This window comes from Tursiops truncatus, chromosome 16 (assembly GCF_011762595.2).
Source record: "Tursiops truncatus isolate mTurTru1 chromosome 16, mTurTru1.mat.Y, whole genome shotgun sequence".
Lineage (NCBI taxonomy): Eukaryota > Metazoa > Chordata > Mammalia > Artiodactyla > Delphinidae > Tursiops > Tursiops truncatus.
In genome coordinates this window covers 388,072-457,061 of record NC_047049.1, presented here as the reverse complement: position 1 = coordinate 457,061, position 68,990 = coordinate 388,072, and the positions used below count along the sequence as shown (strand labels likewise).

General features: G+C 60.2%; 1 protein-coding gene across 10 annotated transcripts; it reads left to right on the top strand.

Moving 5' to 3' along the window:
* Positions 1-30,831: 30,831 nt before the first annotated feature.
* Positions 30,832-65,008, top strand: ADGRA1 (adhesion G protein-coupled receptor A1). Of its 10 annotated transcripts, none has more exons than XM_073793772.1 (9): positions 30,832-31,258; positions 31,455-31,574; positions 32,013-32,158; positions 40,073-40,200; positions 41,599-41,722; positions 45,991-46,136; positions 61,228-61,326; positions 62,192-62,290; positions 63,260-65,008. In XM_073793772.1, exons 3-9 carry the CDS (start codon positions 32,156-32,158, stop codon positions 64,479-64,481), a joined length of 1,821 nt encoding a protein of 606 aa, XP_073649873.1. In that variant the 5' UTR covers positions 30,832-31,258; positions 31,455-31,574; positions 32,013-32,155; the 3' UTR covers positions 64,482-65,008. The 10 variants fall into 10 exon arrangements, with proteins under 10 accessions (XP_073649873.1, XP_073649872.1, XP_073649866.1 ...); XM_073793771.1 differs by having other exon boundaries at positions 31,966-32,158; XM_073793765.1 differs by having other exon boundaries at positions 31,455-31,692.
* Positions 65,009-68,990: the final 3,982 nt, after the last annotated feature.

Sequence of the window (68,990 nt, the reverse complement as noted above, 5' to 3'; positions counted from 1 at the left end):
CAAGTACAATTAATTGGGTATGTTTGATTAAAATACCACATGTATATTATCCCGATTTTCAAAAATGATTTCTGTCTTTCTAGCTATAAATATGAGCAAAGGGGGATCTGCGCCGAGTGGTTGGATTTGGGGGGAGGATTTTTACTTTCTTCGTGGTTGGATTTGGGGGTAGGTTTTTTACTTTCTTCGTGGTTGGATTTGGGGGTAGGATTTTTACTTTCTTCGTGGTTGGATTTGGGGGTAGGTTTTTTACTTTCTTCGTGGTTGGATTTGGGGGTAGGTTTTTTACTTTCTTCGTGGTTGGATTTGGGGGTAGGTTTTTTACTTTCTTCGTGGTTGGATTTGGGGGTAGGTTTTTTACTTTCTTCGTGGTTGGATTTGGGGGTAGGTTTTTTACTTTCTTCGTGGTTGGATTTGGGGGTAGGATTTTTACTTTCTTCGTGGTTGGATTTGGGGGTAGGTTTTTTACTTTCTTCGTGGTTGGATTTGGGGGTAGGTTTTTTACTTTCTTCGTGGTTGGATTTGGGGGTAGGTTTTTTACTTTCTTCGTGGTTGGATTCGGGGGGAGGTTTTTTACTTTCTTCGTGGTTGGATTCGGGGGGAGGTTTTTTACTTTCTTCGTGGTTGGATTCGGGGGGAGGTTTTTTACTTTCTTCGTGGTTGGATTCGGGGGTAGGTTTTTTACTTTCTTCGTGGTTGGATTGGGGGGTAGGTTTTTTACTTTCTTCGTGGTTTTCTGTGTAGCTTGAATTTTTCTTAATAAGGAACATATCATACTTTACAAAAACAATTAAGTCATTACAGAGGAAAATCCAGTGGAACGAGACAGTCAAGTAAAAACAGAGCAAATGGCCTGTGGGTAAAACCCCGGGGGCAGGCGCGCATGGTGGGGGGGTAGGGCCTGGGTCTGGGGCTGTGTCCCCCGGGGTTGCAGGGGCGGGGCAGGCGGGATGGGGGTCGTCCACTCACCACCCTGTGCCCTGGACAGCCCAGCCTCCTTCCTCCTCCACAGGGGAGGCGATGCCTAACGCCTGCTTTCCCCTGCCCAGGGGTTGTTTTTTTAGCTCAAATGAGATGCTGATGTTTGTAAAAGAGATGCACAGACCGTAAACAGCTTTCAGATATTCCTGGCAGCTCCGTGGCAGCCAGTCAATTGGTGGTGAACACGTTAATTCAACACACTTAGAAGTCTGCGAGGAAGGACGGCCCACCAACGTCCAAGAGGAGGCTTTACAAATTACTTAGGATGTCAATTTTTAACAGACTAAACACATTTTTGTTTTGTAGAGAGAACTTATTGTTTTAAGAAACACATTAGGGACTTCCTTGGTGGTCCAGTGGTTAGGGTTTTGCCTTCCAATGCAGGGGTTGTGGGTTCGATCCCTGGTTAAGGAGCTAAGATCCCACATGCCTTGTGGCCAAAAACCAAAACATGGAACAGAAGCAATATTGTAACAAAATCAATAAAGACTTTAAAAATGGTCCACATCAAAAAAACTTGAAAAAAAAAAAAAGAAACTCATTAATGTTTAAAAAGTACGGCAATGAGGAAAGGAAACTCTTGTGCCCCGTCTAGGGGAGCTTTAAAATTTAAGAGTTGCAAATAAAGCTAATGAATTTTTAATCAACTTAGTCTCAAGTAAATGCAGTTTCAAAGTATTTTAGGAATGCCTTTTATGATAAACTTTCCGTTTCTGCCAATGTATAACATTTTAAATTTATATTTAGTACAAAACGATGCTGCTACGCTGTAGCATTTCATCTGCACACCCCGTTCCCAAGTGGGGAGAGTAAGCAGAAAATAATTAGAGTAACTTGAACTAAGAGGAGCATTTTCTTTGCCCAGGAAATATCTCAAGTGCTCAGAGCCAAAATAAGCCCCAAATAAACAGTGAAGATATGATGAGCGTCTCACGCCAGAAACGCCGAGCGCAGCCATTCACGGGGAGGGCGAGGCCCACTCTGGTATTTCAGGCAGATGCACGTGCTTCCTGAGCTGGGGGCCCTTCACCAGCTCCCTGCTGTCCCAACGACCTAGGAGTGTGGAGTCTGCCCCAGGTCTCCACACAGGCTCAGCCTGGTCCAGAGGGTGCCGAGAGCGCCTGAGGAAGCCTGGCAGTAGATGCGAGGACGCGCTTCAGGACACTGTGGTACTTGGCGAGGCTGCGGTGCCTGGAGTCCCACCCTCCGCGGGAATCAGGAATCAATTGTTTCCGTGTAAATTTAACCCCCAGTTGTCACATTAACATTTAGATTAAGTGTCTTCCATGGAATGACTGGGTCTACAAAAGCCGTTTGGGGGGAAATTAGAAGGTGGCTCTAAATATCTTGTCAGCAGTCTTTCCTCTCTTTAGGGTAAAGACAAGTGATTGCCCCCTGACTCTGGTTGGCAATTACGAGGTGTCAGGAGCGCTGCTCTCTAACTAAGTCTCTCCCAGGGGTGTCTCAGAGGCCTTTTCATTTATCCACCCACTGGGTTTGAGCCCCTGGCTTGCCAGGCCCTGTGGAGCTCTGGGGAGGTGACAGCTAATGGGGCAGCAGAGCCCCGGCTCCCCAGGCACGGCCTCGTCTGGAAGAGATCCTTCCTGCTTATTCAGGGATGATCATGCCGGACGATGGGGATGGAGTCGGGCCCCGCTACGCGTATCTGCCCAACCAGGGATCCTGCCAAGGCCCAGAAGGTGAGAAAAGCAGGTCACTGCATGTCTGGGTCTCAGGCTTTAAGTTCAGCGGACTCTGCCGGCCCGGCGGACGGTGCCTCAGGCCTCCTCCAAGCCTCCTGGGGCTGGACCCCAGGAAGAGCGTGATAAAGCCCTTTGATGGGTATGAACATAAGTTCTAATAGAATTTTCAGCATTCACGTTAATTACAATGTGGTATTAACCTTAAAAGAATCTTATCTGGAGGCAGACAGGAGAGGAACGGAACCCACGTAAGAGTGGCACGTCCTCTCGCACCTCGGCCGCCGTGAGCTGCCCCTGACCGCTCCTCTCAGAAAACCCTGGAGGTCAGCCCCGACGCGGTGCCCCAGAGGCCTGGGCCTGCACCGCCTCTGACGGCAGAGCACGTGACTTGGGCCTCGGCCTCTGCTGCGGTGAGACAGTGATTTCTGTTGTCTTAAGCCCCGGACTGGTGATTGGCTAGGGCAGCCCTGGGAAATTAAGAGAAAAGGCCTCTTCCCGGCTGGGTCCCAGCTGCGTCCCTATGCAGTCGGCGTGCTCTGCTCGGTTTTCAAGCACAGTCGCATTAAGTGAAAACGGTTCCTTAAATCGAGGTGAGGAGAGGCCTCGGGCCAGCCCCGCAAGTGCGAGGTGCCTCCCCTCTGAAAACTTCTCCCCCGAGCCCTGGGGCTGGAGCGGCCCCCACCCCGCCCGGGCTCCCAGCAGCTCCAGCTCGGACCGAAGCCACGCCCCTACCCACGTGAGAACTAACCACCCCTCCTGTCTGCCGCCGGGAGCCGGGACTCCTGCGGGGGCTTCACGCGCATCCCTACTGGGGGGCCTCGCGGACTGAGGCTGGAGCTGGACAGCCTTGACTGAGACCAATGAACCTCCACCACGGCCCCGGCGTGATCGGGAAGGCGGGCCCTGGGGCAGGGGTCTGGTGGACTGGCCCTCAAGCCATCCTCCTGGGCAACCACTCCTGGACCTTCAGCAATGTTTGTATGCAACCCCGGGGGGCTGGGCAGACCGAGGGCATCGCGAGCCTCCGATGCCCCGCGTCCCTCCAGTCACGCCCTCACATCTGCTCCCAGCCTCTCCCGGCGACGCCTCAAGGTGGGGCCACCGCAGTGCACACGTGTGGTGCCTCGCAACACCATTTCCTGTTGCTGTGTGTCCTGCAGCTCGGAGCGGCTGGGCGGACACCACCAGCACCGTGATGCCGCGGACAAGCGCGTCCTGTTGGAGGCTGTTGGCAGCTCATCGAGCACTGTGGAGAGGGGGCCTGAGTGCCGGCCGCTGCGCCCTGTCTGGCCTGGCGGCCTGGGGTGTCAGGAGGAGACAGAGGGGTTCTGCCGTGCCTTCCAAGCTCGGGACTTGGGAGGAAGGTGGGGTGGGGGCCCTGGGCGAGATGTGACACATCCCCACGCTTCTGTGACCCTGTAAATGAAACTGGGGCCCGGCCCCTGAGCCCAGGTGTGCAGCCCTGGAGGGGCTCTGGGCAGAGGAGGAATTTGGGAAGGGAGTCGCTTGCTCCCCCCAGGGACCCCTACTTCAGGGTCTGAGGAAAAGGGGAGAGAAGAGAGCCCGGTGCCGTCTGCCCGCCTCGCCCGCAGCGCCCCTCTGACCCTGGGGCAGCTCCCCTCACCTACAGGCCCGGACTGAGCCCTGGGGCCCGGACAGGGCTGGGCCTGGAGGCGGCTCCTTCGGGGGGACCGGCTCACCTGTTCACCTGCTCTCACCGTTCGCCTCACAAAGCCGTGTTCCCCCCTCGGGCGAAATCTGCAGAGACCACGGGCCCTGGGCGGTATGACGCCCGTGAGGGGCAGAGCGGCACCGTCGGGCAGACGTGCCACCGTCAGGCACACAGGTCACCGTGAGACATCCTGGGTTCCAGGCTGGGCTGGGTGCGGGCGGGGCAGCGGGCAGGCAGCCCCGCCTGGGACTGGGCGCTGGGTCGGGCTCACGGGTGGCGCCCCTGCCGGCCAGGTGGCTGCTGACGCCCGTCTGCCGTGTGGAGAGGCAACTCTGCTTGTCCAGACGACCAGCCGCCTGGATCAGGATCTGGGCTCCTGTCAGGCCACTCGGCCCTGGGGCCCAGCAAAGCCTGTGTCCCTGAGAGGAGACCAAGGGAAGTGAGATCCGGGTGTGGGGCGGAGGGCCCGGGGCCTGGGGGTCACTTCGTCCCCCCAAACAGGGGTTTTTCTCTGAAACAACCTCCTGATCCTTGATTTCGTGGGTCGTTAGGAATTCTGCACACACAGCTCAGGTCTTGAATAATGAATCAAATGTCCTGGTGACTGATTTTTTAAATGGGCCATTTGCATATTGTGATTAATCAGCTGCTCCTCGGGGCTGGAGCTGAAGGGGGGTCAGGATGTGGGGCTGTGTCCTCTCCCACCCCAGGGCTCTCAGGAGGCAAACCCACCCCCCATGCGGCACCCCCGCCAGGGCGGCCACTGGGCCGAGACTTTAGGGACAGAGTGGACAGACGTGGAAGGCAGGGCCCCGTGGCAGAGACTCCCAGAAGTCCACGATTCCTTTGGATGTCCCTGCTGTGGGGAGAGGCTGAGGAGGTCCAAGTCACCCTGGCGTCCATGGTGAGTAACCAGACGTCCCCTGCCCAGGCCTCAGGCCGAGTCCAGTGAGCGCTTCCAGCAGAAGAAACATGAGCCTCCGCCGCCGTCCCTCCAGCCCCAGCACACCCGCGCCTCCCGGAAGCAAGCCACCATGATGACCACAGCGGCCCACGGCCAGCCTTGCGCCCGGGCACAGAGAACCAGGTCTGGGGAGCCGGCTGCTCTACCCGCCCCCAGGCTGGCTTGGCCTCCAGACTCCAGCTGCCGCCGGGCATCTCCCGAGAAGGACTCGGCTCCCAGAGACTGAGGCCCGCCTGTGAAGACTCCAGCCAGACGGCAGCTGGACTTGGCAATCAGCCCTCCCTGGCCAGAGGCGGCCTCAAGCGGCTGACGCTGGACAGCTGTCCCCGAGGACACGGGACTGAGGCTGACCCCTGGGGATGGGAAGGAGTCAGGCACCCGGCCAGCCAGTGCGGTGAGGCGGCCCTGGACAGCGCTGACCGCGGGCAGAGCGAGTGCCAGGGAGGGTGCGAGGGGCTCCGAGCGGCGTTTCGAGACCCTCACCCACTGGCACGGACCCCTCAGGCCTGGTTGGAGCTTCCTGTTGCAAGCACCTCCGCCCAGAGGGGCAGCCGTCAGCTCCACTGCCCCGCCCGGCTTGCCCGTGGTCCTGGGATGTGTCCCCTGGGTGGACACGAGCCAGTGTCCCCATATTTCCATGGGGGGGTGCATGGCTGCAAAGACACGACATGCAGACCCTGCTTCAGCGTAGGGGCTGCAGCTCCCCGACCCCCGCCCTGGCCGCACACGCGGTGCCGGTGCCCCCCATCCCGCCAGCTGGGCGCACTGCCCGCCTCACAGATGTATGCGCGTCACACAGACAAATTTAGCCTTTTTCTCTTGGTTTTGCTTTTTGATGAGAAGAGAGCCTCTTCTAATGAAAACGATTTTAGCAAATTGAGTCCAAATCAAGGAAGAAAACTTGAAATTAATTTTCCAAGATTCTTCTATGTGTTATCGCTCGATACACAGCCTAATGGGATCTGCAGTGATGCGGTCAGGACTCTGGTCTGCGCTGCAGGCAGGGAGGGGGCTGGGCCGTCTCGGGCAGCAGAGGGGCGTCTGGCCGCACCGAAGAGTCAGTTCAGCTGAGGTCCGACCGTCTTACGGGCAGAAGCAGAGGTGGTTTTCCCCTCTGGAGGTCGATCCAGAAGGGTCTGAATTGGGCCGTTCTTGGGGAGCAGCAGGTCACCGCTCAGAAGTCTCTCCCCAGGTGTGCCCCCAGACGTCCTTCCGAAAACCCTGCCCACAGGGGCTCCCCACACACAGGACCCCACAACAGAGAGGAAATGTTCCCACTTCTCCCCAGAGGGAGCAGCTGGAGGACAGGTGCCGGGTCCCCGAGGGGTGGGGCTCGGAGGGTGCAGCCCTCACGCGGATGGACCAGTGGGCGGACAGGCGAGACTGCAGGCACCATGGCCTCCGGCCACGGGGCACGGTGGCTTCTCCAGGCCCGAGGCCGCTGTGTCTGAGCGGTCCTCAGCTCGCTGACCTCATCACGGTGCCCAGGGCCGGGCCCGCGGCTCCACATGTGAGATGGGATAGCACCCCCTTGACTAGTGGCCTAAACTCCCGCCAGCTGGCGGCTGTGACTTAAGGATTTGGAGGAGAGTGACCCGCATCCCACCTAAATTTGGTCTGAGTCTCCGGAGAACAAAGATTTGTAGGGGTGGCCCCCTGGGGCTGGGGTGGGGTGTGGGCTCCCCGGGGGCCGGCCCACCCGCCGGAGGCTGGAGCCCTGGGAGGACGGGTGGACATGCCCTGGGAGACCGTGGCCCCGCTGAAGGACAGCGCAGAGCTGGTCCCACTGTGGGACTGGACCGTGGAGCCGGAGGTGTCCACCGCCTGCAGCCGTCTGGTGCTCTCGGAGGTCACTTCGCAGATGCTCTTGACGGCGGACAGCAGCTTGGCTGTGTCTGAAGCCCCAGCAACGGGTTTGCCATTTCCCTCTCCTTGTGATTTGCAAAAGGAGCTGGCAAGTCCGCCCGCTGCTGCTCTCCGCACTGCTGGGCCTCAGCGCCCGCCTGCCTCGGGGCCGGGCGGGGCGGCACTGGCTCCTCCAACCTCTGTCTGGTCGCCCTGACGTCGGGCTCGGGGCCGGCTCAGAGCAGGCGCCTGCGTCTGGTGTCCAGGTGCTGCTGGTCACGTGTGGGGAGCCTATACCTTCCTACCTGCCCCCATCACCCGGGCCTGGCAGGGCGGGGCCAGCAGCGCAGGAGGCCGAGTTCCAGGCAGGCTGAGGCCCACACAGGCCCCCTCAGCTCAGGGTCGTGCCCTCTCCCCCCTGAGGAACTTGCTGCCTGGGAGACTGGGAGAACCCCCAGCCCCATGACGCAGAGCATCGCAGGTGGGGCTGCCCCAGTCCCACCCCCAGCCCCCAAGTCTGCTGAAAAGCAGAAGGAGTTGGGGGGGGCGAGGGCTGTGGACGTGGGGCATCAACAAGGCCTTGGTGCCAAGCCAACCCCTGCCTACAGGCTGGGGACCCCCAGGACGAGGGGCTCAGGAAGACCTGGGGGCTCGCTTTGGGAAGGCAGGTGAGGGCACAGGTGGGGCCCGCCGGGAAGTGCTGTCAGCCCACTGCCCAGCCCCAGCCCCATACGGACAGCCCAGGGGGTCCAGGATCCCCGGACTCAGCTGGGTCCCTCACGTGGCGGTCTGGAAGCCCTGACCGCTGCTGGCGGGGGACTCGGGGGGTGGGGCAGCGCTGTGTCCCGATGCAGGGAGGGCTCGGGTGACCCGGTCAGCCTCACACCACTCCATGTCCGTGGGTTCCCGAGCTGCCCTGGCCTGGGCTCTGTCGCTCCGTGGCAGTGGTGGAGAGCGGCAGGGCTCCATTCTAGAGCACGCCTCTTCATTCCAGGTGCACGAAAGCCAGTCCCTTTTACGAGGCGTTCCCTCACGTGTCACCAGCAGATCACGCCCTGCATTCTGTCTTCACACAAGCCCGGGGGGAGCAGAGGCAGGACCAGACTCAGACGTGTCTCCTACAAGGAGGTCAAGGGCAAAGTGGAGCTCATCCGTCATGACCTTGGCTCTGCCTGAAGTGCTGGCTCCAGCCCTGAGGACAGAGTTACATCTTCACGTAAATGCAGATTTTGGAACAACTCCTTTCCCTTGTACGGCACTGCCAGCATGCTGTGCGCGCTAGATTACAGCGAGATTGCGCCCAGTTACCAGGAAACCACTGCCATCCACGCCCACCCGGCAGCGTGCTGCGCGTGGTCAGACACGTGGTGAAACGGAGCAAGGCTTCCCGGGGCATCTGCCCTGATGCTCCCAAGCCGCGGTGGAAACACAGCGACCCCCTCCGGAGCAGCTCGCGGGGCCGCCATGTCAGCCTCGGCCGCGAGGTCACACAGCAGGACCGTGCCTGAGGTGTGTGCCCATCGGTGCCAGGAGAGCCGTCAAGGTGGCCACCACCCAGGCCTGTGTGCGGGGAGCAGGGAGCAGAGGGCCAGCACAGGTTGTGGCACAGCCGCCGGGCAGCAGCCAGAGGAAGACGGGCAGGTGTCTCCTCACCACGCAGTCGGCGTGGATGGTGACCTGGCTGCCCAGCGTGTGGCAGGGCCATTCCACCAGGAGGGCGAGAGGGACGGGTTTCCGTGGCCAGTCACCAGAGGGCCCCCTGGGCCTTCCCGACCTGCAGGGCATCAGGGGAGGGTGCACGCCGGGGTCAGGCACGGGGTCTCTGCGTACGTGAGGGGCCCTGCGAGAGTCCAGGGGAAGAGCAGGCACAGTCCTCGGGCTCGGGCTCACCTCCAGGGGCAGGTACTGTCCCCATGCAGCCACCTCTGGGTCTGAGAGCAGAAGCCAGTCGCGCCAAGCCCAGGCCATCGGACGGCCTCTAAGACCCGGAGACCCCTAAGAGCAGGCCCAGGGGCCCAAGGTCCCCGCCATGAGGGTCTGCAGTGGAGAAGAGGCAGCGAGCACAGCGCGGGAGTGTGGAGGGGCGGCGGGTAACGCAGGCACGGCAGTCCCGTCTGAGTCCCAGGACGTCCTCGCAGAGCCTTCCGGCCGAGAGAGCTAATTTAGACAGAATCTAATAAATGATATTGACCTTGGCGAAAACCTTGTCTGAAATAATTTCTCTCCCTGCAGACGTCATGTGGAGACTCTGACCCAGGATGCGGACGGCGGGGGCCACACTTCAGGCTGAAATCCTTCAGGGGCGGCCTTCCCCTCGCTCAGCCACGCAGCCCGGCCAGCCTGGAGTCTGTCAGCAGCGGCTGCAAGTGCCCAGGCCCCACGGGGAGCCGTTTGCAGGGATGAGCACGCAGGCCCAGGCCCGCAGGGACATCAGACACGCTGTGGGCGATGATGGGGGTGGGGCAGGGACCCCAAGAGGATCCGACAGGCCCCTGGGAGCTGAGGAGCTGGCCGCGAAGGACAGGCAGCGGTCGGCCCGTGTCCCAGGACAGCACTGCAGTCGGCTCGCCTCTCACGGAGCAGGGGTCCCGCATGACGTGGCCAGAGCCGGGCCCCGCCCTTCCCACCAAGCGCCAGGCAGGGGGAGAAGGTGCTTTCACTCCCGACAAAAGGTATCCTGGGTCCCTCGTCAGGGTTCCAGCTGTCTGATGCTCCTCACGGGCAGGAGGCCGGGCAGGTGTGACCCTCACGGGCAGGAGGCCGGACAGGTGTGACCCTCACGGGCAGGAGGCCGGGCAGGTGTGACCCTCACGGGCAGGAGGCCGGGCAGGTGTGACCCTCACGGGCAGGAGGCCGGGCAGGTGTGACCCTCACGGGCAGGAGGCCGGGCAGGTGTGACCCTCACAGGCAGGAGGGCAGAGCCTAACTTGGTCCTCGTCACCTGCACGGCCACAGACAAGGAGAAAGGGCCTAGGCAGGAGTCCTCTGCTTGTGCAGGTCATGCATTTCCCTGGAGGAGGCCTGGCCTGGTCCCCAAGGCCATCACAAGGACATGGCACAGGGCATAACAGGTGACACAGGGTAGAGGACTCCAAGGCAGGAAGACTCCACAGCAGGTCCCACTTGCTCTGTTGTCACTAGAATCTGTGGCTGATCAGGTCAGCGTCCTGCGACTTCCTGATGCTTCAGAGACGGCGCTCTCCTGACTCGGAGAGAAGCACAGTCCACAAAGCTGCCACACTGCACCCCCTGGCTGACGAAAGGCACAGCCTTCGTGGGCGCCACCCATGGCCTCTGTGCCCCGCGTGCACACCTGTGGCCTCTGCGAGGGTGTCTCAGCGCCGGGAGCAGGGATGTGGCAGCGGGTCTGATTCAGCGCACAGAGCCCAGCACAAGAGGGCTTCCGCTCTGCCTGCCCTGAGATGGTGCCAGCTCTGCGTTCACGCCGGGGCCAGAGTCGAGCAGAGGTGACGTGCCCTCCTCGCCGGCCAATCCCACATGGAAGGAGAAGCAGTCCACCTTTGAAGTCAGCTCTCCGACAGGTAATGTTTCCAGGAGACACTCACATTTACACCTGTTTGCTTTCGATCTCCTGACTTTAGGCAGCGGGTCACAAGGCGCCCAGGTCAAGTGGGCCCGTCAGGAGAGCAAGGGTCCGAGACGATGCTACAAGGCAGCTCCCACGCGCCGGTGGCGCTGCTTCAGCCTCTCGGGGAGGGGGCATCTCAAGGGACCAGAGCAGGCGTCTCCCCTCCCAGCCCCAGGCCCCAGGGCTCTCAGCACGCAGGGCACCGGGGACCAAAGGCAGGGAGGCCGCAGCCAGGACCCGAGGCATGGTGGCCGCGGGGGTCCTTAAAAAAAGAATGGACGGGCGGCTGGGTGGATGAGTGGGTGGAGGATGGATGGGTGGACGGGTGAGTGAATGGGTGGGTGGATGCGTGGTTGGATAGGTGGACAGGTGGCTGAGTGAACGGGTGGATGGATGGACGGGTGGTGAGTGAGTAGATACATGGATAGGTAGGTGGATGGGCGGGTGGCTGGATGAATGGCAGGAATGGACAAGAGAGAGGACAAAAGAACAAGACGGCTGGAGGGTGCACGAAGTGGCAGACGGCCAGGAATCAAGGATGATTTCACCTTTCAAAGAGAGGAAGGTTTTCTCCAAAGAACAGCATTCTAGCATGAGCCAGTGATTTCCCCCTGGAACTTCCTACAGCTTTGTGAACACGGACAACACACGGGGAGGGCGTTTATTGATCCACTTGACAGGTAAATCGTCCTTTAAAAATTCCAATATTGGGTGAAATATAACGGAGCAAAATCATGTTTCAAACCCCGATGGAGAGAGAGCGGCACACAGGCAGCGGTAAGTTACAGGACGCTAAGAGAACGTTGTTTACACCTCCCCTTAGATCAGAGAGCAAATCTGCCTCAAACCCCGATGGAGAGAGAGCGGTGCACAGGCAGCGGTAAATTACAGGACGCTAAGAGAACGTCGTTTACACCTCCCCTTAGATCAGAGAGCAGATCTGCCTCTGGAGGAGGAAACTTTCCAAGGAGCAGCGGCAGCCCCGGGGGCAGCGCCATGCAGCCTGCAGGCGTGGCAACACACGTCCCTCCGTGGAAGCGACTGAGGAAAGGCGGGCGTGAGGCCCCGCTCCCAACAAGTGCACGACAAACAGTGTTTCATCAGTGAATTCTTCTTAAACGAGGTTGTGTCCAAACATACAAATTAAATTTTACAAAAGCACACGTGTTTGGGGGTTCCTCAGCTACCTCGTGAAAATTTTCTGCTTTTATGCAGAGAAATCGTAGGTTTAGCGCTGGTTCTAAAAATGGTCGTTCTGGACTCTGTGTGCAGAGGTGGGACCGAGCAGGTAGTGAAGCGCTGGGGTTCACGGGGCTGGAGCTGTTCGCGGGCAGGTGTGCGTGAGAGACAGACCTCCGTGGACACACGGGCACAAAGTCCTGCGGTGGGACCCAGTGCACGGCAGTCAGAGAGCAGGTGCCGGCCGGCAGGGGCCCAGGAGTGTGGAGGCCGGGCCTCCTGGACCATGACGTGGGCCACCTTCCCACTTACACCCCCGCCGGGATGCATGTCAGCACGTCTGGCCTCAGAGCTTCTGGCCCCTGTGTATCTGTTGGTCTCTGTTCTCCGGGCCTGGCCCTGGGAGTGACCGTCGGGTGGAGGCGAGAGCACAGGTGGGAGTGGCCTTGCCCTGCTGGCCTTGTGGGAGTGAGCTCCTTGCGAGGCAGGGGCGTCCAGCACCTCGGCCCACTGGCTGGAGCTAAAGGAGGCTCCAGGATGTTCTGCACTGAGGGGCTGGGCTGCATTCACGCCTCAATCTGGGTGAGCAGCCAGTTCCAGCTTCCCCAGCACAGACCTCGCAGGGCTGCGGACCCAACCGCGCCCACGCCCCTGAGGACCCAACCGCGCCCACGCCCTGAGGACCCAACCGCGCCCACGCCCCTGAGGACCCAACCGCGCCCATGTCCTGAAGTGGCCAGAGAGCTGCCCGGCCTGGCTCCCGCCTGCGGCCCCCTGTCTCCCCACGTTCTCTCGAGCCGCCCCTGCCCCGCAGACCCTCCCCCCTAACCACCCCGCCGACCCCTCCTTGCTTTGGGGATGGCCCAAGCTGCCCACCGTCTAGGAGTGAGTGTCCCCCTGCCTCAGGGGCTCCAGGGGCTCCTGGCTGCAGGACAGCTGCCTCGGGGCTCTGGTCGCTGCACTGCTGTCTGCGGCCGTGACTGCACCCGGTGGCCAGGCCACAGCAGTCCCAGCCGAGAACCCAACCGTGTCCCCAGTGCACGTCCCCTGGCCCAGCAGCGATGCCCGGGGGCGAGGTCATGACAGACGCTGAGCCATGGGGTGGGCACCCCACGTGGGTCGGGCTCTCCCGGGCAGCGGCTCCTGCGAGGGGCTGCGGCAGCCCGCGGGTCCAAAAGACCAGGAGGAGAGCGCTGCCGGGACACTGCCATCACCCCTCTGACCCTGAGCACCCCCTGCACACCACCCGGCCCTGGGCCGGCACCCACAGGAAGAACGGAGGGACCTGCCTGACCCCCAGGCCCCAGGCCCACGGGGGCATCACTCCCTCCCGCAGTGGGCTGGGGGTCTTGGCGAAGGAGCTAGAAGACAGGTGTGGGGATGGGGGCTTGGACGCAGGCTCATCCTGGCTCTAGCCTGTGCCTCTGACCTGGGAGCGGCCTGGGCCCCAATGTCCCCCTGGAGGGCTGAGTGGGGCCCTTCCCAGGGTCACGGAAGGGCCGGCCATCATCTCAGTGCTTGGCCCCTGCGCCTCGCGGACAACATGGGGTCACCTCACCGTCTTCAGGTCCACTCTGCATGCTTGGCCCCTCTGAGCTCCAGCTCAGGGGGTGAAGGAGAACTAACCACAGAGGTCGGAGGTCGGGGTGTGCTCCCTGGAAACGCAGGCAGCCTTGGCCAGAGGGACACTGTCTGGGGGCTGGGACCACCTGGGGCCCCACCGTCCTGCCCAAGGTGACCTCCTGGCTCCAGGCCACCCCTGACACGCAGCCTCCCGCAAGGCTGGTTGCTGTGCCCCAGGCCCCAAGCCCAGCCAGTTCCCCTGGGTTCTCGGAGGTGCTGGAGCTCTGGGCACTTTATACTTTTAATTACCGCACCAGCGACGACCTTCCCGTTTCTTCTCTAAAACCAGGTTTGGGGCCCATCGGGAGACAGGAGAAATTTTCTCGTCTCTCTGACAGCCCCACTGGTTTTTAATTACTGCAAAGCCCTCGGGTGCTTTCTCATCTGCTTCAGACAGAAACCAATAAACACGTTCATTTACGTTTGATTGACTCAAGCCCCAAGGCCTTGGTGCAGTCCTGGGGCCAGGAGATCTCGGAAGTTCCGACCATGTCCTTCAGCCCCTGAGCTGGGCAGTGTCACCCTCCTTGTGCAGAGAAGGTGTGGCCTCCATCAGGCCCCGCTCCAGACCCTGCGGGCTGCACACGCAGCCAGGAAGCGGGGCGGTGGGGTCGCCAGTGGGCCGTCCTGGGAGGTCTGAGGCCAGGCTCTGGAGTGTCCAGCCCATCGCCCGCCACGTGCACCCGTCAACAGATGTTTGCTGAGCCACGAAAGAAGGAATGGAAACAGGTCTGAGGTTTTCTTAGAACGGTGAGAAACGTATAGTACTTGACGATTTTAATTGCATTTGCCAAAGGACGTTTAAGTGTCCCTGGAGCCACGAAGGAAACCATGCCCCGTCAGTTGTCAGTTTGGGACAATCAGCTGTGGGTGTGGTCTTGGAGCAGAGGCAGAGAACCGGGTTCTGGACCCTCCCGCACCCGCGGGCTGACCATCGAGTCCTGGTGCCCCATCCCTGGGGTTTAGCAGAGCCCTGCCCGGGGGCCCAGCGGGCACAGAGGGAGGAGGCCTGTGCACAGGACCTCCTAGAGCACCTTCCAGGAAGGCCGCCAGGACGTATTTCCTACTCTGAGGGCACGTGGTCTCTGTTGAGCGGCTGGCCGTGCTCCAGGAGACCCTGTGGGCAGACGGGCCGGCCTGGCTGTGCAAGCGACCGTCCCAGCGGCAGCGGAGGACCTGCCTCTTGGGGCTCTTGCTGCCGGTGGGGGGCACCTGGGCAGGGGTCGGACAGCATCGGGCCCCAGGCCTGGGCTGCGGAGGCAGTGGGGGCTGAGGCGGGATGAACCCTGGCACCGGAGGAAAGGAGGCCTGGGGCCTGAGTTATTCCAGAGGGGGTGTGGGAGGGGGAGGGGCAGGGGCCCAGGCTGAAGCTCAGAGGCTCCCTCTGGGGCCACGACCCCGGCAGGGCCCAGGCCAGGCCTGCTCCCCGCCTGAGCCCGCATCGCCCTCACGCCAGCCCCGTGTAGTGTCCCTGTGGCCCTTTGTCCAGCTGCCCCCGGCCTCGGGCCCCCCAGCTGGCTGGCTCTGACTGCCGTTCTTCTGCCTGGGGTGCTGGCAGCTGCCTTTGCCCTGAGGAGATGCCCTTCCCGCTGGCCTTCGAGGCATCTGCTGAGCCGACCACACGCTCTGCCGTGTCAGCGCTCACGGCCCCGAGGAACCAGGCCCCGCTGCCAGCTCACTGGCGCCACAGTCCCTCTCCACTCGGTGGGCTCCTGGGCACCCTTCAGGGCACAGCTCAAAGGCTGCATCCTCCCGGAAGCCCTGCCTGCTTGCTGTTCCCCGTCAGAATGGGTGGCCCTGTGCCCCAGGCTCGCTCCTGTCCGCCCTGTCTCTTCCCCACAAGCAGGGCCTTCCCGACCGGCCCTGCGTCCTCCAGCGGGACTCTGCCCGTCGCAGGCGCTGAGTGAGACTCGGAGCCCAGTGTGGGGACGGTGCCGGCCCTCGAGCAACTTCGGAGGACATCGTTTCCTCCATTCGCTCTCCGGATCCACGTGGAGACCCCACCCCAGTCTCCGGGGCGCCCAGCCCTTTCGGAAAGGCAGGACGGACTGCCGGGATGAACGCATCGCAAGGAAACCACTTACGGTGGCATCCATCACCACCAAGCAAACAGATCGCACAGGAGTTCGTGTCACTGAGGGTGCGTGACTTAACGGTCGCCAGGACGGTGGGGATGCCAGGGACAGACAGGCGGCCCGCCCACCCGAAAGCCTCCAAGCCAGGGGCGGCGACCTCAGCTTTCCCAGAGCAGATGTTCCTGGGAGGCCCAAGCCCAGGGGCCTGAGCATCCAGGCCTTCCAACGTTAGCAGTACGTGGACACGGGTAGCGGCTGAGCTGGCGGGGAGGGGTCAGTGCCGACGTGGGCTTCGCAGGCCCCCTCCCAGCTCCCTTCAGCCGCCCAGCCCAGAGGTTCCTCCCGTGAGTCCCCCAGGGCCCAGCAGGCGGCCCTCCTGTTCGCGCCCCTCCCTCTCTGTCTCTGTCTCTCTCTGTATCCTGAGGGGCGAGCTGGGCCCTCGCCCCTGGGATGATGAAGGCGTCTGGCGGCAGCAGCCGCACAGGGCAGCGGGCGGAGGGGCCGTGCCCAGCGGGCGGAGGGGCTGTGACCAGCAGCCGGTGGAGCTGACGTGCCCAGGAGGCCGAGGCAGTGGCCTCGGGGAAGACGCTCAAGGCCCCGGAACCCCCAGCTGCTGTCAGCCTCGCTTCCACGGAAAGTGTCAAATTTACATGTTTATTGTACTTTGTTGAGAATTTAAGAACCGCAAGTACCTCATTTACAGAATTCGCACGTCAAGATTTTCAACCTCCCTCCAATTTCACGTCGTCCTTCTAAAGTCTAAAGTGCTTCTCCTCTAACGCAGTCTCAGGGCAGCGCCATCTTGGCACCGACCCTGAGCACAAGCGGGTCCCAGGACGTGGGCCGTTGCTGGGATCGCGGCCAGCGACCCTGAGCACGGAAATGCAGCTGTTCAGAAACAGGCATCTTTATTTTCCCAAATTTCCTAGGCGACAAATAACGAGGGGCTGCCGACTTGCTTGGGGAAACTAATTCTGGGAACAGTGTTATTTTTACCTCTGTCTTGTATCCATCTCGCCACCTCCCCGCCCCCTGCATCCGTGCGTACGTCACGAAGTCAGGAGGTGCTGTGCGTGCTGGGCCTGGGGCTGAGCTGGGGCTGCCCGGCGGACAGGGTCCAAGGCAGCAGGGACTCAGGGCACATCTGGGGCCATGGCTGCAGCAGCAGAGGCCAGTGGCCAGCGGCTGGTCCCACCGCAGACCGTGGGGCAGACATCACCAGAGGCTTTGCCCAGCTGTTGGGGCGTGTCAGCAGGTGGCAAAGGGCCACGGAACTTCAAGGAGATGTGGGGGCAGAGCCCAGGTCTCACTGGGGAGCCCCCTTACAGAGCAGGTGTCCAGACATTGGGCCTTTACAAACACGTGGCACACCCACACACACTCTACCGTGAGGGTCAGAGTGAAGCGCGGTCACCCAGCCCCCAGGACGGCAGTGTGGTCACTGCACCTCCGCCCCTCCCCCCCCCCCCCCCCCCCCCCCCGCACAGGTGACTGGGAAGCAAAGCCCAGACGTGACTTTGGTCATCCCCCCGCCGAATGCCCCGTAAGTGCGGCCACAGGACCACTACCAACCCCTGAAAAAGAGCAATTAAAGTCCCGGGTTTAATCAAATATTTAGCCCATGTTCACAGTTTCCAGATTGTCTTGTAGCTTTTACAGTTTATTTTTAAATCGGGGTCTAAAGGTCCCTGAGCTGTGACTGTTGGTGCCTCTCTCTCTCCTCATGCATTTTTTGAAGAAACACAGTCGTTTGTCCCCACGTCCAGTTTCCAGTGGCCCCTTGGGTGCTGTGTGTCCTGTAAGGTTGCACTTCTGTCCCAGGTTACTGGGTCCCACGTCAGTGCGACAGGGAAGCACCTGTGCCGCCCTCCCCTGAAGGTCACGCCTACATCACCTGTTAACTCACTGGGGCCGCGGCACGAGCTCCATCCTGCGTCTTCCTTTTGCCTGGACGCTCCGTAAGAGAGACGCCCTCTCACCGTCCCCTGGCCACCCCGAGGTGCACACTCACAGGATGGGCAGAACAGGCACCGTCTGGCACAGAACAGGGCTTTTCCCTGTAGTGACCCGTTTTCAAAATAACGAGTTTGTCCTTCGGAATCTGCCAGACGCGTCCTGAACGTGTGACCCCAGCAGAAGCCCCACTCAACCTGCCGAAGTAGTCGTGCCCACGCCGGGGCCCTCGGGCCAGCTCCGGACCGAGCAGGGACTGTGGATGCCGGCAGCCTGTCCCCCGCCCGGTCTCCCCTTCCCCCGAGGAGGCCGAGGAGGGGCGCAAGGACTGAGGAGGTGGGGCAGCAGCCGGCAGGCGGGGCTGGCCCTCGTGGGGGGCAGGGCGGGGGCACTGCCCACCTCCTCCTGGCGGTGCGGGGCTGGCAGGACGGGCCCCAGAGACCCAGCCTCATCTCCTCGGAAAGCTCTGGGTGGGCGGGCGCCCTGCCCGGTCGCTGGGGCCCAGGGCGCTAGGAGGCTACCAGCCCACACTGAGTCCTCCCAGCAACAGATGTTTCAAATGGCCTGTCCTGTATCCTACAGGCTCTACCAAAGCTCAGAGTGAAAATGGGTGTCAGCCTATAGATGACAGCTCATCCCTCAGGGGCTGGCCTCCGTCCAGAGCAGGACGCTTTGGTCCCACTCCCCCGAGAGGGGTGCGGACCTTCAAGGGTGTGTGCTGGAGATCAGCTGTGGGGGGTGCTGCCGGGGCCCTGGGACCAGACCTGCGGGCCCACCGTGCCTCTGTTCCCGAGGCCTCCCCCACAGCACCGGGGCCCGCTCGGCCGCGGCCCCAGCCGGAAGGGCTGTCAGGGTCTGTGCTCTCCAGATGGCAGCCCCTGCTCCAGGCATAACGTAACAGGTTCACTCTGAGGGGCCTGGGCCCACTGCCCCCAGCACAGCGAAGAAACCAAGCCGGGCCGCCCCAAGTTACAGCCCCTTGGCCGCCCGCCATCAACACAGGGACCTCGCATGCTTTCCCGACAAGCAGGCTGAGCGGGGAGCCAGGGGGCTCAAGAGAGGTGGTCCCTGCCAGGCGAGCATTTCCCAGGAGCGAAGCCCCTTCCTCTGGGCCTGGACCTCGAGCTGCCGCAGGGTCTGTCCGGGAGCAGCAGTGGTGCCCATAACCCCGCACGGTCTGCAGGGCCCCCAGTGACTGGCCTGGGGCCCGTTGTCCTCCCATCTCTCCACACACCCCGACACTGGATCCTGGGCCCTCCGGGTGCAGGGACCTCCTGTGAGCTCACTTCAGCATCAGGACCTGCCGACTCTTCCAGGAATGAAAAGGGAAAGGCAGGAGGATTTGAAAGTCAACTTGAAACCTGACTTGGCGGATCTGACTGTGTCCAAATTGCATTTGGAGAAAAGTGCTTAACTGGGAATCTTCTATTAAACCAGGGATGAGGAGGGCTTTTCTTATCAGCGGTTTAGGAGCGATGAAGGATTAAGACACACAGCAGAGGGATTCGAGGCAGGAAACAGAACCTTCCTGCAGTGCTGCACCCCTCACATCCGGTGGGGGCCTGGGTTCTGGGGCCCAAGGGCCTCGCAGGACTCCCTGTGGGGTGATGAGCACAGAGAGAGGGTCCAGTCCGGCCTTGGGGCCCGTGTGGGGCCTCGTGGGGCCCGTGGGGCCCAAGTCCATGCTCAGCCCAAGTCTGTCCTTGACCACCTGATCTCTGTCCCCATATCTAACTGGAGGCAATGGGCAGGCGTGGTCAGGCCCAGGGAGACACCGCCCTGACTGCCGGGACCCGGGGCCTGACCCTCCCTCCTGGGGTCTGGCTTCTATCGCTGCCCCCTGAGCCCCCCATTTGGTCTCCACAGCTGGCACCCCACAACCTCAGGGAGCCTGAGGCTGGGCCGAGTGGGGCTGCACTACAGGGTGGGTCGGGGACTGGGCCCTGGGAGGACCACACACCCTTTCCTCCCGCCAGGACCCCGCTCCTCCCCAGACCGGTGTGCTAGCCCAGGGCGCCGGGCTTCCTGCAGAGGGGCTTGTGCAGGGCATGGAGCAGGGCTGAAGCCCGCCGTGTGGAGACTTCTGCCCGCCTGGACGGAGATGCACGGGGCGCCCGCGGGGCCAGGAGCCTCTGCCCACACCTGTGGTCTCAGGGCAGCTCCAAGGAGGCTGGGTGGGGGGGAGGTTTGAGGCCCTCGGGGTGCCTGGGGGCCGGGGCAGGTTTACACAGATGGCAGTGGCCACGGGGAAGCCCCCGAGCCCAGGGAGGGGTGAGGAGGGAAGAGATGCAGGGGGCTTGTGAGCCCCGCCTGGGGTGGGAGGACCCCGGCCGATGGGACCTCAGTTCCTCAGAGGGCAGTGTGAGCTCCCGTCAGGGGAAAAAGCTCGGCTTCCAGGCAGGGGCCGGGCGGGAGGTGTGAGGGTCTCCTCCCCTGGCCCGTGCGAGCCTCCTTTGGGGGCCAAGCTGGTGAACAGGACGGTGGTGCTGGAGGCCTTGGCAGGTCCTCCCCCGGGGGCCCGACCCTCTGTCCTCCTCCCTCACGCCCACTTTTCCTCCACTTTCCCCCCACCTGCTGCTGCCGCTCAAAGAGTCTGTGGAGTGTGTGGACGTACTGGTCAATGTTGGAGTTTGCGAACCATATTTTAAAAATTAATGAGGATCTTAGCTTTTATAGACTTCCAAAATGTATAAACCTGCCAACTTGGGCAAGTTCAGCATGAGGCCAGCTCCTCCTGGACATGACTGCTGTCCTGCAGGATCGGCAGGGCCGGCCGGGGCACACGGGTCTGACTGGAGGGTGGCCGTCCGTGCGCCCTGGGGTCTGGGCGCCCTGCCCGCCAGCCTCCCCCGCAGACGCCTCCGCCAGGTGCTTCTCACACACGAGAAGGGGGTGGGCAACAGGCTCGCGAGCAACCCAGGACCGTATGCCCACTGCTGTCACAGGATCCCAGTCTGGGTAAAGGGGGATTTTGAAAACGCTTTCTTTATATTCATAAGTTGTGATCCTTTTACAAAACTCAAGAGCTTTTCTACTTTTGTTTCTGCTTATCAGAATGTTTGCTTTTCCCTCATTTCTTGATTTTTTGGCTTGTAACTAATTTAGTTACTTTGCCAGCCCTGCTTTGTAACGTAGGCAAACCATGGAGTGAGCCAAATAGCTGCAACTAAGGAGTTAATCAAAATCCTCAAAGTCACAACTATTAAAATTTTATATTTTTTTATTGTTTAAACTGATTTTATTGGGTTTTTTCTTTACCAATGAAACAACGCATGGTCAAGAAAGTAGTATCTAAAATACGGATGCGGAAGAATAAACTGACCAATGGTCACCATCCTGCTCGGCCGTGGGCGCCAGCACCACCCCCGGCCCCTCAGAGGGTCCCAACACACACACAGGCGCACACACTCGCCCCACTGCGCACATCCCGTCACACGTCTGTGAACAGCGGCTGCACGCGCGTCTGCTGGCCTCCTCTCCAAGGGCTGCTCGCCCATCACCAGCCAGCGGGCATCAGCGACTCCAAGCCACCCCGTTAGACAGTCAGAGCGTTCCAAACCTCTGCTATTCCAAAGGCTCAAAGCGAGAATAACTGGCTGGAGATGATTAGATATTAAAATGTAAAGATTACTTTCAGGCTTAGGGGTGTTTTGAAAGGAGAGGGGGGACTGTTTCAAGATACAAAGCACTGGAAGTCTGTCCTGTGGTGCACCCAGACGGCTAGTGCTAGAAGGCCAGAGACTTGGGAACATTAATTTTCCAACAAAACCACTATTTTAACAAAATTGCCACGTGGAGCAGCTTGCCTTTGACCACATCTAATTTGGTAAAATTCCTTTGGCCCAAGTGCCAGAGGGACCGGGCAGCCGGCGGAGGAGAGTGGAGGCCGAGGAGACTGGTGGGAGCTGGGCCGCTTGGGATGGGCCAGCCCAGGCGGGGCCCAGACAGGCAGGGCAGGTCAGATGCCAGAGCAGGAGGCCTGAGCGGGAAGGAGGGCACATCCTGCGGGAGCACGAGGGTGGCAGGGTCAGGCCCAGGCCGGCACCAAGGACAGACGGCTCAGCGGCGGCCATCCTGCTGTCTCCTCTTCCTGTGTCCACTGCCCCAGGATGGGGGGGCTGCAGCAGGTGGTGACTCGGCAGGGACAGCAGAGAGAGACCCTCCCGGCAGGAGTTTCCCTCAAGACCCTCCACTCCTGCGGGAACCCCACAGGTGAACTCAGCCCCTCAGAGAGTACCAGGCCCCCCAGACATCAGCTCCAGTCCCAGGAGGCTGAATGTTTCCATGAAACAGTAAGTGTGGTTAATGACTCAGGTCTGGAAACTGGACTAGTCCCTGAAGTTGTTTTTTTTTTTTTAATTTTTAATTTTATACTGGAACATAGTTGATTAACAATGTTGTGTTAGTTTCAGGTGTACAGCAAAGTGATTTAGTTATATATATATATGTAACTATTCTTTTTAAAATTCTTTTCCCATTTACGTTGTTACAGAATATTGAGCAGAGTTCCCTGTACTATACAGTAGGTCCTGGTTGGTTATCTATTTTCAGTATAGCAGTGTGTACGTGTCAATCCCCACTCCCAATCTATCCCTCTCCCCACCCTTTCCCCCCAGTAACCATAAATTCATTCTCTAAGTCCGTGAGTCTGCTTCTGTTATTCTAGATAGAGAATAGATGATAGATAGATAGATAGATAGAGATAGAGATAGAGAGAGAATATATACCTCATCTGCTAATGGACATTTAGGTTGCTTCCCTGACCTGGCTATCGTAAGCAGTGCTGCAATGAACATCGGGGTGCATGTGTCTTTTTGAATTTCGGTTTTCTCAGGGTATATGCACAGTGGTGGGATTGCTGGGTCGTATGGTAGTTCTATTTGTAGTTCTTTAAGGATCCTCCATACTGTTCTCCATAGCGGTTGTACCGATTTACATTCCCACCAGCAGTGTAAGAGGGTTCCCTTCTCTCCACACCCTCTCCCGCATTTATTGTTTGTAGATTTTTTGATGATGGCCACTCTGACTAGTGTGAGATGATACCTCATTGTAGTTTTGATTTGCATTTCTCTAATAATTAGCGATATTGAACATCTTTTCATATGATTTTTGGCCATCTGTATGTCTTCTCTGGAGAAATGTCTATTTAGGTCTTCTGCCCGTTTTTTGATTTTTTGATATTGAGCTGCTGTTTGTAAATTTTGGAAACTAACCCCTTGTCCGTCACATCGTTTGCAAATGTTTTCTCCCATTCTGTGGGTTGTCTTTCTGTTTTGCCTATGGTTTCCTTTGCTGTGCAAAAGCTTTTGAGTTTAATTAGGTTCCATTTGTTTTTATTTCCATTACTCTAGGAGGTGGGTCAAAAAAGATTTTGCTGCAGTTTATATCAGAGTGTTCTGCCTATGTTTTCCTCTAAGAGTGGTATAGATCTGGTCTTACATTTAGGTCTTTAATCCATTTTGAGTTTTTGTGTATGGGATTAGGTAGTGTTCTAATTTCATTCTTTTACATGTAGCTCTCCAGTTTTCCCAGCACCACTTATTGAAGAGACTGTCTTTTCTCCATTGTATATCCTTGCCTCCTTTGTCATAGACCATATGTGCGTGGGTTTATCTCTGGGCTTTCCATCCTGTTCCATTGATCTATATTTCTGTTTTTGTGCCAGTACCATGGTGTTTTGATGGCTGTAGCTTTGTAATATAGTCTGAAGTCCAGGAGCCTGATTCCTCCAGCTCCATTTTTCTTTCTCAAGATTGCTTTGGCTATTCGGGGTCTTTTGTGTCTCCACACAAATTTTAAGATTTTGTGTTCTAGTTCAGTGAAAAATGCCATTGGTGATTTGATAGAAATTGCATTGAATCTGTAGATTGCTTTGGGTAGTATAGTCATTTTCACAATGTTGATTCTTTCAGTCCAAGAACATGGTATATCTCTCCCTCTGTTTGTGTCATCTTTGATTTCTTTCATCAGTGTCTTATAGTTTTCTGAGTACAGGTCTTTTACCTCCTTAGGTAGGTTTATTCCTAGGTACTTTATTCTTTTTGTTGCAATGGTGAATGGGATTTTTTCCCTTAATTTCTCCTTCTGATCTTTCATTATTAGTGTACAGAAGTGCAACAGATTTCTGTGTATTAATTTTGTATCTTGCAACTTTACTGAATTCATTGATGAGCTCTAGTAGTTTTCTGGTAGCATCTTTAGGATTATCTATGTATAGTATCATGTTCTCTGCAAACAGTGACAGTTTTACTTCTTCTTTCCCAATTTGGATTCCTTTTATTTCTTTTTCTTCTCTGATTGCTGTGGCTAGGACTTCCAAAACTATGTTGAATAACAGTGGTGAGAGTGGGCATCCTTGTCTTATTCCTGATCTTAACAGAAATGCTTTCACCTTTTCACCATTGAGTATGATGTTAGCTGTAGTGTCATATATGGCCTTTATTACGATGAGGTATGTTCCCTCTATGCCCACTTTCTGGAGAGTTTTTATTATAAATGGGTGTTATATTTTGTCAAAAGCTTTTTCTGCATCTATTGAAATGATCATACGGTTTTTAGTCTTCAACTTGTTAATGTGGTGTACTACACTAATTGATTTGCAGATATTGAAATCCTTGCATCCCTGGGATAAACCCCACTTGATCATGGTGTATGATCCTTTTAATGTATTGTTGGATTTCGATTGCTAGTATTTTATTGAGGATTTTTGTGTCTATGTTCATCAGTGATATTGTCCTGTAATTTTCTCTTCTTGTGGTATCTTTGTCTGGTTTGGGTATCAGGGTAAAGTTGGCCTCATAGAATGAGTTCAGAAGTGTTCCTTCCTCTGCAATTTTTTGGATTAGTTTCAGAAGGACAGGTGTTAACTCTTCTCTAAATGTTTGATAGAATTCGCCTGTGAAGCCATCTGGTCCCGGACTTTTGTTTGTTGGGAGTTTTTAATCACAGTTTCAATTTCAGTACTTGTGATTAGTATGTTTATATTTTCTATTGCTTCCAGGTTCAGTCTTGGAAGACTGTACCTTCCTAAGAATTTGTCTATTTCTCCCAGGTTGTCCATTTTATTGGTGTATAGTTGCTCATAGTAATCGCTTATGATCCTTTGTATTTCTGTGGTGCCCGTTGTAACTTCTCCTTTTTCATTTCTAATTTTATTGGTCTGAGCCCTCTCCCTTTTCTTCTTCTTTTTTTTTTTTTTTTTTTTTTTCGTTACGCGGGCCTCTCACTGTTGTGGCCTCTCCCGTTGCAGAGCACAGGCTCTGGACGCGCAGGCTCAGTGGCCATGGCTCACGGGCCCAGCCGCTCCGTGGCATGTGGGATCTTCCCGGACCGGGGCACGAACCCACGTCCCCACGTCCCCTGCATCGACAGGCAGACTCTCAACCACTGCGCCACCAGGGAAGCCCTCCCTTTTCTTCTCGATGAATCTGGCTAAAGGTTTATCAATTTCATTTATCTTTTCAAAGAACCAGGTTTTAGTTTCATTGATCTTTTCTATTGTTTTCTTTGTTTATATTTCATTTGTTTCTGTTCTGATCTTTATGATTTCTTTCCTTCTACTAACTTTGGGTTTTGTGTATTCTTTCTCTAGTTGTTTTAGGTGGAAGGTTAGGTTGTTTACTTGAGATTTTTCTTGTTTCCTGAGGTAAGATTGTGTTGCTCTAAAATTCCCTCTTAGAACTGCTTTTACCATGTGCCGTAGGTTTTGAATCGCTGTGCTTTCATTTTCATTTGTCTCCAGGTATTTTTTATTTCCTCTTTGATTTCTTCCGTGACCCATTCATTGTTTAGTAGCATATTGCTAAGCCTCCATGTGTTTGTGTTTTTTACAGATTTTCTTGCAATTGATTTCTAATTTCATAGCGTTGTGGTCAGAAAAGATGCTTGATACGATTTTAATTTTCTTGAATTTACCAAGGCTCTCTTTGTGGCCCAGCATGTGGTCAATCCTGGAGAATGTTCCATGTGCACTTGAGAAAAATGTGTATTCTGCTGCTTTTGGATGGAATGCTCTAAAAATATCGATTAAGTTTGGTTAATGATTCAGGTCTGGAAACTGGACGAGTTCCTCAACATAAAACAGTCTGACCATTGGATGTTCCTGTTTCTGTCCTGACCTTGGGTTTGAGATCAGCATGGATGACCTTGATGCCAGCTGGGCAGGGGATTCGAAGGAGGACAGTTTAAGCAGAGGACCCTGGTTGTAAAGCCTCATGTTCACAGATGGCCTTGGGACCCACATTAACTTCTGAAAGTGAGGCATCTCCCCGGGCTTGTCACATGTGCAGAGCCAGCGTCAGGGCTGGGGCTCAGCTGTGCCTCTTAGTGGACTCTTTGCTGCCCTGCCTATGGTCAGCCAGTCCTCCACGGCAGAGCGTACCGGATGCCTTCTTGCCCAAGCCCATGCTGGTGTGTGCTCTCCACCAGGCACTTGCAGGTGTGTCCCTTGGTCTGTTGAACCCCAACTCCATGTAGAGGAATCAGACACCTCCGAGGCTGTCGTGCATGTCCAGAACTGCCCGTGTGGGTGTGCAGCGCAGGCCCTTGGAGGTGATGATGGACAGAGGCTGGTTTACAGCTCAGGGTCATGGGTCCCAGAGCACATGTGGAGGGCCAATGGCATGTTTGTTCCTGCCTCGAGACTGTCCCTAACAAGTGTTCTGTTTTTACAGTCTGCAAGGGAAGCTCAAACAGGCTAGGGATGGAGCTGTGGGTTTCCGCTGCGCGATGCCAGTTCTGGGTGCTGCCTTTGGGATGTACCACAGACCTTTCAGGGGATTGCTGTGGACACACTTTCTTGCCTGGCCCGACGCAGGGTTTGCTCCCAGGCCCCACACCCCTCACATGTTGCAGAGAGCCTTGGTCACCATGGCTGTCCCACTGATGGGCTAACCCAGGACATCAGGAGGAAGGCCGTGTCCTGGTTGAGAGGGTTGCAGCCCCCGTGTGGCCTCGGGGGAGACTGGGGGTAGGGTGGGAGCAGAGCTAAGGGAGACCGGCTGACCCCAGGAGTCCAAGCAAAGTCCCAGCCCATCAAGCTTTACCATGCAGCTAAGGGCAAGACTTCCCTCCCTCCCGACTCCCCCCAACACCAGCCATGACTCCCCAGCGCTACAGAGCCAGCAAGGACTCCTCAGGCCCTGGCCCTCCCCACATGGTCCCAAGTGACACCCCGGGCTGCTCTTCCTACAGGAACATCCTCCAGGCAAACTGGCGCCCTGGCTGCACCCAGCAAGGCAGGGTCTCCCCCGCATCCTCTCAGCCTGAGGCCCGCCCCTGTCGCAGGCCAGCCCCCCTGCAGGCCTGGGCCCAGCAGACCCCGCACCCATAGGTATGGCTCCAGGACACTCTCTTGAAGGAGGGAAGGGCTTGCAGGGAGGCTTTGGCTCCGGGAGGGTCTGAAGGCTGCGAAGGAGAAAAGAAGATATGATGTGAGGGAAGGAAGGAGATAAAAAATGGGGCAAATCGGGAATTGCCAAAAAGGAAAAAAGAGAAACAGGCAGTATGTTCGTGACATTTAAGCGTTGTTTTCTCCAAGTGTCCCCCGCCCTTCCTCTCCGTTCAAGTGTCTTCTCAGGGATGCTTCTAATGGGCCTGAAGGATGCAGCCAGGTGGGCTAGGGCTGAGAGCCCCCAGGAGGGAGGGGAGGTCTGGGGCCTGCTACCAGCCCAGGCCGCTCAGAGACAAAGGACGGAGGCCCACCTTCGCTTGCCTGAACTCTGCTCACCGTGCGGTCACCCCACACCCAGGCTGACCCGTGGCCTGTGGAGTCCAAAGTGGGCCTGCTTGGGCTTGGCTACAAGGGCCCTGCACCCCTGGATGCGCCCGGGAGCCTGGCAGGGATGTGCGTGGGCATGGACCCCCACGATGCTTCTCAAAATGAAACCCCCGAGACACCTCTTCTGTGAGGGGACCACGAGCCCCCGAGGCTGCCCATTGGTCACCAGTGGTCAGCGAGAAGTTGCACTGGGGGTGGCCTGGTCCTCTGGAGGCTCCGAGAGGCTTCAGTAGAGGAGGGGCGGCCATGAGACTAAGGTGCGTTTGCTAATGTTACTATTTGGTTCTCAGATTCGGCTTGACCTCAGGGCAGAGTGAACTTGTTGGCGTAAATCTTGGTTAGAAATGTTCTGCACAAATTCAAACTGACACTGTTAGGGGAGATGGCTGGTTGCCATGGCAACCAGAGAGTGGTTTTCATTCCTCTCTGTGAGCCGCGGATGTGAGTGCGCGGCTGGGACGGGTCGGGCGTCCGGCCTCCGGGGTCGGGCTGCACGCAGGCCGGAAATGCCACGGACACCACCTCCGTCCAGCGCACACAGCCCCCACGAAACGGCCAGAAAGCGAGCAGCCCGAGGATCCCGGCAGTTTCCACGGAAGAGGCAGGTCCGCTGGTCTGAGACTCTGCAGCCCCGGGGCCGTCCTCAGTGAGCACTCGTGCATGAAGCTGCGGCCAGACTCACGGGAGGGAAGACGGCACCCCGTCCCCCTAAGCTGACCCCCAGCGCATCATGTGACCTGTGACCCCGTCCACCGTGAGGCCATCCGAAGGAGCTCAGCAGCGTCACCAGGCTGTTTCCTGGCCTCGCACAAGTGGCCTGCAGGTTCCCAAAGCCTCCCCCGTCCCCCTGGGCATGGGGACCAGGACCCCGGCCCTCCTGCCCAGCCCGATCCTCACCCCGGGGTCCCCCTCCCCAACGAGGCGGGACCCACGCCCCCAGCCCCGGCTGCCCCTGAGCACGTCCTGGCCACACACCCACGCCACCCCGGCCCCGCAGAGCCGTGGGTCACCCCTGCTTCAGGAGCGACTCTCCCTCCAAGGGGCTGGATAAAGGGCTGAGAGGCTGCCAAGGGGAGTCGGGTGGGGGGCACGCAGCGTACAGACCCTCGGTGGCGGGGAGTCCTGAACTCACAGAGTGTTCCAGAAAGGGGCCTTTCCTGGGGCGAGGAAGAGGCTCAGTGCAGCGAGGGCTGAGAGCCTACCCACTGAAGGAGACACCTGTTTTACCACAAAGAAGCCACACAGGTTTCAGGAGTGAGCTCTCGGTGACGGTGAGAGGCCTGTGCCTAGAAGACACATGTTTGGGGCATTAGAGACCATAAAGGGCGGGGATCCACTGAACCTGGCTCCACGGTCGCTGAAAATTCTAGAAAGCAGGGGCTCCGCTCCTGGACGGCAGAGAAGCTCAGGGCACGGGGCAGAAGGTGGCCTGAGGCCCTAGGAGCAAACGAGGGCGCGTCCCGCACACAAAGCATGGCATCCATGACTTCCAGGACGCGGACCCGTCCACGCGGGTCCCTCTGGGCCCTCTGCGTGGAGGCCGTCGTGATAAGGAACGGGCCTGAGGCTCCTGCAGTGTCAGTGGCCGCGGGCACAGCGCCGGCCGACAGCGCCCTGCTCTCCCCGCCCTGGCTTTGCCCCTCTGACCCGGCGGCCAGCAAGGCAGCCAACAGCCTCGGTTTCCCCATCTCGCAGGTGTGCTGCTCTGCGACGCGTACAGAGCCCGGTCACCGTGCAGGGCTGTGTGGGGGCATCGCCGGGCCCGCGTCCCCTCTGTGGGCAGCCCTGCGCAGCTCCTGGGCACTGGGTAGCCAAGTCCGAGGAAGGGCTGGTGCAGCAGCACTGAGGGTGGCCCAGCTCCCCACTGATGGTCACAAAGCCCGAGGCCCACAGCCGTGGCTCCCAGGACGGCCTCTTCCTGAGGGACGCCCCGCCTCCAACCCTCGCCCAGGCTAACACCGGGATTCGGGGGCCAGCACCCAGGGGGTCAGGATGTAGCAGCCAGACAGGCCTCTCTGCCTGACGTGCCCCCTCGGAGGACCTCCCAAAGCACCCAAGAACCTTCCGTGCACCCCACCCAGCCCCCAGTGCCCCCCAAAGCACCCAGGGACCCTCCATGTGCCCCACCTGGACCCCTGGTGAGTCTGAAGCTTGATTAGCCTTTGCCTTTAGAGCCCGTGGGCCCCGGCCCTGGGCATACAGGGTGGGACTAAGGCCTGGGCTAGGAGGGGCTCCTCCAGGCCACCCCAAGCCAGGCCAGTGCCCCCCAACCCTGCCACCCCTCTGCATTCCTACAGCATCTCCTGTAAGTTCTCCCAGAAGCCACCTCTGGTCCCGGCCCCCACCAGCTCTGAGGCCAGGGCGGGTCCCTATTCTCCGGCCAGGGCACAGGGACAGCGCAGGAGGCAGGGCACAGGACAGAGGGACAGCCCCCCACAGGGCCTCTTCCTTGTGCCCTCCTGCCACCTGGGCGCCTGGGCCCCGTGATGGGTTGCTCACACCTGCCTTTCTGTCGCCTCTGGTCTGGGAGCCCCTGACCCGTGCTCACCTGAGCCCCGTCCCCGGACAGTCTGTGGAGGCGGCTGCACTGGGCACAAGCCCCGTGGGGACCACCGCAGCCTGGGGAAGTCTGAGCAAAAGGCCCCCCGATCCAGGGCGGGCCTTCCCACCTCCTCCACTGCCCCACTTGTCCAGGACCATCAACCTGGGCCCCCAGGGAGCTCCACAGCGCCCTCCAGCCCTGAGGGAGCCACCCCAGGACGCCAGGTGGGCCGGGCCTGGGCGTGAGGGCCTCCACTCAGCTCTGACACCAGTCACTGGGCGACTGGAAAACCCCTTCACCCCTTGGGGTTTCCTGTCCCTCAGCTGAGGTTCAGGACCCATCACAGCGTCCCACAGCGGTGCAACGGGGATGCTGGGAGCGATGCAGACAGGATGCTGGGAATATTGGTGGGACGAGGGCCGGGGGCATGGGAAGGCCCCACCCAGAGGCCTGCTGGCCAGGCAGCGGCCCACACGCCCCGCAGGCAGGGTCCCGCCATGCGCCATCCTCCTGTCCTCCCTCCTCTCCACACATGTGCCTTCCTTCCTGTGCCCTGTCATCTCCAGCTCTAACGCCCGGGCTGGGGGCTGGGACCCTGGGCTGGGCAGGGGTGTGGGGGCCTCTTTCTGCACAGCTGAGGCCTGTCTACACTGGCAGGATCACACTGCTGACTCATGCTGGCGTGGACTCGTGGGTTCACCACGGTGTGGCCATATTTGGATTTGAGAATATTTTAATATGAGGACTGTGAAAATTCCTCCAAAATCAATTTCCTTGTCTGTATTTCTGTTCTCAGAGCCCCGGTGGACAGGGGTTCCCGTAATAAAAAAATAACATCGCGCTGTCCTCCTTCTGCCTCTTCAGGGAGACGTTTTGCTGTGAGTTGTCCGATTCTCTTGGAAGCGAAGGCAAAACCGCCGGTTGTCTCTTTAAATCGGCTCTGCGGTGTGATGGGGCCCGCGGTCTGGCTGGGAAGAACCATTCCCACCCTGCCGCAGGGAGCTGGCCGCCGCCATCAGCGCCTCCCCCATCCCCATGGTTACGGCTCCTGCTTCCCGACCGTCCCTGGTCCCTGGCCGTCGCCCGCCCGAGGGAGCAGGCACTCCCCACCGGAGTCCGGGAAGCCGCCTGCTGAGAACGGCAGTGACTGCCTGCCCCTCCGGCTCTGACACCCTCCCCAGTGCAGAGCCCTGGCCGTCGCCGGGCTGCAGGCTTGCAATCTGTTGATAACTCCACTCGCGAGCTCCAGCGCTGCCCCTGGGGTGGAAAACTGCTCCCGGACCCGGGAACTCACCGCCTCTCGCCAACAGGAAGCGCAGGACCGCTGCCACTCCTGCTGTTTTTGCCAAAATAGGTGAGAAGTTGGGCTGCGTTTCTCCAGGGTCCGCGCGGCAGGTGGGCCCCCCCGGGAGAGGAGGCAGTGGGACTCGGGGGGGGGGGGGGGGGGGAGGCGAGGTCGGAGCCCGGTGGCCGCAGCATACACTGCCCCGGCCGCTTCCTGGGCATCAGCGCCGACCAGGAGTGAGCAGTTCCTGCTCTTCCAAATGCAGCTTCTCAACAACTTTGGGTTACACAGACGGCACGGAGCCACCAGATAAACTGATCTGTGTGGGAGACGCCAGCCCGTGAGGTCTGGCCACGTCCGGGCAGCGGAAGCTTCGCCCTCCCAGGTCTGGCTGTCCGTTGGGGGTTATTGGAGTCTCTTGACTTAAACTGACAGACATGCTGTACGTGTCTTCTGCAGCCTGAGGTTGGGCTGAGTGTCTCACGCTGGGATGGCGAGCGGAGGTTGGTTTTTAAATATGGATAAGGAAGTGCTCCCCGGGGGCACCGTCCCTCTAAGGCTCTGAGGCCCCAGGTCGTCCCCGGAGCCTCTGCCTGACTCAGGTACCCCAAGCCAGACACTCCAACAGGCTGGCTGGGTCGGAGGGAGATGAGATGGGGGCAGACTTCGGAAACAGCTGCTGCCGGCTGCAGCCGGGGGGCTGCCCCGTGGGTGGGGTGCTAGATGCAGGTGGCAGGGAGGACCCCCACCCGCCCTGACCTGCCCCGTCTTCGCAGATGGGGGCGGCCTCTCCACCCTCACCCGCCCCATTACGGTCGCCCAGGGCTCTACCCCGTGGCCGCTGCCTGGGACCTTGACCTTCTGGACGGCCATGGAGGCCGGCGGGGAGAACGGTGCGACGTAATCGGCTGTGCCGTTGGCACCACCTCCGTCCCCTGCTCACACTTCAGTAACTTCGCTGTGCTCATGGTGAGTACACGCGGGGGCCGTGGGGGGGGCGGGCGGGCTGAGGCTGCCACCGCCACTCACGGATCCCCAGGCAGGGAGAGTAAGCTGCCTCGTGGTCAGCCGGGGCGGTGGGCGCATGCTGGCCCTGCGGCCAGGGGCCCTGGGGGCGGGGCCGGGCGGGAGGGGGGCCTCGGGCTGCCTGCTCGCTGCTCGTCAGCGGCTGCTCCGCGTAGATCATACTAATTAGTGGCAGACGTGCTGCAGTGTTGAATCACTGAATCGGTGGAAGAGACCGTGTCCCACCACCACCCAGGCTCGGCCCGTGACCTGTGAAAACCTCTCTGACCCCGGGCTGGGGGCTGGGGGCTGGGGCCCGCCCTCTCCCGGCCCTGGCCCTGCACACGGCCCTCCCGCTGCAGCCCTGCCGGCCTCCTTCCCATCAGAAAGTTGGCCGAATGGCAGGGGATGCGGGTGGGCTTCAGCGGCGCGTTCGGCAAGCACAGAGAACGCCTCTCTCACCAGAAAAGGGGGTGCGGCCGGCTGTGTGGGGCTCGGCCTGCAGGCTCGGGGCGCTTCCCTGTGGTTCCTGCTGTTTGGATTCCGGAAAGGGTGATGCTGAGTGAATAATGCATTGTGCCTGCTTGGGAGGGACAGCAGCCGAGCGCACGCACAGAACACCGCTGGCCGAGGACAGCGTGGCACAGGGGCCGAGGCTCGGACACTGTCACGGGGCGTCAGTGCAGACCCGACTCTTCACAAGCAGGGCTGTGTCTGAGTTACTTGCTCGTTTTCTTCCTGTTGGATTCGAAATGTCCAAACAAGAGAGATGCTTTTTGCCAAAGGTCGGCATCAGCTCGCAGAGCTGCCAGGCCACCTGCCTCTCAGGCGTCTGAGGGTGTGTGCTCCAGGCGCAGCCGGGCCCGCACCCCAGCTCTGAGCCGTCACCTGTTGCCTGCAGGCACCAGCCCCCAACAAGCCAGGGCCTCCGGGTTGGCCGTGTTTGAAGCTTTGCATCCTCGAATTTATATCCTCATTTGCAAAATGGGTCCTGTCACTGGCAGATGAAGGGTGAACGGGGGAGGGGGGGCAGCACCGCCCCAGGGCGCCACCCCACGTGGTCCAGGTGCCCCAGCGTCGGGCCCCATCTTCGCCTCTGCCTCTGACCCTCCAGCCCTTCTGTGCAAATCTGCAGGGCCGCCCAGGCCGCCCAGCACCCTCCTTCCTTCCTCCAAGTCCATCCACACCCTCCACCCGGCCCCAGCCAGCTCCATGCCGGCCAGTCCAGGACTCTGGGAACCAGCTGGATTTCCCTTGCCTGGAGAGCTTGGAATCTCAGCAGTTTGTTGGGGGTTTATTGCTAACAAATAACATTTACACCGGAGAGAGCTTCTGAGAGAAACAGAGATGCCAACCTAACGTGTGGTGCAGCAGTTCTGCGGCAAGCACTTTCCTGCCTGTGTCTGGGAGCCTGTGGGTGAGACGCCTGCGGCCCCTGGGGGCCGCGGGGAGGAAAGCCAGTCGGGGCAGCTCCGGCCCCGTGCCCCAGGATGCCACGCTCCGGCCACCTGCTCGGGCCTGGCCCTGGCAGTCAGCTGCCCGACCAGCTCCTGAGTGTAGCGCCACCGAGGTGTCCTGGAGGCACCTGGAGGTGTCGAGGTGCCCACGACCCCGGTTTGAACCGTGCTGAGCCCTGAGCATCTTCGGGCACCTGTGCCTCCTTCTGAGCGAGTTGCCTGTGTGCCCTCGGCACCAACAGGTTGGTGAACACCCAGGTGCTCCCCTGGGGGCTGAGGGGCTGGTCTCCAGCCGGTAAAGCCCAGGCCCCACACCTGCCCGGCGCTGACCCTCATCAGAGTGTAAAGCAGGACCTGACTGCACGGCTGCCTCTGCGATGGTGCTGTTGATACTCAAATTCAAGAAGGTCCCCAAGCGCGTGCGGCTCTGCCCTCGTGCTCCTCTCTGAGCCTCACCGCTAGCGCAGAGAGCAGCGCCCTCCAAGGGAGCAAAGTGATGGGTCTGGAACTGGAGTGGAAACCGTCCAAGCCCGGGCACTCTTTCCTTCCTGAGTGTGGCATCCGGCGGTCCCGCGGGCGGTGCTGGCCCCGCCGCTGCTCTCCAGCCATACCTGTCGCGGGGGATTAGCTGGGAGGCAGGACTGGTGTACATGGCCTCCCCGCAGCCCCTGTGGCCTCAAGTGGGGCCCAGAGGGTGAGTCCAGCCGCTCACCGATGTGGCGGCCTGAGTGCCACGGAGACCTGCTCGGCAATGGCGCCTCAGCATGGCCCGGGCCCAGGAGGCGGCCGCAGTGGCAGCCCCGCTGGCTTCGAGTCGGGGTGGCCTTCGCCAGGTCCTGCAGGGCCTGGAGCCGGGACAGGGTGAGAGGCCAGGCCATCCCAAGGGCAGACGCCACGCAGGACGCCCCGGTCCACACAGAAGCACCCACGTTCCAACAAGAAGGGTGGAAGTAAAGCCCCAGAGAGACCAGGGTGGATGCAGGGCGGGGCCCGGGAAGCCGGTGTATCAGCAGGAGGCGGGAGCCCGCAGGGCGCCCATGGGCTCCCTCTGAGCCCGTGGAACCTGGGCCACACCTGTGGGTGGGTTCCCACTCCGACCCGCCCGCTGCCCGCCTGCGATGCTCCAGCCTCAGAGCTTCAGTGAGTTCCTCCAGTTCGCTGCTTTCAATTCAGTCCAATATTTAAATTTCTAACAACTCAGAAAACCTGCCTTAGGCTCACAGAGTTTGTCGCCCACCTCAGGCCTCCCCTTACTGTTGACAGTTTTAAGCAAGTAACCCCAGTCCTGAAGGAAAGCCCGTCGTATTTCTCAAGGTCTTTTCTCCAAAGTTCTTCATAATTAGACCAGCCCACACACCCTCAAAGGAAGATGCTACAAACCACACAAATGCCCAGTCGGGCCAACCTGTGCTCCGAATGCAGAGATGGCTCATCTGCGCCTGCCTCTCCCCCGGGACTCCCTCAGGGAAGGCTGACAGACCAGCAGGGTCGCCACTGAAAAGCAGACGAGGGGCCGCAGGCTCCACAGAGCTCAGTCTTGGTCGGGACAAGTCCGGGTGGAAGGACCTGCCCACCCTAGACCCCCAAAGGCCCAGGCTTGATGCCTGGCCATGCGGGAGGGACACCCGTACACGGTCTGCACCGCGGCCCGGAGAGGCCCATTTGCCGCTTTTGATCAGACAAGCGACCCCTGACCTGACCTCTTCCCTCCTTTCTTCTTGTCTTTCTTAACATCCCAATTTGTTTGATTGCAAAACATACCAAAAAGGACACATCCAACTAAAATCATGATGAGGCGTAACGGAAAAGGGGAAATAAAACCAGGCAGCACGGGGACTGCCGCCCTGGGACCGTTGCCCGGAGCCTGAAGGCTCCACGGGGAAGCAGGAGCCCGGGGTCCCCGGAGGAGACACACCTTGGCTGTAGCTTCCACCGCAGCCCCGCCGGTCGCCCTGCAGCACAGACGTGAGCGGGAATTGCGGGCTTCAGCCCCGCAGCTGGGCGGCTCCCGGCACGCAGTGTGTGGCCTCGTCCTCTGGGCGTTGCCTTCGCCTCCCCTCTTCCTCCGTGGGTTCTCTGGACCTCTCTCCAGCCTCTCTGCTCTGAGGTCAACGCTGCATCCATTGTCGCTGGTCCCCAGAGCACTCTGGGTCCACGGCCTCTGAGGGACTTGCCCATCCAGTGCTGTCGAACCACATACTGGACCATCGTAAGGGTTTTGCCCGTGGAACACTCGCAGAGTAGCTTCTTCCAAGAGGAACGTGTACATGTGTGAACTTTAAAATATAAACTCCAGCGCCATTTTGCATTACTTACTTTGAATTTTAAATGTCACCTCTAAAAATGTAGAAAGCACTGTTGATAACTCTGATTTGGAGAAAGGAAAAAAAATAGGAGGCCAAGTGGAATTAAATCTGTTTCTCCTAAATCATATATTGTGGATGCAGCTGCTGCGGGGTCGGAGACCCCCCCCCACCACTGTGAGAAGCCTCAAATCTGGGCCCTCGGACGAGAGGGAAGGTGTCCAAAGGCGGGTGACCTCCGGGCAGTGTGACCTCCGGGCTGGTCCCATGACAGGCTGGGCGTCATCCTCAGGAAACGCCTCTGGGTCTTGAACGGATGCTCTGAGATGTTTTCCTGCTGCAGGAAAACCAATTCTGGCTCTTACTAGGCTTAACATAAAGGGGTTTTGCGTGTGTGAATAGAAACTGGCAGATAAGATGCTTCTGGAGGTAAGCTCTCCACCGCAGGCCCGGGAGCTGCATGGGCTCCCCCGTCGTGGGTCAGACGCACCTGTGGCCCTCGGCCCCAGGGCATCAGGCCGTTGCTGTGGCCGCTGCGTCAGGAAGCAAGTGCTAGCTTTGTTCACCCCCCTCCTCCGCCATCCCTCCCCCAACCCCAGAAAGAGTCAGGGGTCTGACCTCAGTCCTTAGGGGCAGCAGTGCAGGTGACAGCACCCGGAAAAGGTGGGGAAGGGGCTTGTAAGCCCCCCAGAGGGGGTGGACCCACCCCGGGTCCCTCAGCTCCAGGAGAGACGCCAGGACACACGGGTCCCGATTAAGTCAGTGAGAGAACCGGACGGGCCAGACCTGGAGCGGCTCTTGCCTGTGGACATGAAACCAGTAACAGAGGCCCAGGTGCACTTTTGTGAAGGGTCAGGGGGTCTCAGCCCCGGCTGATGTCACAGGAGGGACACACCATCGTCTCCCATGAAAAGGACGACACACACAGGCCCAGGGACGCCGCCAGTGCCCGGTCAGACCTGAATCCAACACTCCCGGCTGATGATTCTCAATGAAAAGATCATCCAATATCAGGACTTGCCCAGGAAAACCTGCCTTTCCTCGACGTTTGCAGTGAGTTGCATCTGGCAGGAGGCCGGTGCCCGCGGAGCCTGACAAATGCAGAAACACCCTGGGACTACGGGGCCTCGTGAGCCCCCTTCCCGCCATCGCCTGACGCCAAATGCTCCAGAAGTCGGGATGCGTGAGGGCCCCTGGCAGGCAGGACGCTGTCGGACGCGGGACGCTAGGGCCCCTGGCAGGTGGGACGCTGTGGGAGGCAGGACGCTAGGGCCCCTGGCAGGCAGGACGCTAGTGGGAGGCAGGACTCTAGTGGGAGGCGGGACGCTAGGACCCCTGGCAGGCGGGACGCTAGTGGGAGGCGGGACGCTAGGGCCCCTGGCAGGCGGGATGCTGTGGGAGGCGGGACGCTAGGGCCCCTGGCAGGCGGGACGCTAGTGGGAGGCGGGACGCTAGGGCCCCTGGCAGGCGGGACGCTAGTGGGAGGCGGGACGCTAGGGCCCCTGGCAGGCGGGATGCTGTGGGAGGCAGGACGCTAGGGCCCCTGGCAGGCGGGATGCTAGTGGGAGGTGGGACGCTAGGGCCCCTGGCAGGCGGGACGCTGTGGGAGCTGAACGCCCCCGGGAAGCAAGAACGGCAGGCTGCTCTCTCTCTCGTGAAACGTCTATTCTCCACCAGGATACCATCCTGCCCCTCGTCACAGAGGCCCATCCTCGCTCAGACGGAGGCTCCTGGCTGCAGGACAGAGGGCCCAGCAGCCTTCGTGCTCCCCTGGGTGTGGTGGGGGCCCTGCCAGGATCTGGCCACAGACCCTCCCCTGTGCCGAGCCTTCCCAGGCATCTTGAGTGGGCGGGGCCTCCAGGTCTCCCCTGGGGACGTGCAGCCTCTGCGTCCCAGTCACCTCGAGGCTGGCGTCTGTTGGCTGCCTTTCCTCCTGAGCTCGTGATTCCGTGGATTTGGGCTGTGAGTGCAACGTGCCTCCTGCTGACAGCCTGGGTGTCCAGACGGGAGCTGTTGGTGTTCCGTGCACGTCTACACCCGCGCTTCAGGCTTCCTGGCCCGTGGACGGTCAGGACTGCAGCACGAGGGCAGCCGCGGTGTCCGGTCTGCGGTCTGCCAAGTGGCACGGCGCCCTTCCCTGACCGCCTGCTTCTTCTGGGCAGGGCGCTATTTCTGGCTTCCCTGGGCAGCGGGGCCCCTGGGCAACCAGACGCTGAGGCCCCCTTGGCATCCAGGTCACTCGGTGCCTCTTCCCGGGTGACCAAATTCAATCAGCTGTTGCCATGACAACAGCGACCTCCTCACCAAAGTCCCTGCGTCGGAGCAAAGTCGGGGTGCAGAGGCCCCAGCTGGGCCCAGGGTGGCTCCTCTGAGCACGTCCTCTGGCTGGCCGGGCCTCCAGGAATGTCCACGAGGAGAGAAGCCACCTGAGCCTGGACGCGCTGGCTTCCTGACTCCCACCGTGACAGGCCAAGGCCTTCTCGGGGTGTCTCTCTGCTCCCCACGACTCCATCCTGGAGGAGCCGCCAGCCACCTCTGCTGTCCTCACAGCCCAGGGAGGCACCAGTTGGAGCTGCTCTGGGCCTGGGGCGGGGCGTCTGCCATGGACGCCCCTGTGGTCTGCGGGAATGGGACCAGCACAACGGCAGACCCCTAGCTCTGACCCCCAGCCCCGTGGTCACAGCCGGTGCAGCTCAGGTGGTCCCACAGGGGACACCAGGCAGCCCTCCACAGGCCCAGCTCAGCCTGTGGGCACTGACCCCAGCCTGCTCCCCAGAGCCCAGCGTGCCCCCAGGGCCGTGGGAGCAGAGTAGGGCATTCAGGCTGGGGCATCGAGCAAGGGCTCCACCCTCTGACCTGAGCAGTGGGAACCAGAGCACGGCTCAGCTTGTCCCCTGGGGCGTCCGTGACAAAGTCCCACAGAGCAGGAGGCTGGACGTCCAAGGTCCAGGCGCCTGCAGGTGGGCTTCTCCTGAGGCCTCTCCTTGCAGTGTAGATGGCCCCTCCCGCCGTGCGCTGGTGCCGGCCCCTTCTTACAGGGACTCTGGTCCCTTTGGTCAGGACCACCCGAGAACCCTACCCTACCTGAGCCACATCCCTAAAAGCCATCCCCTCCGGATGGTGGGGACAGCTCAGTCCACAGCGGGTTTCTCGTGTGACTCGACGACTTGTGCCACACGAAGCGTCCAGAGCAGGGCTCGGTGCGGGCAGAGGGTCGGAGGTCAGAGGGGGGTGCCACAGGCTCTAGCCCCCACCTCCCAGCCTGGTGTGCCCCAAGCCCCTCCGGGTCCTCCACCGGCCCTGGGGGTGCCCCTGGCGGGTGTGCCCGGCCTCGCCCTGGGAACGCAGCTCCGACGCAGGGCACTTGCGGCGCTGCGTCGGGGGTTGGCCTCAGAGCCCCAGCGCCTGACGCAGCAAGCCTCGCTTACCTGGTGAATAAAAAGACAGAACCTCCCTCAGCTCTGAATGTCCAGCCGGGGCATTCTGCCCTCAGTGTTACATCCTCCAGGGAAAATGGATATCCTTTGAACCCTGACCTTCAGCCCTTTAGCTGGGCTGTGACAAACAGTGAAGGTTGTACACCTGGGGTTCTTGAGCCTGTTCACACCTGCTGCTCTTCCCCCACTGACCTGAGTCACCTCTGGTCAGACTTACTGAAATGATACAAATTCTCCTGGGAGACCACTCAAAGCAGCATTGCAGTGGGTGTGAGGCCCGGAGTGGATTGGGGGTAATCTGACACGAGCCTCATGGGGGCAAGTTGTGCCGTCATACAAGGGCATTTGACAGAAGCAGGAGCCGGGTGGTCCACCAGCCCCCCGGGAGGGCGAGGAGTCTGGAGGCCAACAGGCAGCACAGCAGGAGGCTGCCCTCGGGGAGCTGGCCGTCAGAGCCCCCAGAGGCACCCGCAGCTGGTGGGGGCCCACGAGGCCACACGCCGCCTGCCCTGAGCACTCCACAGGTTGGGGACCTTCCCCTGCCCCAGGCCGACCATTTCTGCTGAGACCTGCGAACCTCCACCCGATCCAGGAAATGCTTCCAGCCCCTCGCCAGGCAGAGGCTGAGCCTGGAGACAGCCCGGCCACCTTGGTCACACGGGTGTGCTGTGTCCTTTCCAGGATTTGAGGACTGTCCTGTCCCTGCCCCAGTCCCCAGGGGAGTTCCTGCACCCCGTGGTGTACGCCTGCACCGCTGTCATGCTGCTGTGTCTGCTGGCCTCCGCCATCACCTACGTCGTGCACCAGAGGTAAGGCCCGCTCTGCCCCTCGCCTTCGAGGGCAAGCTCTCTCCTGCCCTCACGTAGCAAGGAGTCCAGGAAGGTGCTTCACAGGCAGCCGGCCAGCTTGAGGCTGCCCAGTGCCCAGACGGCGCTGGCAGCCGAGGGTGGCCAAGTGCTGGGCGACACCCTTGCCTTCCACCCCGGGCCCCCCCGTGCTCATCAATTCAGGTGACACGCGCTCTCTCTCCAATGGCACCGTGTCCGTTCAGGGGCCCCTACAGCCCATGGCCTGAGGAAGTTAGAGTAGCTGCAGAAACTTTGAGCAGCCTTGCCCTCTGCTTTTCATCTACAGGGGAGTCCAGCTGGTTTCCTACAGAGCTGGTTTCCTGGCCACGTCTGCCTGGAGGGGCTGGGGCATCACTTGAAGATGTGCTGGGTAATGTGAGGAGGGGTCCCGGCCACCATCAGGGTCAAGTCCACAATCAAAGTCATGGGCAAAGCCCAGGCCACAGTCATAACCACGGTCATGGGAAGAGGCTTGGGCGTGTCCAAGGCCAGGGTCAGGGCAAGAGGCTTGGGTGTGTCCAAGGCCAGGGTCATAGGTAGAGGCTTGGGCGTGTCCAAGGCCAGGGTCAGGGGAAGAGGCTTGGGTGTGTCCAAGGCCAGGGTCATAGGTAGAGGCTTGGGCGTGTCCAAGGCCAGGGTCAGGGGAAGAGGCTTAGGTGTGTCCAAGGCCAGGGTCAGGGGAGGAGGCTTGGGTGTGTCCAAGGCCAGGGTCACAGGTAGAGGCTTGAGCGTGTCCAAGGCCATGGTCATAGGTAGAGGCCTGGGTGTGTTCAAGGCCACAGAGAAGCTGTGGTCATAATCACAGCTGCAGGCATAGGCTAAGAAATTTCATTTTGTCCATCGCCAGGGCTGGGGACTGGTCATGGGTATGTTCACAGCCACAGGCAGCGTCCTATCCAGGTACAGGTCCGGCTACAGGGGATCATGTCAGAGACAGTCAATCACAGCCTCCTCCTAAGGTACAGCCTCTGCTCAGAGAGGGAAGAACTCTGTCTGGGGAACCAGGAGGTGGGACTGGGTTTCTTCCCCATCCTCCCTCTGGGACATTGGACAAATCATAGCGTCCCAGGGCCTCAAGGTCCTCGTCTGTCCAATGACCAGAGACCTCCCAGTCACAGTATTCCAGGGCAATTTTCCAACAAACCACCCAAGGCCACATGCTAAGGTGGATTCAGCGTGTCCATCCATCTTTCCCCGACCTGGTCTCTCTGGTGTGCTTTTCCCTGCCCGTCTTCGTCCCGCTCCGAGGTCTTCAGCCCATTCCCCGCGTGAACGGGACGTGGCATTTGGAGAAAAGGGTTCACTTCTACGCTCTGCCCTGAGAGGCCGGTTCCTGACCTGAAATCTCCGTTCCCGCAGCACCATCCGGATCAGCCGGAAAGGCCGGCACACGCTCCTGAACTTCTGCTTCCACGCGGCCCTGACCTTCTCCGTGTTTGCTGGTGGCATCAACCGCACCACGTACCCTATCCTGTGCCAGGCGGTGAGTGCTGTTGGGTCTTCATTTTGCTACAGACTCTGAAGTGTTTGTCGACTCTCCTCTCAAAGGGGAAATTCGTGATAACCGTCTTGTGTATGAAACCACATTCAAGTGCTCGCTCAGGCTTCTCGTGAAGGGGACAGTTAAGCATCCAGCGTGTCTACACCTCTCCCGCGTGAGTCTGACCGATTTGCTCAGCATTTGATCATGTCATTTAGTTTATTTTCCAATCGGACCAGTTTTCTCCAAGGCCTATGGTGACATGTTAATGAGACATTCATAGTCTGGGGCTCATCACAGAAACAGGGACGCGAACTGCCTCTCCTGCAGAGACAGGTGGGGTAGGAGCACAGGGGTGGGACCCCCTGCTCCCTCGGCCCAGGTAAGAGTCCATGGATGTAGGCGAGAGAGCGCCATCGCTGGTGGGTCGCCAGGGATTCGAGGCCGTGGAAGAGACACGCGGGCCCCACCCTCCAAGTGGGACTCGGCGGTCTTGTGCTGGGGAGGTCTGGCCCTCTCAGGTGAAAGGGGAGCACAGAGAAGACACAGAGGGGTCTTCTTCCCACCCCACAGCCCCGCCTGACCTTCCTTAAAAGGGGGGAAGGGACTTCCCTGGCGGTCCAGTGGTTAAGACTCCGCACTTCCACTGCAGGGGGCCCAGGTTTGATCCCTGGTCGGGGAACTAAGATCCCACCTGCCATGCAGAGGAAGGCGGGGCGGGTAGTACGAACTACCCTCCGGTCCTGACAGAGCCCAGAAAGAGGCCCTTCCATCAACTGTGAGTCAAGGACAGAAGGCCCAGGTGCCTTTGCAACTGGACATCGAGGCCCCTCGTGCTCTCCCCCTCCAGCCTCTCACCAGCCCGCCTACTCCTGGCCCCAGCTCAGCCCAGTGGACAGTGCCCTCCAGGCGGGCAGACCCCTCCAGCACCCAGGCGGGGGCCAGGTGGGGCTTCCCCATGGACCACAGGGCATCTCACCAAGGACTCATTTGGTGTGTGTCCATCTGCTTGGACCACGTGGAGGGAGCGTCTCTGCCGGCACCCACCGGGACGTCACATGCACCCCTCGCAGCCTTGGTTGTGTGAATTCAACAACAGTTTATTGACAGCCGTGAGGGCTGCTGCAGCCCAGTTACCTGGCCTCCACGCCCCCTGTCCACACGAAAAATGACTCGTCCTCCTGCACAGACGGTGGCAGCTGGGCGGCTCCTGGGTGTCAGGGGCAAGAGGCTGCTCCCACAGGGGCCCCTGGGGGAGGAGTCAGGCTGTGAGCTCCCCCCCGCCGATCCTTGGGGAGGAGTCAGGCTGTGAGCTCCCCCCCGATGCCCTCCCCCCTGCAAACAGGGTGCCAGACCCATGAGACAGGACCCGGGGGCCCTGTGGCCCAGTCTCCCCACGCTCCTCTACACAGAAGAGAGGTCACTTTTCTGCAAATCCATGTTAGGGCCAACCATCCCATTGGGAAGCCAATTCTGCCACCTGTTCCTGGACCCCAGCAGAAAAGTCACCAGCACGTCCCTGAAAACCACGCAGAGGGGCAGACACTCTTCTGGAAGCCTCTCGATAGTGTGGAAACACCCCCTGGGAGAGCCCCGGGAAATCCAGTTTACCGTCCGCTGCGAACACCTGCTGAGACGTGGCGCCGTCTGGAAGCAGTGATATGCATTGCTATCTTCATTCCACACTTTGCCACCAACGCTCCGCACGCCAGGACCCTGCAGCGGGAGCCCTGGGACCTGGCGGTGCAGCCAGCCCCTCAGGTCATCACGGCCCTTACAGGCCTGGGAGCCCCGCCTCCCCCAACCGGGAGCCCACCCCAAGACTGCCAGCCCAGACAGAGGCTCTGGGGGCCAGGCGCCCTTGTGGCAGCCGAGGCCTGGCCGGTGCAGCCGGGTGGACCCCGAAGTGTGTGGTGGATGGGGGCGGACAGGCCTGGGGGGTCTGGAGAGGCAGGATCTGCAGAGGTCCTGCTGGCGTGAGACATGCTCGGTCCCCTCGTAGTGACAACCTCATGGCCCTGTCGGGGAGCAACCTCGGTTCTGGAGTCCGTGCTGGCCTGGCTTCCCGACCACGTTTCCAGAAGGAATCAGGAACTCGCTTTCTCTCACAGACGAGCCGTAGGCCAGGTCTGGGGCAGTGAGAACAAGATTCCAGCAGGACGGCCGGCTACACGCAGGCTGGACGTCACCCACCGAGCGCCCAGAGGAGAGAGAGCAGGTGCGGGGCTGGGTGGCCACAGTCATGGGGCCGCTGCTCGCTGGAGGAGAGAGAGCCCGGAGGACATGGCCCAGGACCAGGACGGTTGGAAGGTGTGAAGGCTGACATCCTGTGTCGAGCCGACCGGCCATGGTGCAAACATCTTTTTGGTCAAACCTCTTTCTGCGCGCAACTGTGAGCGTGTTTCTGCATGAGGTGAACAGTCGCGCCGTGGCCCGAGGAAAGCAGACTGTCCTCCCCAACACTGGCCTCATCCACTCCACGCGGGCCTGGACAGAAGAGAAGTCTGAGTGAGAGAGACCCCTGCGTGTCCTGGGGCTGGGACCTCAGTCTCTCTCCTTTGGATCCGGGCTCAGACCGAAACCGCACAGTCGGCTGTCCCGCCAGCTGCAAATTCTGGGTCTCAGCCTCCGTGATCACACAAGCCGAGTCATTAGCATAAATGTGGATTTGCTCCGGCCGGCGGCCAGCCTGCCCGCACCGCAACAGCAACAGCTCACCACCACCCGAGGCCTGACACAGACCCTGCAGCCAGCCCTCCTCATCCAGGTGTCACAGGGAAATGTGTTAGAGAGACACGAGGAACGAGAGTGGCTCAGGGTGGCTGGAGGGAGCAGACGGTTGTTATGGCGACGAAACCATGGCTGCGAGCCTCACTGAAGGGCTCCCTGACATCATGGGCACGGGCGGCCGCCGCGGGCCCCGCTAATCCCTGTGCATCCGCACCAGCCCTGGGTCCGGAAGCATGGGCGGCGGCCCGCATGGCAGAGGGGCCGTCTGGACGCCAGGGTAACGACCCTGCGACCGCTCCACGCGTCCAGCCTGAAGCTGGTGTCTGGCAGACGGAGTCCTGCCGTTTACACCTTCTCATCACCCACAAACTTTCACAGTCCGGGCGATGCTCGGGGCAGACGGGTGAAGGGCAGACCTGGCTCTGCTGCCTCCCTGCCCCCACTCTGGGTTTCGGGTCCTCTTCCCGGCCTGGGACCAGCTCCAGAGGCCGAGGGTGGCGTTCCTTCTAAGGACGTGTCTCTGACTGTTTCTACTCACACGTGATGAGAGCCACTCTGCTGTCCTGCAGTCGAGGGCCAGGCCCACGTGGTCCCCTTTCCTCCTGTTTCTGGTGCGGGGAGTTCTAGCCCCTCAGGTCCTCATGCCTCCTCCTCTCGGCCAGGCTGGGGTGAGGCCGTGAGCTCAAGGCCCCAGGCGCACACGGCCCCACTACGAGGCCCAAGCCAGGCGGAGGGAAAGGCTGGGCTCTCCCCCCTGCAGGGAGCCACCTGAAACCGTAAACACAGCCCGGGGAGTTTCCCACCACCCCACGGCGTTCTCACCCATTATTACGGAGCCTTCTCATAAGTAAAGGCTGAACCCTGGAGTTGATAAATCATTATGATGGTGCGACGTTACCTTTATTCCCAGAATCGCTGTGTTCCTTAAACGTTGGCATCCTTACAATTACAGCCATGTTTTACTTGTCATTGCGAAATGTCAGGTTATTACTTCAAAGGCAACTCATTTTACAGAATCGGATGGAGATGACGGGGTGTGGAATACGTAATCAGCTGAGGCAGATTATTGCCACAGTAATGAGCGACTCCGACTGGCAGGGGGTGAACTTCAGCCTCTGACCCCAAGCGCTGTATCTCACCCGCGAGCCGCAAACACCGGAATCCCGGGAGACCCCGCTGCGCCGTCGCCCCCCTTCCTTTGGTGGGCGCCGGTGGGGCTGAGCCATGCCAACCACACAGACGTGTGCACCCGGCCCACGTGCGGGAGGCTGTGCTCGCCACTAGGACCGTGCCCAGGGTGTCGTTCACACACCTCTCTGCAGGACGGCCACGCTGACCGTTCAAGGGTCCTGGCAGCCCACGCGACTCCCTCAGCCCCTGTGAAGTGTGGCATCTGCCCCGAGGACCCCAGTGCCCCCTGCCAGTCCCACTTCCTGTCACCACCTCCTGAGGATGCAAGGGGGAGGGGCTCGGACTCGGGGGAACGTGCGCTGGCGGAGGCAGGGCCGGGGGTGGTTGGCTCACTAGCTCTCTCCCCCCAGGTGGGCATCGTGCTGCACTACTCCACACTCTCCACCATGCTGTGGATCGGAGTGGCCGCCAGGAACATCTACAAGCAGGTGACCAAGAAGGCCCCGCTGTGCCCGGGGGCAGACCAGCCGCCGCACCCCAGGCAGCCCCTGCTCAGGTACTGAGTGCACCTGGCCGCCCCCCCACCAGGCCCAGGAGACCCCGGCCCTGGACCTCCCTCTGGGGCTCTTGGGGCCTGAGGATGAGCCAGTGGCTCAGGTGGCCAGGGGCAGGGTGGGGCTCTGGTGCGGGGTGACTGCCCTCTGGTACCGCTGAGTTCCCGCGGGGAGAACCCCGGCACCATGCTGGGTGGGCGTGGGGAGGGATGGCTCCGTGGCGGGTCCGTAGCCTGGTCTGGGCTTTGGTCTATTCACGGGTCTCAGAGAGCTAAGGGGGGGCCTGGTCTCAAGGTGACCGCGAGGCTCGGCCACAGGTTCGGAGGCCCCCGCCAGCCAGTTGTCCCCGATGCCTCCTTGGGCCGCGCAGGCTCGAGGCGGACGTGGTCGGAGCAGGCCTGGGGCCGATGGGAGCCCCAGACCCCCTGCCAGCATCTGAGCCAGGGAGACGCTGTGGCACCAGCCTGCCGGGGCCACAGCAGGAGTGCATCTCACTTCACGCCAAGGAGCGATCTCGGCTCCTTTAGGCAAGGACGCACCTGCCCCAGCACTGGGCAGCCATCTGTGGCAATCAGGGTTTTGCTGGGCTCTGACCTTCAATTTTCTGAGCCAAGACTGAACCCAAATCAGCCGTCGGCAAGAGCCAGGCTCAGATCGGCCTACGTGGCCCTGAGCCTGGGCACCAGCTGCCCAAAGCCATCCGGCTGCCACCGTCTCCAGGACGTCACCTGAGCTCGGAGAGCATAAGCCTTGGCTGCCCACCGAGCTTCCCCAGGGTGCCCGCTGGTGGTGATGTGCAGCTCGGCCAGAGGTCGCCCTGGACACTGGGGCTGGGGGCGGGGAGGGGGACCCTTGGCGTTTGGGAGCCTTTTGCCTGGGATTCCTGAGACGATCCCAACCAGGTGGTCCCTGGGAAAGGCAGCTGCTGCCGCTGTGAGGTTGCGGCCCATGCGGGGGGCACCAGGGACACCCGGCCCCTCGGACCGAGCTCTGTCTGGCTTTGCACTTGGAGGGACGTGGACCAGCGCTCAGTAAGCCCACAGCCCGGCAGAGCGGCCATTCTGAGGCAGATTAAAAAGCGCCCTGTGTTATTTAAGCGGATAGCGACCCCCCGCAACACCACCCCGTCCCCGCCCCCAGGCTTCCGACACTATTTGATTTTCAGGTGGAGCAGACGCGTTGCCATGTGGCAACCAGGGGCAGTGGCGCTTTCACAGTGACTTGGGCCAGGGAAGCAGGATTTCGTCATCTCGTCTCCTGCCAGGGAGGCCCCAGGTCCCCTGGGTTTAAAAATCACTCTCAAAATGCATTTGCGGGTCTGAAATTGATTGAAGCGCTGCCTGGTTGCTTGAAGACTGGGGTGGAGCTGTGGAGCTCGCTCTGTTTTTCTCTGACAGCTTCAAAATGCACGTGACCCGGCTGGGCGCCCAGCACCGCGGGGCTCCGTGACCTGGGGCCTGGGGTGGGGACTGCCCCAGCCGCGCTGTCACACCCGCAGGTCACTGGGGGAATTTGGCCGCTCCTGGTGCTGGCCGGACGCCACTGCCACACCCCCGCCCCAGCGTCCATTTCCTTTAGTACGAAGGGCCTTGACACTGGGGCGTCCACGTAGCGCTGTGACCCCAGTAGCTCCCTCGGTTACCGGCCTGCCCGTCGCCACCCCGTCCCGGCACGCACACCCGCCACGGGTGCAGATGTCGGAGGGCGGGGGCGTCTGCTTCCGGCTCCCCCCATCACCAGCACAGTCTGCTCTCTCGGCCCGGCCTGGCCGGGGGCTGGCGGCGAATGTGATGGGCCTGGGCCTTCTCCAGAGAGACCAGAGGCTGATCGTGGGGACCCCAAAGGCTGGGGGGAGCCGTCAGGGACCAGAGACTTTCGTCCCAGGCCCCCAGGGCTCACATTCTGCCCTCCACGCTCCAGGCCCTGCAGCCTCTGCCCTCAGCCTCCTCAACCGGAAGCACCCTCATCAGTGGGGATCTTCCAACCGGCCCCGCAACAGGCGTCCTTTTCCTGCATCCTTGACCCCACTCCCAAGACTGGAAAGTCGCCTGGGCTTTACCAACAGCAACAGGAAGCTAGCTCCTGGGACTCCCTGAGAGGGAAGCGCCCCAAAAGGCCACGTGCCGCCAGGGCGTGCTGCGTAAGCTGTCAGAACAGAGCGCACCATGTCTTGCTGGACCCTCGGGGAGGGCTGGGCGGCACGGGCAGTGGCCAGAGACCCTGTGTCCTCCCAGCCCAGCTCTGCAGTTTTCCACTGAGAAATAAAAAGAAAACAGTTGTGAAATCCCACACAAATATTAAAACAGTTTTCTCCATTTCTGCAAAAACGGCCACTGGACTTCGGATAGAGATTGCCTTGAATCTGGAGAGCACGTTAAGATGTGTTACCATTTTAACGTTAGTAGCAGCACCCAATCTGAACGCAGGATGTCTTTCCATTCTTCTTTAATTCCTCCCGGGAAAGTTTTACGGTTTTCAGTGCACATATCGTGTGCTCCGTGGTTGAATTTTTCCCTAAGTATTTTTTTATGCTATTGTAAATGGGATTGTTTCCTTAGCTTTATATTCAGGCTGTTCACTGCGTTATGTACAGAAATACAACTGATTCCTTGTGTTGATCTTGTGTCCTGCAACTTGGCTGAAATTGCTTACTAGCTCCAGCAACTTTCCGTGGACCCTTTGGGGTCTTATCTACCTCATGTCATCTGCATGGAGGGAGTATTACTTCTTAAAGGTTTCCAATGTGAGTGCTTTTCTTTCTTTTCTTGCCTAATCGCTCTGGCTAGGACTTCCAGGACTGTGTTAGTCCTCTCTCTTTTTCTCTTAGTCTAGCTAATAGTTAGCCAATTTTGTCAATCTTTTTGAAGAACCAACTTTGATCTCATCCATTTTCTCTATTTTGTAATTTTTCTTTTTTGAAATAGGCGACGTTTATTGAGCACATACTCTGTCGCGCTCTACGCTAAAGGGCAGGCACGTGTTTTACGATTATTCACAGTTTGTTTAGAACAGAAAATGTGTCTGGCGTAAAGGAAGTTTAATAATACCTCATAGTTTACACAGTACTTTCACACACATTGGAGGGAACATGACTGTTTCTATTTTACAAAATAAGGAAACTGAGGCATAAAGAGATTCGAGGGTTGTCCCGGTTCATGCATCAGCAGCTCATTAGTGATCGCCTCTATTGTATTTATCTCTGCTCTAGTGTCTATTATTCCCTTCCTTCTGCTGATTTGAATTCAGTTTGCTCTTCTTTGTCCCACTTCCTTACAGTATAAAGTCAGATTCCCGATCTGAGATCTTTCTGTTTTGACTCTAGAACTTATGGCTATGAATTTCCCTCTGGGCAAAAGCTGGTCAGCTTTTGCTGATCCCAGAGGTTGTGGTGTGTTGTGGGGTTTATTCCTGCGTCTCAAGGTCTTCTCTGATTGTCCTTGTGATTTTCTCGTCTACCCACTGGTTATTTATGAATGTGTTGTTTATTTTCCACAGATCATTCGGTTTTCAGGGGGTGGGGTGAATCTCTCTAGAATTGTGCTGAAAGTCTTAGAGACAGCTGAGTGAGGGAATTCCAGATTGACTGAAGGGCCACGTGGCTGAGGGGAGAGAACTTGACTCCAATGATGGGAAACATACTATTTCATTCCTTCCGGTGTTTGGAAAGCTCTGAGGTCAGGGTCAGGAGCTGGGGAGGGCCTGGGGTGGAGGCAGGTTACTTTGCAGGTTCTGCTGGGGGGCTGCACGGCCAGGTTAGCTGTCTGCTTTCTCTGTGTGAGGAATGGAATGGGTGTGGAGTGTGGGCTCTAGGGGAGCACCTCGATTCAGGCCCCGGGCCAGGCCCAAGGGCCACCGAGCAGAGTCAAGGCCTTTACGGGTCTCTCATGGCTGTGAGCTGAGAGTGAATTGGGTCCCTGGCCCGTCAGTCCTGCCTCAGGGCTTCTTGCTGGGGTGTCACCACTTGGAACAAAAGGGTGTACATTTAGACAAGGAGGTGCTACCCCTCAGCTTTGGGGTTGGGAGTCTGGGGATGGGCCAGACTCAGAGCCTCAGCTGGGCCCAGGATGTCAGCACCAGGACCTTCTGGTTTTCTTGGGGTGGGGGTGGGGGGTAGGCCTTGCGGAACCAGCACATGGGCAGTGCAGGAAGCATTGTGAAGGGCTAGGGGGAGAGCGGAGGTGGGAAAGAACAGCAGGAGGTGAGAGAGGACCATACGCCCCACAGGGGAGCTGCCCAGTGAGGGGGCAGGACTGGAGCATGGACCCGGCCAGGAGCCCGGTCCAGCTCCCAAGGGCCCACCCAGCCCAGCCTCCACCACCAGGCCCCCTGATCCAGGACACAGCTCTGCGCACCCGTGACAGGGTCCCCTCACACCAAGATGCCTGGAGGGACTCAAGGCAGAGCTCCCCACTGCAGCCACCACCGCCCAGTGTCCATGCAGCCCTGGTGCAGCCTTCGGTCCCCAAGGTGCCAATGCTGTTTCTCAGAGGTCCCAACACAACTAATAGTGTGTCCACGAGGGACACAAAACCACACCCACACTCCTGTGTGTCCACATGGACCCGAGCACACACCCAGCGCCCTGGTGTGTCCACGTGGACCCAAGCGCACGCCGAGCACCCTGGTGTGTACACGTGGACCCGAGCCCACGTCCAGCGCCCTGGTATGTCCACATGGACCTGAGCCCACACCCAGTGCCCTGGGGTGTCCACGTGGACCCGAGCCCACGCCCAGCGCCCTGGTGTGTCCACGTGGACCCGAGCCTATGCCCAGCGCCCTGGGGTGTCCACGTGGGCCCGAGCCCACGCCCAGCGCCCTGGGGTGTCCACGTGGACCCGAGCCCATGCCCAGCGCCCTGGGGTGTCCACGTGGACCCGAGCCCATGCCCAGCGCCCTGGTGTGTCCACGTGGACCTGAGCGCATGCCCAGCACCACCACACACAGCAGGCAGCTCAGTAGGGCACTGGCACCATCACCCCCACGCCAGTGTCAGGAAGCTGGGCGCTGCTCCACGTTGTTCTCGTCCCCTCCCCACGTCAGGAGGAGCCCCTGTGTTCCCAGGCTCCTCTCCTCTGTCACCCTGGCCCCCCTCAGCCACTGTACTCCCTTCAGACTGCTCTCCGTCCCCCAGGCCTCCCACCCTCAGTGCCCTTCCGTCCAACCCCCATCCCTCCAGAGTCCCCTCCTAACGTGGAAGCACGCAGGGCCCCGACGCCACTAATGCCGGTCCCCAGCCTGAGCCCCCGCCTTCCCCCAGCAGCCCCTGCTGGGACGCCTGCTTCCACCATGTGGTGACGGCCCCTCCCCACGCCTGCCACTCCCTTTGCTCCTGCAGGACCGTATCCCTGGATCCCACAGAATGCTGTTGGCAGCCATCCCAGTACATCTAACAGGGGCTTTGCTGCGTCCTCCCCCTGGACTGAGGGAAAGGACTGCCTCTGCCCCTTTGTCTCCTCTGAACCAGGCTCACAGCTCCTCCTCATTAAATGTCGAAACCACATGCAGGTAAATGATAGTGACTCAGTAAATATTTTTTAATTTGGCCTTGAATGCATAACCTCAGGGCTAATCTGAGCGGGGCGCTGGAGGAAAGCAGTCTGATCAAAACGCTGTTCTGACGTGAGGACCAGAGGCTCAGCTATCATCGCGGCTCTCCCGGGGTCCCCCCCTCCACTGCTCGGCATGGAGGCGGCGGCTGCTTGCTGTGGCTCCACAGAGGAGCCCACACGGGGCCGCAGTGGGAGGAGGCCCTTCACGCTGAGTCTGGGGGAGCCTGCACAGGCTAGCACGCTGGGGAGGGGTTTCTAGGAATGTAGGCGCTGGGTGAGGGGCGATAAAGCCCAGCTCCGGGAAGAAACGCAGACGAGGCCTCGAAGGGGGCTTGCTGTACTCACAGAGGGGCCACGGAGCCACGCCAGGCACGCGAGGCACAGCCGAGGTGCTCGACCCAGAGGTGCGGACCTTGCTGGGGCCCGGGGCGCGCTGGGGCACTGGCACCGGGGAATTCCACTGGGTGGGCTGAAAGCAAAACCAAGCGGCAGGAACAGGCAGAAGAGCGAGTCCAGGGCTGGGTCTGCCACGCGGGCTCAGCTGGTCGGGGTGTGAGTTGCAGCGTGCGGCTGAGCAGGTGCTGAAGCTCCAAGCAAGCAGCCAGTGGAGGACTCTTCGCACGGGAGCGTCCTCCAGGAGCAGAAGGCACGCAGGGCGCTGCCCAGGGAAGCCGGCTGCGGGCACCTTCAGATCTGCCCTGGGGACCGGCTGCACAGGCGCCCCTGCAGCCCGAGCGCCACAGCTGGTGACCTCCAGACCTGCCATTGGCACAAGTGTCCATTGGCACATGGAACACGCTCATCAGTCAGTGATATGGGGAACCACCGAGACCCAGGTCCCCAGCCGCCAGCCTCAGGGGGCAGAGCCGGCCTGCTGGTCAGCACTTCCGAGTGTCAGCGGGGAGGAGGGGGAGAAAGCTGGGGAGGGAGAGCCTGGCTGAGAGACACAAACAGAGAAAATGAGGCAGGTGCCCACACTGAGGGCCAGGGGGCCAGGGCTCGGCCACTGCTAAGAGGCCACCACCACGAGGAGGGCTTGGCTCCCACACTTCACGCCTGTGTGTCTCTTCAGCCTTGTTCAGGCCCTTCTCTGTCCACGTCTCTACCTTCCCTGCCTGTGTCATCCCCACGGAAGGAGCCGCGTGTAACCTGGTGATCGTGGGTCTCCAAGCCCAGCCACTCGTGGGCCGTTCAGCCAGCACCGGGGGAGCCACTGGAACAGCTGTGCAGGGCACCGTCCGCAGCCTCTGTGGATGGGCTGGGCGGCCAAGGCCCCTCCGCCAGGGTCTCTGGGTGGAGAGACCTCTCCACCTCTCCCGCTCCCTTAGCCTCAGTCCATTTGGGTGGCGAAAACAAAACTCCACAGGCCGGCAGCTTAAACGACAGACACTTGTTTCCCACGGTCTGGAGGCCAGCCGTCCAGCACAAAGGCACCAGCAGCGTCGGTGTCTCGTGAGGACCAGCTTCCTGGTTCCTAGATGTCCGTCTTCTCGCTGCGACCCGACACGGCAGAAGGGGCTGGGAGCTCTCTGGGGTCTCTCATACGGCTCTAATCCCATTTGTGAGGGCTCCACTCACACGACCAAGGCCCCTCCTAATCCCACCACTTGGGTTTAGGATTTCAATGGGAACGGGGGACATTCAGTCCACAGCCGTCGGCCAGAGCGAGTCGACCTCACAATCAAACGCGCTTCTTGCTGCGGTTTCACCGAAGCTCAGGGGCTCATTCCCAATTCAGCTGCATGTAATTACACGCTAACTTTGCAATCTGTTCTGCCCTTTCTGCTAAAGTGCGCCTAGGTGGTTTCCTCTTACTTAAGGTCAGCTGGTGGTTTTTTCATCTGGAAACTGCAGCTGGCGCTGGTGCTGAGGTGCCTACACCCTGGATGACAGGCGCCTGCAGGTCGTCCATTAGCCCACGTGCAGTCGGCCCCGACCCTGGACGGCCCTGCCTGGTGGAGGGATAGTTCCCTGGGGCTCCCTCTGCCAGGAACCCCTTCTCGCAGCAGTGATTAAAGACGGCCAGGGGCTTGGGACATGCTCGGCAAGCCCTGGGCCAGCCGGAACCACACAACCCCCCGGCACTGCCACGGGGGCAGAGGGCTCCGGGGCCGTCGGTGAACCGAGCAGGACCCTCCAAGCCTGACCCCCGGGGCCCCGTGAGGCCACACCTGGGATCACGTCCTGGCTCACAGACCTGGCCCAGGAACACAGGGCTCCTTCTAGGTGAAAGCAACCACGCGGCCCCACGTGCCGGCGCATCACTGAGAGAAGCATGGCAGCTGGGGTGTGGTTTCATGCTGGTCATCGTAAAGTGCCCTGGCTACATGTTAAACGCAGGGCACACGCTGAACAGGAGATGGTCTTGGAGCGTCTGCATGACATAGTCAGGGCTCGGACCGGCGTCCCTCACCGTGTGGCCCTGAGGCCTTCAGCCACCAGCTTTGCTCCAGGCCTCAAATCCTCAAGGGTTATCATCTTCCTCCACCGCGGTCAGTGCAAGCTGGACGTGAGGGTCTGCATCTCAGAGGCACATCGCTGGCTCTAAAAGCCACACACCTGGGCAATGGATGTGGACGTCTCTCTCCCCTGAGCTGAAATCATCAACCTGATCTCTCGCGTTTCAGAAGTCCTGAGCAACACAAGGAACGCTAACTGCACCAGGAGATGATGGACACCGGGTCTGAAGGGCGGTGCCTGGGCAGGTTCACAGGTCATCCTCACTCCAGCTTCCACCCCCCCGCCGACTGCATCTCCCTGGCTCAAGGACACAGGGAGGCCTGGCAGCAGTGACCCCCATGAGAGTCGTTCACATCCGCTCTTCATGTCAGCGCGTCTCGTCCATAAAGACCCAGGCTCCACGAGGGCGCGGACCAGCCAGGGTCTGTCGGCTGACGGTGGTTCCTCAGGCTGTCCTGGGGGAGGGTGCCTTCAGCACGTCTGGCCCCGGACAGTGGACCGACTGTCCAGCGGGGCGAGGGGGACTCATGGCCCTCACCGCGCGGTCAGGACCCTCATCACAGCCTGACGCGGCTTCTCCCAGGTCCTTTCTGGGGGCTCCTTCACCCACTGGTCTCTTCTGGTGGCCGAGCCGCAGAGGGAGAAACTGGCCTCTGCTGGCCTCCATCCTCTCTTGTGGCCCTTTGGACTCTCGGGGAAGCGTTGCTCCCCCTTGACCTGGAAAGAGGGTCCTCCGCTCAGCTCAGCAGACACAGGAAGAGCACTGGGGAGGCCGCGGGGATTTCAAAGTCAGGTTTCCCTGCAGCCCTGGAGGCTTGCGGATTACTAGCCGAAAAGCGGAAAGAGGGGACTCGTAAACAAAAGCCCATTTAAAATACTGAAGCTCAAGTGGATGGGGCCTGCGCTGCGGGAGCCAGAAACCCCAGTGGCCTCAGCTCACTGTGTGCCCGTCACTGACACCGCACCCTCGAGGGCAGCTGGGCCTGCCCGGAGCTGGGGACAGGCACACGCAGGGGCTCCTCACCCAGCCCCAGAGCTGCCCGCCCAGGACCCGAGCGGCTTCGGCAGGGACAGCGCCCTCCATCTGGGCCCTGCGCCGGCTGTCCAGCGTCTCTGTCCCGGGAGCTGGTTTATTCTGACGGGACGCGGGCTCCAGCCAGGCGAGTGTGCAGGGCAGGGCCCAGGCCCAGCTCAGAGGACAGGACGGGGAACAGTCAGGTGCCCAGGCAGGCGGGTGGTGGGGTCAGAGCTGCCGGACCCCACACTCTCCAGGCTCTGTGGCACCCCAGGCTCAGGGAGAGGGCTGGTCCTTTTTCTTTCTTTTCTTTTTTTTTAACTTTTTTTTTTTTTTGAGAAATAGAACATTTACACCCCAAATAAGTCTAAAGTATCAGCACAGGTTTATGGAATTTCCGTGTGCCCTTCAGGGGAAGAAACAGGAGCGTCCCCTGCAGAGACCTCAGCCGTGCCCACACCCAGCCCCCCTCTGTCCTCATTCATGACTTTTATTGCCTTTTTTAATAGTCTTACCACCCCTAAACACCAGTTTTGTCTGCACTGACTTTGAGCCGTATCCACATGGAATCGCTCATTTCATATTTTTATCTGGTTTTTCACCGCACAGCGTGTTTTTCAGACCCGTCTCTGTAACTGTGTCACCATGTGGCCGTGTGACGTGAACAAATGACCAGCTCTCCTGTAGTCACGCTGCTCCTGGTGGCGCCGGAGGGGGGGTGTGACCCCACCAAACCCCTCAGCCCTTGCCCCTTTCCCTGGGGGAGACCTCTTGGGGGTCCCATCTGCCATCTCCTGCTGAGCACCCAGCCTCCTCCCATCCTTCCTCTGGGCCGTGCGCCTGTCCATCCGTCTGTCCTTTGCCGTAGGACAGCGCACACCCCCTGTATCACCTGGGGCTGCTGGCGTTACAAACGGCTGTCCCGACTCCTACCAGCTGGAAAGCACCTTCTGAAGCAGGAGTCTGGGGCACGAACACTGCGTCCAGTTAACAAACCCGTCCTTCCCTACAGATGCCTCGTACACTCAGCTCTGTGATTCCACTGCCACTTACACTCCTGACTTCCGCCCGGGACGGGAATTTCTGGGTGGTGTAAGCTGGGGGACCAGGTTCGTTTCCTGCTCCTGTTGGAAAACATCACCACAAATTCAGGGGCTTAAAACTACCCAGATTTATCATCACACAGTCCTGGGGTCAGACGTCTAAACCAGCCCCCCTGGGCTAAATCCACGTGTGGGCAGGGCTGGCCCTTCCGGACGCTCCAGGGTCGAACCCATTTCACGTGCTTTTGCCGGCTTCTGGTGGTGGCTGCACCCTCGGCTCTAGGCCCCTCCAGCGCTGGGGTCACGACCTCACGGAGAGGCTGCGGCTGTACTGGAGTTGGCTGGTTGGGGTGGGGAGTGGAGGCTGCAGGAAGGTCCATGCGGGGGCGGGGGAGCCGGGGCAGGTGGGGGCGGAGCATCCCCACCGCGGAGCGCCCACCGGCCGCAGCGAGAACAGCCGCCCTGGCCAAGGGGCCGGAGGCGGCCTCCAGCGCCCTCTGCTGACCGAGCCTGCATGGCGCCCCGCGACCTGTGCTCGGCATGCCCCCCCCCCCCCCCCCCCCCCCCCCCCCCGGGCATGTGTAGACTTGGAGCCTGAACAGCCCAGGCAAAGGCTGGGCGAAGCTCCCTGCAGAGGAAGAGGCGCCCGGGGGCTGGAGGGGGCCTGGCCGGAGGCAGCAGAGAGGCCGGGACCGCTCACCCCGCAGGACTCCAGGGCCAGGCCACAGGCTGGCTCCCGCTGCAGCCTCGCCGTGGGGGGGAGGGTGGTGTCAGCTGCGTGGGCCCCGACTGTCCACCGCGGGCGGGGCAGAGCCAACCTACTGGCTCCAGGGCCCCGGCTGCCTCTCGGCCTCCAGGGAAGAGAGAGGCGGCGGCAGCACTGAATCGCCCCGGGCTGAGACCCGCAGCGGGGTCTCTGGGCAAGCGGTCCCCCAGCTGGCTGTGGCTTAGCCATGTCGCCGGTTTCTCCATCCACCCAGACACCAGAGAAGAGACCACCCTGGGCCCCCCGCTGCAGGGCTTCTCGGGGGCTCCCTGAGCCATGGGGCCGCGGGCAGCGGTGCAGGCTTGAGCAGGGGTCCCTTCCATGCGTGTCACATCCCGTGGGGCCGCCTGCCGATGCACCTCACCGTGTGCTCAAGGTGTCTCCTGAGCCAACCCCGGGTTTCTCTCCGAGCAGCCCCGCCAGCGGTGGGAGCAGAGCGGCTGCAACACGGGGGCGTGGAGGCCCGCAGGCCACACCCCTTTGCTGCGTGGCTGGAGCAGGACCCTCGGGCTGGGTCCCCAAGCACTCGCTCCCCTGGGAAGGTTTCCCCAGCCCACTGAGGCAGTCGCGCCATCGTCCCTGCAGTTTTATCTGGCCCGGCCGCTGCCCCGCCTCACGCGGAGCTGGAATCCCGGAGGCCGGCTCACTGCGCCTGCAGGGTGTGCGGGCGCAGCTCCTTTCCCTCGGCCCCCCACGGAGGCGGCAGCACCCCCAGGCTCTGGCCCTCAGGCTGCCCTCACTCAGGCCTCGGGCCGCACTGGCCTGTGACAGCATCCTGCGAATCTGGCCAGTTTCTGGGCACGTCGCTTCCCTTTCCCTTCTGCTCTGGGCTGGCCGCGCGGGCCGCGTGCTCACTCCCGGAGCCCCAGGGAAGGCACTCAGAGCTCATGCCCGGAGGCGCTTGGACGAGTGCAGGGGCCTGCCCCACCGTGCCCGCTCTCACCTACAAATAGTGGACATCCTACGAGAACAGAGACTCGGCACCACTCTTCAGAGCAACGTGCTGTGCTGGCAGCAGCTTGAGGGGAATGGGGTGGGTGAGGCCCACGCCTTCATGGAGAACATGCAGGTGACCCGGGCGTGCAGGGAACAAAGCAGACGGCGTGGCAGGCACAGAGGAGGTGAGCCTGGAGCCGCAGGACGGATGGAGCAGCGGGGGGGCCCGGGGTCCCGGCAGAGACAGAAAGGGGAGGCCCAGGCAGGAGTGAGCCTGGAGGGACTGCAGGCAGCGATGGGGGTCTGGCCCACGGAGGTGCTTGGAGGGGCCCAGTCACCTGTCACTGGCCGTCATCAGTCTGCAAGTGCTGCTGCGCAGGCCCCGCCTCCCAGAAAGAGCTCTGGCGGATTCTCTTCAAGTGGGGAGCCCCCAGCCTCACCCCAGGAAGGGAGGCCCTGGTGGAGGGGCCGTGCTCAGCTGTTCTCTCCATGGGGAGACCCCTAGCCAGCCTGGATGGGACAGAGCCAAGTGTCCCCGTCCACTGTCAGGCTTCCCTCCAGGACCACTCGGTCCTGATGCTGGGGCTTCGTAGTCTATCCTGCAGTCCGTGTTATTTTCAGGATGGCCTGCGATAGTCCAGACCCTTTACATTTCCATATAAATTTTAGAATAAATTATCCACTTAAAAGAAAGAATCTGCTGGGATTCCGGTTTGATGTCATTGTAAACAGCATTTTTATCTTCCAATGGTTTCCTGCTCGTGTACAGAGTATAACTGATTTTTTGTGTGATAAGCTCGTAACCGTCTAAATGCTCTCGTTAGTCCCAGCAGTTGTCTTGGAGACGCCACAGCATCTTTCAGGTAACAAGTCAGGTCACCTGCAAACAGAACTGTACTTCCTTCATTCTCACTGGTGCCTTTACTTCTTTGCTGCCTCATCAGGGTGCCAGGGTGCCCAGGACAGGGTTCGCAGGGGCTGGGGGAGGGGCACCTTGTCTGTTCCCGATCTTGGGAACCTCCACCATCTCACCGTCGAGGATAACCCCGGCTACCAGTTTTCATAGACGCCTCCCAGCAGGTTGAGGAGATTCATCGATTCCTAGTTTGCTGAGATTTTTTGACGATGAATGCATCTTAAATTGTCTAAAATGTTTTTGCTACACCTATTAAGCAATCACATGGCTTCTCCTTGAGTTTATATGATGAACTGCATTGATCGATGTTTATGAATAACAGGCTAATTCGCATTTCTGTGATCATTCTTACTTGATCACGATGCTTTGTCCTTTTCATAAAGTCCTAGATTTCATTTGCTGACACACTGTTGGAGATGTTTGTGTCTGTGCTCGTGAGGGTTGCTGTGTGTAATCAACTCTTTTTTAAATGTCTCCATCTGAGCTGGGTATCAGCTCATGCTGGCCTCATAAACTGAGTCAGGAGGTGTTCCGTGCTCCTTTATTTTCTGGAAGAGCCCATATCAGATTGGTGTCCTCTCTTCCTCAGATGTGTGTTCTGATTCACTGGGGACACTCGCAGAGCCTGGCGTTTCTCTGCGACATGTTTGTGGATACTCAAGTCAGTGTTTTCACTGGAAAGAGAGTATCCAGATTTTCCAATGCTTCTCCTTTCAGTTTTGGTAGCTTGTATTTTTCTCCAGGAATTTATCCATTTCATCTCAGTTGCTAATAGCTGGCGTGCAGTTGTTTACAGCATATGCGCATCTTCTCAGTGCCTGTGGGTGGACGATGCTGGCCCCTCTTTCCTGATGCTGCCAATTTGTGCTCTCTCTCCTTATCCCGATCAATCCAGCTATGAGTGTATCGTTCTGTTGACTTTTTTTTTTTCCGGAAATCAATTTTGGCATGATAATTTTCACTATTTTTTGTTTTTTTTTCATTTATTTCTGTCCCTGTTTTTGTCATCTTCTTCCTCCTGGTTACTTTGAGTCTACTTTGCTCTTTTGTTTTTCTGCCCTGTTGAGGTGGAATCTTCAGTCACTGAACTTTAGACCTTTCTTTTTTTCCTCATAGAAATACTCACGGCTGAGAGTCCCTTTAAGCCCTGCATCCCAGAAATATTATACTGCATTTTTTCTCATTTTGATTAAAATATTTTCTAAATTCCCTTATGATTTCTTCTTTGATCCACGAATTATTTAGAAGTATGTCATTTCATTTTTCAGATATTTGTGGTTTTCCTAGTTAGTTTATTGCTATTAGTTTCTAATTTAATCTCACTTGGATCAGAGAATAAGCTCTGTATGATTTCGATACTTTTACACTTATCAGCACTTGTTTCATGGAGGGAGCATCACATCATCTGCGATGGTAAATGGCGTGCACTTGAAAAGAATGAGTGCTATGCAATTACTGGGTGTGATGTTCTAGAAAGAGCAATTAGGGAAAAGATTAATGTTCTTGTTCAGGTCTTCTATTTCTTTACTAATTTGTTGCCTACTTGTTCTATCGATTGCTAAGAGAGGGGAGTTCAGAACATCAGCTATGACTTTGGAATTGTCTGTTTCTCCCTTTAACTTTGCCCATGTTTGCCTCACATGTTTTGAATCTTCCCTTTGGCTCCCACACATTTACAGTTGAACGTCTTCCTGTGAACTCACGTTGACATCATTATGAAATGCCTCCCTTTCTCTCTTCTCTTAAAAGTTTATTTTGTCTGGTATTAATGCAGTCACGCCGGCCTTCTTGGACTCAGTTAGTGTGGATAGCTATTTCCATCCATTCATTTTCAACCTCTCTGTGTCTTTTTACTTAAAATGTTTCCTCCTATTGTAGACAGTACACAACCAGGTCTTGCTTTTTTGCTGTTGTTAATCTATTCTGATTACCTCTGGCTTTGACTTAGAATGTTTATTCCATTAAACTTTAATGGGAGTTTTGATTTGGTCTCCATTTCATTATTTGTTTTCTGGTTTTGCTTCTTTTTTCTCTTTTTTTTTTTCTGTCCTCCCTTTTCCTTTTTTATTTTCTTCTTTGAGTATTTTAATATTTTGTAACATTTCATTTTAATGCATCTGTTAACTTTTTGCCTATTAGCTGTTCATGGTTGCTTTAGGGATTAAAATCCACAGCCTTTCCACAGTCTTTGTAGTTTGACACTTACACTATTTCATGTAAAATACATTAAAAACTTGGCAACTGCATGGGACCATCTCTCCTCCCACCCTCTTCATGCTACAGACACTATAGATAGTGCCCCTACCTATACTGTAAACTCCTCAAGGCAGTGTTAAAGTTCTTTCTTTAAACACCAATATATATTTTAAAGAAATTAGGAGGAAACAAAACCTCTTATATTTACCCAGATGTTCAGTATTTCTGATGACCTTCACTCCTCCAAGCTTCTGTCTGGTACAGCACCCTATCATCCTGAAGGAGTTTATTTGGCGTTTCTTTAACTGCAGGTCAGCGGACAACGAATGTTTTATTTTTGTTAGAATGTGTCTTTCTTTCTCCTCCGTTCTGGAGGACGTGCCCTCTGGATAGTCAGCTCACGGGGGGGGGGGGGCGGGGGGGGCAGGCAACTCCCTTCCAGACGAACCCCTGTCCTCCCAGGGAGGGGTCAAACGCCAGAACTTGGCCCCAAGCAGCTGAGAAACTGGGCTGCCAGGCAGTACACAAAGGCACGAGGAACGGCCCCTGTGAGTTTCTCACCCCGAGGTTATCAGGCCAACTGGCCTGAGCGCGCACGCCTAGTCGGCTAGTCGCTGACGCCAGCCACCTGCTGGAACAGGCATTACCTGGGCTCGGGCCGAGAGGCCCCAGCGCCGGCGGGATGAGCAGCTCCGCCTGAAGGGGGCCAGGCGGCTGACTGTAGTGTCCACCACAGCCCCGTACTGTCCCCCATGGAGCATGCAGCCCCCTCCACCCTGTCCACTGTGGTCCCCCCTCCACTCAGGGGCTTCACGTTCTCCCCGTTATTTCTGCCGCGTGAACCAGGGCACCACATGTCCCCAGACGCACGTGCTGGGCCCAGCCAGGGTCACCTCTGCACAGGTGTAGCAGCGGGGGGGGGGAGGGACACATGGAGGAGACGTGGGGCGACCCAGGGGGTGGGGGAACGTGGGGAGCAATGCAGGGGGTGGGGAATGTGGGGTGCAGGGTTCGTGGGGGAGGGGGCGCAGGGGAGGCCAGGTCGGGTAGGGCGCTGGAAGCGGCTCCGCCACCAGGGTGGACAGTTGCTCGGCCAGGACGCCCGAGGAAGGCGAAGGGGGGCTGCCCTGGGGCTGCAGGGGGACTGGGAGCGCAGTGAGCGGCCCCTTCTCGCAGGTTCTACCTCATCAGCGGAGGGGCCCCTTTCATCATCTGCGGCATCACGGCCGCCACGAACATCGGGAACTACGGGATGGAGGATGAGGACGCCGCGTAGTGAGTACCCGGCGCCGCGGCCCTGCCCAGGAGCGCCGTCCTCCCCACACGCGGGCTTCCCCGCCTCCCATCCCCCACCCCCGGTCCCCCACTCCCGTCCCCCCGGCACCGTGGGTTGGAAGGAGGGGTGGAGGGGGGCGCCCGCGGCAACAGGGCCGCCACGCCCAGGACGGCAGAGCGTGGACCCGGCCGAGCGTAGGAGCTGAGACAGACCCCGCCCCGTCGGCGCCCCGCCCACCGGCCCCCCTCGCTCTCGGCGCCCCCGCCCTAGCTCTGCCGCCTCCAGCGTCCCCCGCGGCCGGCAGGTGGGCTGGGGCCCTCGGCCTCGCTGGCCCTGGCCAGGCCACTCCCGCCGTGAGGCCACCGGTCGGCTGCACCCGGCAGTGGCTACTGTGGGCTTCTCAGGCTCCGGGGCTGCAGGGTCCCCACTGGGCTCTCCCCGAAGCCGCCCCCCCTGCCCTCCTGGGGAGGCCGGTCTGGCCCCGTCGCTCACAGGAGCCAGCGCCAGCCCCAGGTCGCAGCACAGCCCCCAGCCGACCCTCGGCGCTGGAGCCATGCCCCCACCCTCACACTCCTCCCCCAGCTGCCCCCCCAGGGCAAAGCCCCGCAGGACACGCAGGCCCTGTTCCCCCGGGGCTCACCCCTTCCTGGGCCCGGCACTGCGGCCCCACCAGGCCCGGATGAAGCTGGGAGGAAAGGCAGCTGCCCGAGAAAAGCAGCAGTGCCAGAGAGGCGGCCCGAGGCTCGGAGCCCAGGCCTGGCGGCCGCCTGCAAACCACCACCACCGCCGGCGCCCCCAAACTCTCACCACGCTGTCTGGTGGCGGCAGGAGGGGCGGCCCCGTCCCGATTTCGTGTGTCTCCTTCTCTCACGATGGCCCTCCCGCGAGCTCAGGGAAGTGGTGACCCCTGGTCCCACCCACTGCCCTGCCTGGTGCGACCCCCTCGCTGACTTGCTTTCCTCCCACAGCTGCTGGATGGCCTGGGAGCCCAGCCTGGGCGCCTTCTACGGGCCCGCGACCTTCATCTCCCTGGTCACCTGCGTGTACTTCCTCGGCACCTACGTCCAGCTGCGGCGCCACCCAGAGCGCAGGTACGAGCTCAGGGAGCGTGCAGAGGAGTGGCAGCGGCTGGCAGGGTCAGAGGCCGGCCAGAGCCCCGGGGCCCCGCGGGCCACGCCGCCCGCCCGCGATGCCCTGCTCACCTCGCTGCTGCAGAACGAGCACTCGTTCAAGGCCCAGCTGCGGGCCGCTGCCTTCACGCTGTTCCTGTTCATGGCCACGTGGACCTTCGGGGCGCTGGCCGTGTCCCAGGGCCACTTTCTGCACACGATCTTCAGTTGCCTGTACGGCGCCTTCTGCGTGACCCTGGGGCTCTTCGTGCTCATCCACCACTGCGCCAAGCGGGAAGATGTGTGGCACTGCTGGTGGTCCTGCTGCCCCTCCCGTGGGGACCCCCACGCCGCGAAGCTCGGCGCCCGCCCCGCGCTCGACGCCAACGGGGATGTGCTGAGCCACGCAGCCTGCCTGCAGGACTCACCGCGTCCCGGCAAGACGCTGGGCTTCGGCCACCCGCCAGCCGGCCACTGCAAGATGACCGACCTGCAGGCCACCCAAAGCCACGTCAGCTGCCTGTCACCAGCCACACCCTGCTGTGCCAAGATGCAGTGCGAGCAGTTGATGGAGGACGCAGCCCACGTCCACGTGCACGAGGAGGACGCCTTCGGGCATGACCCGCACCGGCACAGGTGCCTCCAGGGCAGAACTAAGCCTCACTACTTCAGCCGGCACCGGGCAGCCGCGGCCGAGCGGGAGTACGCCTACCACATCCCGTCCAGCCTGGACGGCAGCCCCCACAGCTCGCGCACGGACAGCCCCGCCAGCTCGCTCGAGGGCCCAGTGGGGCCACACTCGCTGGCCTGCTGTGCCCAGGGTGACCCCTTCCCCTTGGTCAGCCAGCCCGAGGGCGGCGACGCCAGCCCCGTGCTCTGTGGCTGTCCCCCACGGCCCGGCGGGGAGGCAGCCCACGGCCCGGCCCACTTGGAGATGCTCCGGAGGACACAGTCCCTGCCCTTTGGCGGCCCCGGCCAGAACGGGCTGGTTAAGGGTGATGCACGGGACGCTGCGCCCTTTGGCTCTGACAGCACGGGTAACATCCGCACGGGGCCCTGGAGGAACGAGACAACCGTGTAGCAGGCGGGGCTCTGTCACCTTCGCCCACACGGCCCGGACGTGCTTCAGAGCAGAGCCAGGCCCTCGGCCACGTGAGGCGGGCAGGGGGTCACCGCCTGACCCAGCCTTGGCGGCACCGCCACTGACCCCTTCGTTGGAGGACCTGAGCGGGAAGACGCTTTGGGCTACGTCGGCCTCCACGAGCCCCAAGGGCAGCCGGGAGGTCCACGTCCACAGTCACCTGCTTTCATCCCGTAGTGCCCAGTCCCCAGCAGCCCAGGGCAGAAGCCCACCCTCAGCGCCCGGCGTGTATCCCATCTGCCCCGCCACCTGCCTTGCTAGGCCTGGCCGCGGCGGGTGGCGCCCCCGATATTTCCTAGTGTTTAATGTGTGTTTTCTGTTTAGGTTTGTTCCTCGGGACCAGCAGGCAGCCTGCCTGTCAGTCCAGAGCGCTCTGGGCAGCTGCCCCAGGCCCCACCAGTCTCAGGGGGACTCGAGTCAGCACCTCTGCCCAGTGCCGGCTCCACCTTCACCCCCGCCCCACAGGCCTCAGAGCATCACAGACGCTGGGGCAGCAGCCGTACTCTGGGAGCACAAGGGCAGCGGGACTGTCGGTGACCCTAGGCTTTCCACGGGCCAGTGGGGTCTCTGAGGGGCCTGTGCCTTTGGAAATGCCCACACACCCTTTAACGTAGACTCGACTTCCAAAGCCAGGCGCTGTCAGGGCTGGGTCCCGCCCACACCGTGAACGTTTGGGAACAATAAAGCCCCCTGCCACAAAAAGAGAGGGTCTGGCATTTCCATGAACATCTGGGCAGAAAGCCATGACTCAGAGGACAGATGTCGGTGACAAATATCCTTCTGTGACAGCAAGTGGCGTGTCCCATGGGAAGGGGTCCACGGGTCCCCGTGGAGAAGCTGAGACACCCAAAGGGATGTGTATGTGGGCCTCTGCAGTCTTTGCTCCCTCCCTCCATCCCCTGGGGTCTGTAACACATGTGCACCCACACACACGTGCACATGTGCTGGTGCATGTACCACATGTGTGAACGTGCCACGTGCATGCACATGTGCACACTCCCCACACGTGCACAGTACACCACACATGCACAAGAGTGCACACATGTGCACTGCACACAGCATACGTCACACATGCCACCCGTGCACACGCGTCTACTGCGCACAGACGTGCACACAACACGTTACGCACACACAGGATAGAGTGTTTTCCAGCCGTCCGAGCGCCGAGCTCTCCTTGCCCTGTGCAGCCTCGTCACCAGGACTTGTCAGCGTCTGTGTCTTGGGCGGGGACTCCAGCAGGAGCAGATCCTTCCTCACACCCACCTGGGTTGGGGGGCTGTCCCGTGTCCCAGGCAAGACGCCCAGTGTCTGAGCACAGGAGCCCCACTTCCTGGAATTCCTGTAAACCTAACAGTGATGTTGTAACAGACCAAGGTGGCCGGTACCTGCCCCGAGCCCCATATATCCTCACATGTCGACCAGACGGGCAACCGATGACCGCTGGGTGGCTCCTGTCTCCACCGCCGACCAGCCTGCTTGCCCGCTCCTGCGGCTGACAGGACCAGCACCCTGGGGCTGTGCTGGGCACATGCTGCAGGCGCAGAACCGTCGACGAAGTACAGTGTTGTCCTTGTTGGCACTTTGGGAGGCTGGTTCACAGCATCTGCAAGCATATCTCTCCCTATAGGGGGGCAGGCCCACCATGGTGCCCGGGGCTGGGAGAGGCCGGGGAGCCACAAGGCTGCCCTTTCCGGCCCCTCCAGAGGGCGTCCCCCATCCTTCCTGCCCCGGTGCCCCTGACAGACCAGAGAGAGCAGCTCATCATTCAGACCAAAGAGATTCGACCTTAAATATTAAACATCGTGTGTTTCAATATTGGTTCAGCCTCCTGAGTCCACTTGGAGACAGGGTTGTGACACCTTCCGTTCGCAGGTAATGTTTTCCAGGAATAAAAATCCACGGCACGACCGCATCTGGGAGCGCCCCACACGGACGATGTCTCCAAAAGGATGCAGGGCAGGAGGTCGCAGCCACAGCCCATCGTCTGAGGTCTAACGCTGTGTGTCACCCCTTCCTTTGTGCTGTGTAAGTGCGTGCACGCGCGGTGCGTGTGTATGTGCGAGTGTGCTTCCTGCGTGTGTGTGTGGGAGGGTGCGTGAGTGTGCCCGTGTGCTGAGTGCGTTCTGTGTTCAAGTTGGTTTGTGCACATGTGTGAGTGTGTGCATGTCACACAGTCTGTCACGTGTGTGTGCATTGTGAGTGCACGTGCAAGGGTGGGACTGTGCTATGTTGAATTGGGTGGGTGGGTGCCTGTGTGAGTGAGTGTGCATGCGTGTGTGTAGTGTGAGAGCACGTGTATAAAGATGAGTGTGAGAGCACATGATAGTGAGCATGTGCTGGTGTGTGTGTGTGAAAGCGTGCACGCGTGAGTGCATGCGTGTGTGTGTGCTTACGTGTGTGTGTGCGTTGTGTTTGGATCACGTGGCTGCGTGGAGGTGTGAGTGTGGGGATGAGTGTGCGTGTGTGAGCGTGTGGGTGCCTGAGTTGTACGTGTGAGCGCAGGAGGAGCACACGTGTGTGTGCGTGCGTGTACATGCCCTTCACAGAGAGCCCCCTGGAGCTGTGGGCTCCTGTCTGACTACCAGGGTGCAGACCTGGTGGCCTCACAGGGTCGCTGTGACAGCCTCAGTCAGCCCGGAGGACTCGGGGGACTTGGCAGCCCTCTCCTGAGTGGTCCAGCCGGGGACGCGTTACAGTCCCTCCTGAGCGCTGGTGTGGCGTCATCTGCTGGGGACCTGGAAAGCGCTCGCCCGCGGGTCCGGCCAGCACTGCTGTCTGCAGGGAGCATTGGTGGTCAGTTAAGGGCACCTCCACCGACGCCCTCCCCGATTTCTCCAAGAAGCCCCTTGAGCCACCTCTGAACAAGCCACCCCTGGGAGCCCCTCCGGGTCTGTGGCGTTGCCTCAGCTGGGTCTGCAGGAAGGGGCTGGACCAGGACTGGGGGGGGCACCCACTCTGTCTCTCGTCCTGCTGGCCCACTGGGCTCTTTAAGACGCAGACAGTCGAGGAGAGCCTTGGGGCCCAGGAGCGGCCTCTGGGGGGTGGGGTCACAGGGCATGAATCGCGGCTGCAAAGGCAGCTGTCCAGGGGCTGGCGCGTCGTGCTGGGCCTCCTGGGGGGCTGGGGTGGCGGCAGCAGTGTTCGCCGCTTTGGGAGGCCTGTCCTCTGCCAGGCTGGGGACGTTGGCAGGAGCGGCTCGCTCTCAGCTCCTGGGGCCCTGGGCAGGGGCGCGGCCAGCCACGCGAACGGCCACACGCAGACGTGGTGGCTGCAGTAGGGCCGCATCTGCCCTACGGGCACCCAGGTTGCCCCTGTAGTCCTGCCACCCGCCCCGAGACCCGCGGTGTTGCCAGGTGGGGAGGGGGGACTGGCGGGCCTCAGGCATTGGTGTCACCAGCAGCTGCACACAGGCTGACCGGCCAAGGTTGGCCTGCGTCCAGGGCAGCAGGTGCGCGTGTTCTGCCCCGAGGATGGCCGCCAGCCCCGCCCTGGTCTGCACACCCCGGGCTCGTCTCTGAGCCGAGGCTTCAGCGGCAGCTCTTACTACATGATTGATCATCTCCATATTGATTATTGATTTATGCCCCTCGGGGGGAGGGGGCACCTCTGGTCCTGATAGAGGCCAGCTCTGCATCCCCCGAGAAGGTGGGACAGAGGGACAGGGTAAGAGCCCTGTGAGGACACAGGGAGCAGTGCTGCGGCAGCCACGCCAGCTGCAGGGTGGAGGGCGTGGCCCTGGTGGGCGCGGCCCTGGTGGGCGCCTGGGGAGGCCGGTGGGGGAGGGGAGCAAAAAGGCCACGTCGGAAGGTCTCGAGGACCAAGTCGGCCATTCAGGAGGGAAGGCGTGGCAGGGAGGGTCGCACGGGAGACCCCTTGGCATGAGTGAGCAGGGCTCCCCCAGACGTGACCCAGGGCCCTGTGCGGCCACTTCTGGGAGGTGGGCATCCTCCTCACGGCAGGCGGCTCAGCCTGCAGGCGTGGGGCTGGTGGCAGGACGGCTCCGCGGGCCCCACTCTGGTGGGCTGGGAGGGAGGGGTTGTTGGTTAGGGCCGGAGTGCACGTGGCCAAGTCCCATGGCCCACCGGCCACCTGCCTGGGGCTCCCATGAGCCACGGAGCCGGCGCCCTGAGCACAGACTTGCCACCCAAGGGACAGTCCTCCAGGGGCACTGGACAGCAGATCCAAAGGCGCTGGCCTGGCATCGGAGGTGGACCAGAAACCCTGGCGCCCAGGAGGGAGGGTGGCTGGGAGGTGTGGGGGGCAGGGCTCTCTGGATCCCCCCACCGGGTCACGGCTCCACCGTCCTCTCCGCTGCCCTCACATCCAGCCTCCTGGGCACCACACGCCAGCAGCCTCGGCTCTGCTCTGTCCTGCTCGGAGGCCCAGGCGGGCACTGGCCACGGACGGCCTCTCCCTCGCCCAGGGGGACCCAGGCCCTCCCGCCGCCCT

What these genes read in the sequence shown, in the direction of transcription:
- ADGRA1 (XM_073793765.1), top strand. An exon ending in GTAACTTCGCTGTGCTCATG is followed by an intron (nt 32,159 to 40,072) that starts GTGAGTACACGC and finishes TGTCCTTTCCAG; the next exon opens with GATTTGAGGACTGTCCTGTC. An exon ending in CCCAGGCAGCCCCTGCTCAG is followed by an intron (nt 46,137 to 61,227) that starts GTACTGAGTGCA and finishes ATATTTACCCAG; the next exon opens with ATGTTCAGTATTTCTGATGA.